At 56.1% G+C, this 67,877-nt stretch overlaps 3 protein-coding genes across 4 annotated transcripts in view; 1 reads left to right on the top strand and 2 right to left on the bottom strand.

The window, feature by feature from the left end:
- Window positions 1-1,939: 1,939 nt before the first annotated feature.
- EXOC3L2 (exocyst complex component 3 like 2) lies at window positions 1,940-23,077 on the bottom strand. Its single transcript, XM_080829155.1, has 12 exons — window positions 23,025-23,077; window positions 18,824-19,362; window positions 15,452-16,088; window positions 12,885-12,996; window positions 11,661-11,762; window positions 11,456-11,556; window positions 11,117-11,227; window positions 9,541-9,676; window positions 6,427-6,549; window positions 5,760-5,915; window positions 4,817-4,938; window positions 1,940-2,616 (listed from the first exon to the last, which is right to left on the bottom strand). The coding sequence occupies exons 2-12, from the start codon at window positions 19,344-19,346 to the stop codon at window positions 2,328-2,330; spliced, it is 2,412 nt and encodes an 803-aa protein (XP_080685281.1). The 5' UTR covers window positions 19,347-19,362; window positions 23,025-23,077; the 3' UTR covers window positions 1,940-2,327.
- A 5,546-nt stretch (window positions 23,078-28,623) lies between these two features.
- Window positions 28,624-57,343, top strand: MARK4 (microtubule affinity regulating kinase 4). 2 transcript variants are annotated; one of them, XM_080828177.1, is made up of 18 exons: window positions 28,624-28,767; window positions 33,167-33,367; window positions 35,695-35,748; window positions 35,853-35,901; window positions 36,608-36,673; window positions 36,750-36,820; window positions 37,542-37,598; window positions 39,545-39,781; window positions 42,650-42,769; window positions 43,223-43,322; window positions 44,646-44,755; window positions 44,862-45,021; window positions 48,685-48,902; window positions 50,883-50,986; window positions 53,280-53,558; window positions 53,723-53,802; window positions 54,686-54,730; window positions 56,021-57,343. In XM_080828177.1, the coding sequence occupies exons 1-18, from the start codon at window positions 28,717-28,719 to the stop codon at window positions 56,083-56,085; spliced, it is 2,067 nt and encodes a 688-aa protein (XP_080684303.1). In that variant the 5' UTR covers window positions 28,624-28,716; the 3' UTR covers window positions 56,086-57,343. The 2 variants fall into 2 exon arrangements, with proteins under 2 accessions (XP_080684303.1, XP_080684302.1); XM_080828176.1 differs by lacking the exon at window positions 53,723-53,802.
- A 2,584-nt stretch (window positions 57,344-59,927) lies between these two features.
- The window catches only part of CKM (creatine kinase, M-type), a 9,724-nt gene continuing 1,774 nt past the window's right edge, over window positions 59,928-67,877 (bottom strand). Inside the window, exons 2-8 of the mRNA XM_080828390.1 lie at window positions 67,367-67,577; window positions 66,290-66,444; window positions 65,768-65,900; window positions 62,841-63,012; window positions 61,836-61,959; window positions 61,308-61,497; window positions 59,928-60,807 (exon numbers count right to left, since the gene is read on the bottom strand). Of these exons, the coding sequence (XP_080684516.1) occupies window positions 60,629-60,807; window positions 61,308-61,497; window positions 61,836-61,959; window positions 62,841-63,012; window positions 65,768-65,900; window positions 66,290-66,444; window positions 67,367-67,559 (1,146 nt within the window). The 5' untranslated portion in view covers window positions 67,560-67,577 and the 3' untranslated portion in view covers window positions 59,928-60,628. The remainder of the gene's footprint in view (window positions 60,808-61,307; window positions 61,498-61,835; window positions 61,960-62,840; window positions 63,013-65,767; window positions 65,901-66,289; window positions 66,445-67,366; window positions 67,578-67,877) is intronic.

Consider the following 67,877-nt stretch of genomic DNA (forward strand, 5'->3'; position numbering starts at 1 on the left):
CCACGCAATGGGCTAATTCCCAGGCGAAGAGAAGGAAATCCTAACCCACCCTTTGTGACAATTGGGATAGAACTGGAGGACCTTCTGCTAAGCGGAATCCACCAGTCCCAGAAGGACGGATTCTGCCTGGTTCCACTCCTGGGCGCTCTCTCAACCTCTCCGACTCACAGACATGGAGAGGAGGGTGATTCCCGGGTGGGGGCTGGGTTGTACGGGGAGTCGTTCAGTGGAGATAAGGTTAGTCTTACAAGATGAGTGAGCTCCAGAGGTCGCCCTGCAACACTGTGCCTGAGGGTAACAATACGGGGCGCCTTACGCGCAAGGGGCCGGCTCAGTCCAGGAGCATGTGACTCTTGATCTCGGCATCGTGAGTTCAAGCCCCGCACTGGGTGTTGAGATCACTTAAATAGATAAATCTTTTTTTAAAATGTGTTAAGAGGGCAGATCTCACGTTAAGTGTTCTTTTTTAAAAAAGATATTATTTATTTATTTTAGAGACGGGGGAAGCACGAGCACAAGTGGGAGGGGAAGAGAGAGAAAAATCTCAAGCCGACCCAATGGGAATTGCAGAGCCCCGTGCGGGGCTCGATCCCAGGACCCTGAGATCACAACCTGAGCCGAAACCAGGAATTGGACGCTTAACCCACAGTGCCATCCAGGCGTTTGTCCCACGTTAGGTGTTCTTAACACACACACACACACATGCGCATACACATGTATTCTATGATCCCACTTACATGAAATGTCCAAAATAGACAAATCTACCAAGACAAAAAGTAGACCAGCGGTCGCCAGGGCCTGAGGGGGATGGGCGGCTAAGGGGTACAGGGTTTCTTTTGGGGGAATGCTGACACTGTTCTTAACATTGACTGTGATGATGGTTGTGCAACTCGGCAAATATACCAAGAGCGACTGAATCGAACCTTCAAAGGGATGAATGGTCTGGCATGCAGATTCTGTCTCCATAAAGCTGTTTGTAAATGGGGGACCCACATCTGGAAAGAATACTGCCGCACGGAGGTCCACAGGTCCTTCGTGAAATGCCTACAAGACCGCAACCCGTTGTTCATTCTGCCTCTCCTCTGTTGTGCATCAGTGACATTGAAGGTGTCCTCTTAGCAGTGGAAGTGAGGAGGGTGGACCTTGTGGATGGCTCACCTTGGCCCTGGGGAAAGAGAGGTTAAGCGCTTCCCCAGAGAGGGGCAGCTTCCTGCCCAAGGTCACACAGCCCAGAGGCTCCAAGAGTCCTGAGTTCCCACCTTCCTGAGTTCACATGTGGGTGAGGTTCCAACCCCAGCCCCAGAGCTGACCGCTGGCTGCCTCCTCCTTCCCATTTCTCAGGGAAACACACACGCACACACGCATACACACACACACACGCACACACATACCCCCCCAGGAAGCATCCATCATAGGCTGTCCAACCAGGCCGGCGGGGTAGGGGTCAGCGGGGAGGTGACCTCAAGGTCTCTGTGAGGACCAGAATCTGGCAGGGCTGTGGGTGAGAGAGGCTGGAATTTTTCCCACCCTGAGATTTTCCTGCATCAACCCAGGAGGGCGCCCTGGATGCCGCCGGCCCTGCCCCCAACCTCCTTCCTCTCTTGACACAGCTTCCCGGCTAAGGATGGATGGAGGGGGGTGGGGTGTGCCAAGGAGGAACCACCAAGCCCAGAAGCCAGGGAGAGGCACTTCGGGATTGACGAAATGTGGGACCCTGGCCGAGTGTGGCTGAGGGCCTGCCCCGGAGTCCCGCGCCCGGGGGCCTCGGGGGGTAAAGGGGATGAACTTGCCCGCTTCTGGCCTGTGGGGCCTCCCTCAGCCTCCATTGCCCTGCCCAGGAGTTGGACCCCAGCCCAGCCTCGGGCGTGTGAGAAGCCCTTGGCCCTGGGCCCTGCCCCCGGTCCTTCCTCCCCCACACACTGGGGACTCAGCCCTTCCTTGTGTTAAATAGAAACCTCTTTATTCTAAGTATCGTACATTCCTTAATATGTTGGACCGGGGCCAGACCTTGAGGTGAGGGGAAAGGGGGGGCCTGGGATACTTCTGTAGAGCCTTCCAAAACACCCGCCACCGCACACTGGGCCGGGAGCTGGTGCTGGGAACGAGCTTCGTGGCCTTGGGAAAGTCCTTGCTCCCTCCGGCCTGTTTCTCTTCTATTTGGGGGGTTTAGGGGTGGCCAAGATCTCTGAGGACCTTTCCATTCCCCCCCTGGGGCGGGAGTGGGGCAGTCTGTGGTCCCAAGCAGTGAGTCAAGAGGGAGCCCGTACAGGAGGACAGTTTGTCAGCAGCAAAGATGGGGGGCACTGAGGTGGAGGGCTGGGAGAGTCTCAGCGTTGGGTAGGGGGCCGTGATGGAGACAGAGGCCGAAGTCGGGGCAAACAGGCCAAACCAGGCCTGGCCACCCGGGAGAGGGGAAGGCGGCCCAGGAAGAGAGGGAGGCTGAGGCAGAAAGGTGGGCGGGGCACGGAGATGTCTGAGAAGAAGGCGCGGTCCCGAGGGGGCGACAGGGCTCCCCCCTCAGACAGTTCCAGGTCCCGGGCCACGGCCAGGATCTCTTGGCGGGCTGCTGTGTTGTGCAAGCCCCGGATGTCGAGGAGGGCTGCCACGTGCTTCCGCCTGGGTGGGGAGAGAGGAAGGGACAGGTGCATGGGGTTCTCCGTGCCAGACGCACACAGCCCCCCTGTGAACCTCATCAGGCCCCCATCTGTCCCAGGGCCTGCCTTACCTCTGGAGCCCCTTTAAAGCCCCCTTCCGGCTCCTTTCCCCATACCAGCAGCCCCTCCCCCCCGCCCTCCCCCATCCCAACCCCCAGTCCCTCCCCATTTCTAGTCCTCCCAGACCCTCCTCCTAGCAGCACGCCCCCCAGAACTTCGCTAACCAGCCATTTCCAAATTCTTCCACTCATCACTGACTCCAGAACCCTCTCCTCTACGCCCAGCACAGGCGGCTTCCTAAGCACCCGGGCTTAGCTCCCGATTAGCTTTCGGTCTGCAGCCCCAACTCAGCGCACACAGCTTCTGGGCTTCCTTCTGGCCCCCTCACACCTCCTTAAGCTCAGGAGTCAGCAGCACCCCCCACTTCATCTTCACTCGCACCTCCAACAGCCCCCCACCGCCACTCAGATGCTGCGCAGGAAGGCTCGCCCACATTTCCATCGAACCCTCCTCTCCCCTCTCCCCCCTCCCCAGGCCAGGTCTGGAAGCTTCTCCACCACAGCAGTTCCAGAGCCCGTATCCAAACCCGACCCCAACTCTCTCAACCCAGAGCCCATCCATGACAGCACCTTCCTTCCCATGGGACACGCACGTCACCCTCCCACCCCACCCCCAGAATCGTGCTCAACCCAAGTTCCACTCCAGAACTCCCATTTACCATGGGGGGGGGGCATCACCTCAAACAGAAACTCTGTCTCAAAACTCTGTTTTCCAGCCCTTGCCCTTAAATCTGACACAACCGAGCCTTCCCTTCACCCCCATCTCCACAACAGATCATGGGTCCAGCGCCCCAGGACCCTCACCACATTTTGACTCAAGGGCCTGAACCCAACAGTCATTTCCAGAACTTCCATTTCAGAGAGAGCCCTGGGGCCCTCAGTACCCTCCTTCAAATGCAGCTCAGGCTCTTCACATCCCCACATCCCCGGTTTGGAATCACCACAGCTCCAAAATTTACTCATCCAAAAATGGGGCTCAAGAGCCTTCTGGCTCAGACAGGCTCCAAAGCCGGCTTTGGAGCTACTCCAGAAGCTTGAGAGCTTTCAAACTGAGCTTTGCGTTCAAGTGCAGATTCCAAGTCAGAAACCCCAATCCAGGAGAAAGGCTGGGACTCCCACCACCCCCAAAGACTTCAGGGCTTTGTGTCTCCCCAAGGACAAAGAGCCCCACACCCCAGAGCCAGAACTGCCCATCCGGCATCGCTTCCAGAATCCTCGTCCTCAACCCTGGAGCCTAAACCCCGCTGGGGCCTCACTCCCTGGCAGAGTGGGGTTTTGTCTCTGGGAAAGCACAGAGTGTCCTCCAGCCTGAAGAGTCCTACAGGACTGTCACCACCATCTGCCTTGGCCCCCCCCGGGGGGGGGGGGCAATGATCAGGTGCATCAGTTGGAGCCAGCCTGCCCCAGGGGCTCAAGTCCCAGCTTGGCCACTGGCTAGCTGTGGCATTTAGTGTAATCTGCTTAATTCCCGCCTGCCTCAGAGGATGCTAAGCATTTACAACAGTGCTGCCTTTTACTTGCATATTATTTTCTAAAATAACTTCCATAGGTCCAGCATAAGGACTCAAGAAACCAGCACTGGTCTTGGTCCTGCTGTCCGGGGGGATAATGCAGGTGATGCTGGTGTTGACTGAGGATGGAGAATTCCCCCAGCAATCCTGTGAGAAGAGTGTTATTATCCCCCCTGGGAGAGGCTCGGAGAGGGGAGGGTCCCAGGGAGAGGAAATGGTCCACCAGGATCTGAGCGGCGCCTGCCGCTGTCCCAGTGCGCGTGCGCCCCTCTTGCCCGTGCGTGTCCCCGTGTCCCCCGTGGCTCCCCGGCTGGGCCGGCCCTTCCTGCCGCCGGCGGCCCTGCGCCCCCCTGCCCTGGGCTTCCTGCGACTGCCTGTTTGTTTGCGAGCCCTGGTGGCGGCGGCGGCAGGAGAAGGAGGGAAATAGTATTAATAATGGCCTGGTTGCAGCAGGAAACGGCCGTCAGACACGCTCGCCGCCTCCCTCCCTCGCCCAAGAGCAGGAAACGCCAGGACGGATGCCAAAGCCGGGAGTCCTCGGCCTGGCGGCGGCGCGGGCAGGCCAGGGCGGGGGGTGGGGGGGTGCTCTCACCTGATGTCTGGATAGTCCCGGACCAGCACCCCCACCTCCACCTGGATGCTGGGCGTGTCTTCCAGCTGCAGGACTTCGGCCAAATGGGGCACCACTGCGTCCAGCCACGAGGCCTGGGACTCCTGCAGGGGAAGGCCCCAGGCTCACACTCTGGCCCCAGGTCCCCCTTCACGTAAACCGCACCCCTCCTGGCCTCTGTTCTCTCCGTAAAGCCGGGCAGAGGACAGGCTGTGATCAGAGGTTTGGAAGGACGTGGAAGCTTTGGAAATGTGAAGGCAAATCCAGTCTAAACGTATCTATTCCCAGTTTTGCGGATGACGGGGTGGGGGTGGGGGGGCTCCGGGACATCTCTTCAAACCTAGTGGTCATATTCAAAAGGTGACCCCTAGGGGTAACTGGGTTACTTGTGCGAGGGGTCTCCCTCCCCGCGTTCTCCATAAAATGACGCACCCTTCGCCCCCCGCGATTTCAAGTACTACAGACTAGAAAGTCCTGGAAATGCGGATGAAGGAAGCGCTTCCGGTCCTGCGATTACAACTGGGTGCAAATAACAGTGGGTCGTTTTAAATTCTTGAATTGGAAACACCAGGATCTTGAGTTTCTGTTGGTGTTTAGCGTCTCTGTGTGCTCAGAACAGCCCCTGTTTTAGGGAGTGCGAGCTCCGTGCCAAGTAGGGTCCTAAGCACTTAGCAGGACCGAACGGACGGAATCCCCAGCCCCAGGCACAGGGGACGCAATGCCGGTTTGCGCCCGGGGGCCAGCTCTCCCCGGGAGCAAGCCAAATTTTAGGCGTGCAGGGCCAGGATCAAGGTGTCACTGGGGACTGAAGGGTGGGTGTAAGGCCTTTTCCTAAGCCCCCTGCCCCCGGCTGTCGGGCCCGGGGGTTCTCGGGAGCCCAGGTTCCGCGTGGTTTCGGAGCCCCCCTCCCCCGGGCCGCACTGACCAGCCGCCGGAACAGCCGCTGCAGCTGCGCCGCGTCCTCCCGGAGCCTCCCGGCCACGCGGCTGCGGGTCCGTGCCGAGCGGCAGCGCAAGCGCCCGCGGAGCAGGGGCCGCACGTACTCCACCAGCGCGCGCCGGTGCAGCTCGGCCACCAGCGCCTGCGGACCGAGGGAGACGCGAGGGCTGGTGAGCCGCCGGTGACGCCCTCCCGGCTCCCCTCCCGCGGTGCGCCCACCCCGGGCACCGCGCGGGAAACCTCCCCTGCCCCCAGGGAGCCGCGCCCCCTCGTCGCCCCCAGGCCCTCCCTCCCACCCCCAGCAGCCCTTCCGACTCCCAACGGGTGACCACTGTCCTGCTGGATGATACCTTCCTCTGCCCCCTAACCGGCTCGCCGACACACCCTGCCGACTCCCAAAGGATGCCCAGTCCCAGCCGTCTCCCCAGCCTCAGGAGTTCTACCTCCCAGGGGGGTCGGCCCTGTGCGAGCCGCACCCTACGCCCCAGTACCCGCGCACCTGCCTCCCCACAGACCCCGCGCAGAGCGCCGCCTATCGCACCCGGATAGAACTGCTCGGCGCCTCGAAGGGGTCTCCCCCTGCGGAGCGCCCGGGCTCCCCACTCTCACGCCAGGCCCTTCCCCAGCCCCCCCCCCACCACAAACCCGCACACCTGGTAGGGCTCGTCCTGCATCCTGCGCAGTGCCAGGGCCTGAGCGCCCAGCGTGCCCACGATGCCATCCAGGGCCTCCGGGCTGTTCAGCCACTTCCTGCGCATCAGCTTGTTGAAGTAGGGCTGGGGTGGGGGACAGAATGGGGGGGATGGTTGTAGCTCACCTCCCTTCCACCCTCTTTCTCCACTTAGCAGCTCCACAGAGGAGAGCTGGACTTGCAGGGCTGTACTGTGCCCTTCCGGGGCGCGCGGTCCGGGAAGGGAAACAGACCATCCCCTAAAGATGGACCCAGAGCGGTCAGGGCCTGGACGAGGGAATCCAGGAGTTTAGGAAGCCCAGAGCGGGTGCCTGAGTCAGCGCAGAGTCAAGGAGGGCTTCCTGGAGGAGGGGACACCAGAGCTGATCCCAGAGGATGGTGGTAGTTAGCCCGGTGTCGGGTGTGCGAGGGAGTGGTGTGCGAGGGAGTGGCTCCGTTACCGGGAAGAGCCAGTGTGAAGGCCGCTGGGATTTCAGATGGGTTTTCAGGTCAGAGAATCAGAAAGAGGGTCAGTGTGGCTGGCAAGACCATCTATATAATTTGAGGGTCCCAGTGCAAAATGAAAACAGAAGGCCCTTATTCAAAATTACTAATAACTTCAAGACAGCAAGGGCATGGTGGCACACCAAGCTCGGGCTCTTCCAAGCAGGGGTCCTGTATAACTGCTCGGTTTCACAGACGCCTGAAGCTGGAACAGGGGACAGGGAGATGGGGCTAAGCGGGGTGGGTAGGGCTGGAGCACACAGGGCTGTAAGGAGCCCCAGCTTCCTCCTGAGGGCACTGGGGAGCCACTGCAGGTTGGGAGGAGATGGAGAGGGTCAGGCTTATACATTAGGGAGAACTTGATGCTCCGAAGGGGCGGGGCTGAGGCAGAAATTGCGGGGGGGGGGGGCGCTGGAAGGAGAGGAAAGGGAGAAAGAAGTGAGTAACAGGGGTGAGGAGGGAGAGAACAACACAGATAATAGATTTCTTGGGATTTCTGTGGGGGGAGGGAAGGGAAGCACTTGGACATGATCCAAGAGCTGGATCTGGGGACAGTGGGGGGAGACGCTGCGGTCTAGGTGGACCCTGGGGAAGGTGAGGTGCCGGGGATATCCAGGCTCGGGGTCCGTGGGGTCTGAAGCAGGTCCTATCCCACCTGGCACCCACTTCCTGTCTGAACCTCCCAGGATGGGGTGTTTTGTAGAAAAGCAGGTGAATTAAATGAGCCAATGCTCTCGCTGCAGAGCCTGGCTCAGGGAGTGTCGCTCTTGCTACAAACCCTGTATTTTTAGGAAGAGAGCAGCCAGTACCCATGGTCCGGGACCGAGCTAAGCACTCTATAGCCACGACCCCATTGCTTCCTCACAGCCACCCCCGAGAAGCCTGGAATTCCTGTGCCCATTCTCCAGATGAGCAAACAGAAACCCCAAGAGGACAAGTAACTTGCCCTAGGTCCCCCTATTTGGAAGCGGCCCAGCCAGGCTAGGAACAAAGACTGTACCCACTGCCCAGCATCCCCATAATCCCCCCCCCCACTCCGGCTTGCTCACGTTCACACACACACCTACCCATGTAGTCATGCAACAAACCCTCTGAGCCCTACCTATGGGTCAGCCATGGGTGGGTGGCTGGGGACACATGGAGAACGCTTGGGGGGACACAGCACAGAATAAGACAAACAAAACTCCAAGCATTTGATCATCGTGAGCAGGTCAGGGGACTATGAATACTCACCTGATATTTGCTATTAATGTATAGTATATATCATATATATATCAAATATATATATGATAACATATATATATAACATACTTTTTATATGTTATATATATTTGCTGACCCTAAGGAAGTATGTTCCCTGTGTTAGGTATGAACGCGGCACTGTGGTTATGTTCCTTTTAAAAAGGACTTCTTATCTTTTGGAGATGCAGGCTGAAGTGTTGATGGATGATGGCAGGATGTAGGGGATCTGGGGGCGGGGGTGGAGGGGGTGGGAGGGTGGGGTGGAGGAAAGGTGAAACCAGATTGGCCAGGCGTGGATAACTGGCTGGAGCTCGTCTGCCAAGAGGCCATTCTGTCATTCTGCCTACTTTGGTGTATGTTTGAAATTTTCCATAATAAAAAGTTATTTTAGAAACATTCCAACAAACCCTGCCCTTGAGAAGCTAACATTCCGGTGGGAGGAGCTGGCTGGGGAGGGGAAAAAAGAAAAAAAAAAAAAGCAAAGGCCATTGCAAGAGTGCAGGTGGCCCTAAATGCTTGGAGAAAAACACAGCAGGGAGGGCGGAAGGGAGTCTCCTCTCGGGACTTCTGTTTTACCTAGGGCGGTCCGACGAGGTCTGATCTGAGTCAAGCCTTGAAAGAGGTGAGAGGGGGAGCTATGTGACTACAGGGGGGAGGGGGAAGAGGGGCCCAAACAGAGAGATGAGCGAATGCAGAGGTGCTGGACTGGGTCTGTCGTGTGAAGGAACAGCCAGGGGACTGGTAGGGTGGGAGCAGCGTAAGTGAGGAGGCAGGTGGGAGGAGGTGAGGTCAGGGAGGGAAGGGTCAGACCATCCAGGGACTTGGGCTCCCCCTCCCACCCCCACCCCCGCCCGCAAGGACTTTAGCTCTTGCTGTGAGTGAGCTGAGATGTAAGACATGTGGGTTGAACGTGCATTACAACAAGCACACACACAGCCCTGTATCATTCCCAGGCACTCCCCGCTCCCTCCCCGAACACTCTCACCCACCTCCCACCGGACGGACGGACCCTAGCCCCCTCTGGGCACATGCAGGAGCCGGAGGGCTCCCGGTCTAGGAGAGGCTGGGCAGGGATCTGGGGGGCCTCAGTGGGGAGGGGCTCCACCCAGTCCCCAAGGCCCCTTCTGCTGGTGGCTCTCCATCCTTCCCTTGACCATATCCTCCCCTCTCTTCCTTCCTGCACCCCCCTTGGCCCCCCTAAATGACCCAAATAGGCCATCACCCTCTACCCCCCTGCCCCCGTGCCTGCTTCCTGAACACTGAGTCATAGCCTAAAATGAACTGCAGGTTGGCGGGGTGCCCCCTGCCCTAGCACCCCCACTCCATCCCCCCAGCGCCCCGCCTCACTCACCTGCAGCTCCTGGAACAGCAGATCAGCCAGGACTCGGTGGCAGAGCCGGGTCACACGGTCCAGCGCGCTGGCTGCTGCTTCCCGGGCCGGCTCACTTTCGGGGGGCCCCACCCGGGCCAGGCGCTCTGCCAGAGCCCTGTGGGGATCAGAGGAGCCAAAAGTCAGGGACTGCCAATATTCAGCTCAACTGTCTGGACCCCTCTCCTGGCTTCAATGGACTCTATTTCATTGGCACAGGGGTGACAGGTCCGATGGGGCAGCTGGGGGAAGTCAGGGGCTCTGGGGAGAGTCTGGAGGCTAAGCAACAGCAGGGGATGTCTGGGAAGCTGGGGGGGGGGTGCGGAAGCCCCGTGGAATGGGATTTGAAATGTTTCTTTTTTTTTAAATATTTTTAAAGTTTTTTTTTTAATTTATTTATTTGACAGAGAGAAATCACAAGCAGGCAGAAGTAGGTAGAGAAGCAGGCAGATAGAGAGGGAGAAGCAGGCTCCCCACTGAGCAGAGAGCCTGATGCGGGGCTCGATCCCAAGACCCTGAGATCATGACCTGAGCCGAAGGCAGAGGCTTTAACCCCCTGAGCCACCCAAGCGCCCACCTTCTCACTTCTCTTAAGGATGACCCTCCATCCCTGAAAGGACAGTAAGCTGGTCTGAGGGCAATTTGGCATTTTCTTTCCAAAATCCCAGTGGGCCCCCTTCCGGGCATGGGTCCCCGAGAGTCCCCATGTTTGTGGGAGTTGACAGGTGAGCCAGGTTTTTCCTCTGCCAAAGGGTGAAGCCGACTGTCCATTCACTGGGGACGGTAAATATGTGCTGTGTGCAAACAGTGGAACACAGTTCGGGTTTTACAAGGAAATAAAATGTGGGAACTCCACATGCTAACAGGAAAGTCTCCAGCCTGTTAAGGGGAAAGGCACAAAAATGTGTTCAGTAGTCTGCCATTTGTGGAGTTCTTTTTTAAAGGAAAAGGAATACTATGTATGCACACAGTGAAATATATTTACTTGTGTATATATATGGAATGTGCATATGAAATATGAAATATGTATATGAACGTGCACGGACATGCATATGCATGAAGTATGCAAATGCATGCATACACTTATTTACAGGTAAATATATCAAAAGCCCCAGCGAAGATATGGCAGACCCTAACAATAAGGATGGTGGGGAGCGTGTAGGAGGGAGGCTTTGCACTGTATGCCCTATTGGATCTCCAATTTTGAACCATGGAAATGCATTCCCGATTTGTCAAATGCACGAAAAATAAGTTAATAAAAAAGGAGAGTAAGATAAAAAGGCAAAAAAAAAAATCTGTAATTCCTAGAGTGTTTGAGTCTGGCTTCTGGGTTCCTATAATTAGAACACTCCAATGTTCTGATCGCTCCATAATTCTAGGGCTCTGTGATGCTGAGGTTCTTTCCAGGACTCCCTAGGGTTTTATGCTTCGAAGGCCCCATGTGCCTGTTGCTCTTGACCAGCTCTGGGATCCCCGCCTAGGAACTGGGCACCCCGGTTCAGCTGGTCGTGACCACTGGCCCTCTCCCCCATTGCACACACACGCTGGGTGCTCTCACCTCAGTGGGGGCCCGCAATTGACCAGGGAGATGGTCCTGCTGATGTAAGTGTCAGGTAGCAGCTCCCGAACTCCCGGATTCTCGTGGAATCGTTCCACCCGCTGCTGGAAGCTGGTGACAGGAGAAGGGGAGGGCGCGTGACAGATGGAGCACTCCTGGAGGAGGGTCTCTTGCTGGGCGCTCAGCCCGGCAAAGCCTGTGATCGTCCCTGATGCGCACCTGCCAGTCCTGACTTGGTTCCCTTTCATCTCTCCTCTCTCTGTTGGATCCTGGGTACTGATGCCTCCCCCACCAGTCTTGCACCCCGGCACCGCCCCCACCCACAGGGGCCCTCTGTACCTCTGCAGGAATTCCGCCAGCCCCCCTAGGCAGCAGTGGGCCATCCGCTCCCCAAACTCCTGGCTGATGCGGGGTGCTCGCTCCGTGTGCTCCTCTAGCAGCTGTGTGGTCCATGGCGAGGAGAAGGGGTGAGGAGGGGGGAGGTCCTGCTTTCCCACCGGGGCACTGTTCCCGCTGATTCTCCTTCCTCTTCCCCACCCCCTACCTCGCACACATCCTGCGCCAGGCTGCTGGGCCAGTCCTCCACGCTCCCCCAGTGCTCCTCGTTCTCCTGCAGCACCCGAAGCAGGGCTGCGCGCGTCTGAGCCTACAGTGGGAAGGTGGGGGGACAGGCAGGAGTCAGGGGCGCCTGGGAGCCTCTCCCACCTTTCCTCCCCCGCCCCAAGGTCCCCACACCTTAGCCCCAAGCATATCTCAGTTCTACTCGTGAGCTTGCAAAGATTAGGCTGAGGAGGGAGGCTGGACCAGAAAACCTCCCCAGCCCTTTGCATCCCTAGCCCCTGATTTGGAGCTTTGATATTAAGAGTCCGTAGTTTTGGGGCGCCTAGGTGGCTCCGTCAGTTAAACGTCTGCCTTCAGCTCAGGTTGTGATCCTGGGATCCCTGCATAGGGCTCCCTGCTCAGCGGAGAGCCCGCTTCTCCCTCTGCCCTCTCTCTTGTTCACCCTCTCTCTCTCTCAAATAAATAAATAAAATCTTAAATTTAAAAAAAAAAAAGTCTGGAGTTTTAAGCTTCCTCCATCTGATAGCCAGAGAGTCTGAGGGTCTATTCTCTTATTATTTGATGGTCCCTAAGGCTCTACTCCCCAGCTTCTGCAAAACAATTTGTTCAAGAGTCAGATTCTGTGATGCCCAGTTCCAAGGGTCTGGGATTCTAAGGTTTACACATCTCTGATTCTCTGGTCCCATGTTCCCCTCAGAGCATCTGAGAATGTAGGTATGTCGGAGTCTAAGATTCTAGGCTCGCAGGTTACGAAGGTTCTGACTTCTTTGGCTGAGGCAGGACTGGCAAATATGTGGCCAGGCTGGGTGTTTATGGCTGGACCATTCTGCCGACTGGTTATTAACCAGGCTGACTGTCTGCCCTGCCTGGGTGCAGAGATAGCTCTGATGCTCTCCTTCCAGGGGTCTTTGGGACTGTGAGCTGAGCTTCTGTGACTGACGCTTCCTCTAAGATTTGAAGTATCTCAATGTATCGAAACTTTATTGCTGCTCTCTACGCCTGGCTGGGTGCTTGGGTGGACAGAGCTGAAGCTAAGACCGAAATGATCCATGTGGGCTTACCTTTCAGTGTCTTTGGGGGCAGAACTCAGAATCCACAAAGGGAAAAGGGAAATGGGAGTAGGGAAAGGAGGAGAGGAGGGGCCTCCAACCCCAGTGCAACCCTTCCCTCCCTGCAGAGTGCCTCCTGCTCCCAAGTCCCCCAGTACCTTAACATCTGTGACGCATTCGTCCTCCAAGCCCCGCAGGGTGCCGGGAGACAGAAGGGGTCCCAGCTCCCCATTCTCTAGGGCTACCAAGTCCACCAGCCCTAGGACCTCTCTGGGAGTGGGGGAAAAGAGACAGGGAGGTCTGTGAGAGGGGGATCTGGGCAACTGAACCCCTCCACACCCAGTGTGCTTGTGACCCTGGGCCACTCCCTTCCTCTCTAGGGACCGGCTTTGCTCATCCCTCAAAGGAAGTCTCTGGAATGGTTGCTCCCCTGGCTCCAGTTCTCTGAGTCAGCTCCCTGATGAATGGTGTCCGGGCAAGACTTGCAGGGGTCAAGTCCAGGCTTGATGGTCTGGCACGCAAGATCTCAGCCACGTTCAGCTTCACCAGACAGAAGTTCCCTCCCACCTGCACTCCTTGTCCCCAGCACCTCACCTGGTCTTGGAGGCCTCCCCGGTCCAGCCCTCACTCCTCGATTCTGCAATCTTGCACACCCGGCCTGTGTGATACCATCCCTCTCCCTAGCCCCCCCACCGCCACCCATACACACCCCAAGCTTTGGCCTGTGGCATCTTCTCAGACAGAAACATTATCTTCCTACTCCCACCCTCCCATTCCAGGAAGCTCTCCAGACTCCCTGTCCTGCCTCCCTCTCTCATAGATGGTGTGAGAGTGTCCTTAACACATCTTCCCAGCAGGGATCTAGGAAGTCAATGTCACTAGCTGTTGCTTTTCCATTCTTCTAGGGACAACAGGATGACTTTGAGGAACCACCCACCCCACTCGTTTGCCGACATGTGGCTTGGGTGTGACCAGCTCCCCTTTCCCTGGAGGCGTAGGTGACCCAGTCATGGCTAATCATATTCCATGCCCTACCCACAAAAATGGGCAGGTTTTAGGATCCAAAAAGCCTCCACAGTTTGAAGATTCTAGGACTGGGAACATCAAAGGTGCTGAGGTTCTAAGTGCTAAGGTTATAGAATTCAAGGGACCAGGAGCGTTCCAGTCCTAACGCTGGATGGATCCACAGTATCAAAGTTCTGGCTCTAAAGAGGGGATGGGGCCAAGGTTTAGGATTTGAAGTCTCATTGGTGCTAACATTCTAGGATTGAAAGTGTCAACGCTCGAGTTCTAAGACTGGAAGAATCAACAGAGCTAACACCCTAGGATCTAAAGAGAGAGCTGTGTAAGGGTTCTAGAATTCTGAGGGTCAACTATGCCAAGATTTTAGGAATGCTGGTGCTAAGGTTTTAGTATTTAAGAATCAGTGGTGTTAAGGTACTAGGACTGGGGGGCACCTGGGTGGCTCAGTGGGATAAAGCCTCTGCCTTTGGCTCGGGTCGTGATCCCGGGGTCCTGGGATCGAGCCCCGCATGGGGCTCTCTGCTCGGCGGGGAGCCTGCTTCCCCCTCTCTCTCTCTGCCTGCCTCTCTGCCTACTTGTGATCTCTGTCTGTCAAATAAATAAATCTTTAAAAAAAAAAAAAAGGTACTAGGACTGGAAGGTTTAATGGTACGAACGTTCTAGGTTGAGAACCATCAACAGTGCTAAATTCTAGGACCAGAAGAGTGAATGGTACTGGGATTCTAATAGTATATATGTCAATGACGCGAACGTTCTAGGCCTGGAGGGGTCCACAGCACTGAGCTTCTAGAACTGAAAGGGCCATTGGTGTTAATAGATTCTAAGTCTGGAAGACTGGGAGGTGTTAAGGTTCTAAGACTGGAGGGGTCAATGACCAATGTTGCTAAAATTCTGGGAGTCTAACTGTCAATGATGTGAAGGTTCTGGGGCTGGAAGGGTCCATGGTGCTAAGATTTTAAGAATGGAAAGATAACAATGCAAGGGTTCTAGAAGAAGGATCCACGATGCTTAGATTCTAGGACTGGAAAGGTGACCAGCGCTATGATTCCAAGGGTGGGAGTGTTGGGATGCTGTGCTCCTTGGGCTGGAGGTGTGGAGGTTTTAGAACTAGAAGGACTGATATCGCTGAGGTTGGGAGGGGGGGGGAAGGGTGGACAGTGCCCAGATGTGCGGATTGTCAATGTCCCGGCACAGAGGACTGGAAGGATCCCTGTGTTAAAGGATGCAGGAGTGCAATGTTACTGAGTTCTAAGACAGGAAAGGTCCACAGTGCTAAGGTTCTAGGGGTGTAAGTGTCCACCATGCAAAGGTTCTAGATCTGGAAGGATCAGCAGTGCCCCAATTCTAGGACTGGGAGCGAGGGGGGGGTGCGGAGCTACACGTCCAAGGGCCCAAGTGGGGCTGAGGCTGAGGTCCGCGGGACTAAGGCTCTCAGACTACAGGGTGCCGAGGTTTTAGAACCGGAAGGCCCTATGTCGCTAAGGTTCTAGCACCGGGAGGGTGGACAGCGCTCGGAGGCGCGGATTGTCTATGTCACCCCTGCCGAGGACCGGGAGGGTCAACGGTTTTAGGATTCTAGGACGGAAGAGTCAACGGTTCCAAGGTCCTTGGCAAGTGAAGAGGCCAGGGCTGAGGGAGCGTGTGTTAGGGGGGCGGGGTGGGGGGGTTCTGGGCGACCCTGGGGCGGCCGGCCCCGCCTCACCTGGGGTACACCTGGTTGTGCCAGTGCAGCAGCGCGTAGCGGTCGGTGAGCGGCAGCCTCCGGCGGGCGGCGGCCCCGAGCCACTCGGCCAGCGCGCCGTGGTAGCCGCGCAGGTAGACGCCGAAGGCGCCCAGGCCCGCGGGGTAGGCGGGCGCCAGGCGCCCCCGCACCACGCCCATGTCCTCCAGCAGCCGCGCCCGCAGCGCCTCCAGCTGCCCCGCCAGGCCCCCCGGCGCCCCGGGCGCCGCCGCCTCCAGGCGCTCCCGCGCCGCGCGCCCCACCGCCTCGGCCCAGCGGGCGCGCAGCTTGCGGGCGGCCCCCGGCCCCCGGCGCCCGTCGGCCGCCTCCTCCTGCAGCAGCACCTGGCCCAGCTGCGCCACGGCGCCCGCCCCGGCGCCCGCGCCCGGCCCGGGGCCCGCCAGGGTCTCGCGCACCAGCGCCCAGAGCTCGCGCTGCAGGGCCTCGTACAGCAGCGCCACGTCCCGCGCCCGGCGGCCCACGCCCGCGCCCTCGACCCCGGGCGGCCCGGGCGCGCCGCCGCCCCCCGACGACGCCAGCTCCTCGGCCTCCAGCTCCAAGATGTGCTCGTCGGCCCGCGCCAGCTCGCGCTGCTGAATCAGGCTCAGGATCTCCAGCACTGTGGGGGCAGAGCGGGAGGTCAGGGGGAGGGAAGCGGGCCGGCAGGCTGGGGTAGGAGAGGGTGTGGGGAGGGGGAGATGACGGGCCTAGAAGGGAGTCCTGCGACGTTCCAGGAGAACGAGTTGAGGGAAGGGAGTCGGGAGAGGGAGGCGGGGGCAGGCTGAGGGAGGAAGGAGGGAGAGGGCCAGGACCTGGGGGAGAGGACAGGAGATGGTTAGGGATGGACAGAGGAGGGTGGGCGATGGGATAGGTGTCTGGATAAGGGTAGTAGGTCAAAGGACCAGAGTAGCATCAAGAGACTAAGAAGAGGGTGGGAGGGGGAGGAGGATGAGGAGAAGTCTGGCCAGTTGGGGGTAAGGGATTGAGGCAGAAGGGCGGGGGGAAGGGAGGGCAGAGGGTATTGGTGAGTAGCTTATGATGTAGGAAGGGGTCCGGATATTTGAGGGGCAAGGACAGAAAAGGGGCATCAGACCTAGAGAAAGGGATCTGGGCAATGGGAGGCCTGGGGAAAGGCCAGTCTGAGCCAGGTAGAGGGAGAGCATGGAGAGAGGCAGTGGATCAGAAGGGCAGAGTGGAGGCTTGGAGGTGGGGAGAGGTTAGCAAGACCAGTGATGGGGTCTTCTGGGGGATGGGATAGCTGTGGGGGCGACCCGAGACTCTTGAGTTCAGACTCCCCCAAGAGCCAGCCCCATGGGGTTGGGAGGCCTTTGAGTGAAGGCAAAGGGAGGGTCCCGGTGGCCCAGGGTTACCCCCGACACCTCCACCCCCCTCCACTTCCTCCCTGGCAGAAAAACTGTTTCCCGGCCAGCGCTATTTCTGCCCATCCGTTTCCAGAAGGCGGGGGCTCCAGTCACCCCCTCGTCACCTCCCTGAAGTGCCCTCCCAGTCCCCAGGGAGCCAGGGCTGAAATAGCCTCTCGCCAGGACCTAGAGGGTGCACAGAAAGGGCTCCCCCGAGGTCCCCAGTGCTGAGGCTGCATGCCTGGGGGGAGGCCTGGGAGTGAGGATCGGGGCAAATGAAGGTGGGGGCGGAGCCAGGTTTGGGGGCCTCCGAGATGGGACTGAGGGGAAGGATGAGGGTGAGGTTGGGGTGACATCTACATAGGGGACAGGAAAGGAGTTGCGAATGACATCTGGGGTTGGGGGGGTGTGGAGACGAGGGTGGATTTATGTGATTATTGAGCAGGAAAAGAAGGTGGAGATGGATGTGAGTTTGAAGATGAAATTTGGGCTTGAATTGGGACCAAGAACGTGGGCGGAGTTTGGGAATGGGAGGTTCGGACGGGGTGCAGGACGGATTGGGGTGCAGATGGGATGGGGGTTGGGCTGACGGTGGGTGCTGAGATGGGCTGGGGCTGGGGGTTGGGCGGGAGACTAACTCGGGGACCCTGTTGCAGCTGTAGGCGGGACAGCAATGGCCCAGTGGGCAGGCAGTTGTCCTGGCGTTGGGCACAGCGATGGTTAAAGATGGTGTTTGGACAAAGGGATGGGTTGGGGTAAGCACATGGGTGTGTCCCAAGGTGGAGATGGCTGATGGGGTTGGAATAAGTGTGGGGTGGAAACCAAAAGGGCATTGAAGGAGACACTGGGGATACAAACAGGGGTGATGTCTTGAGTTGAACCGCGTGCCCCCCCCCATGAAGAAAAAAGATGTGTGAAGTCCTAACCCTCCTCCCCCTACCTCCGAATGGGGACCTCATCTGGAGACGGGTTCTTTATAGAGGTTATAGAGTGATCAAGTTAAAATAAGGTCATAGGGTGGCCTCTAAGCCAGTGTGGCTGGTGTTCTTATACAAAGGGGAGATTTGGACACAGAGACAGATACACACAGAGGAGAGATGCTGTGAGGTCACAGCGAGAAGGCCCCATGGCAACGAAGGAACGGGAGTGGGGTGACCACAAGCTAGGGAACCCCCAGGTTGGCTGGCAGAGCGTTAGGTGCAGGAAGAGGAGGAAAGGCTCTCCTTTGAGTTTCCGAGCATGCGTGGACCCACCGCAACACCTTGATTTCCGACTTCTAGCCCCCGGAACTGAGAGACTAGATCTCGACAGTTTCAGCCACCCGGTTTGTGGGACTTGCTGACTACAGTGGCCCCGGGAACCGAACACGGGCCTTGGGGGACGCAGTCGGCAGATGTGGGTGGAAGGTAGGCACTAGGCATGGTGGTGAGTTTGAGATGAAGCTTGGACATGAGTTGAAGTAGGGATGAAGTTGAAGGTGGAGGCTGGGGTTTGGGACTGGAATGGAGTTAGGGTTGGGGCTCAGAGTGGGATGGAGAAGGAGAAGAGATTGGGGGTAAAGGAGGAGATTGAGGTGGGTGTGGGGGTCTGAGGCCAGGGTTGGGGCTGGGGGTGGGAAGTGGGTGGGGTATGGTATGGAGGTTAGGGAGGGGTAGAAGGTCAAGGTTGGAGATGGGCTGGAGGCTAAATTTGAAGGGAGGGAGGGTAGGAGTTAGGGGTAGGGAAGGGATTGGGAGGGGATGGGACCAAAGTTGGTGATTCACTTATCACAGGACATGGGGGTGAGGTTGAAGCCGGTGGTGGGTAGTGAGTGGGATGGACTGGGGGTGGGTGTGGAGGCAGAGCTGGAGCCTGGGCTCGGTGATGGGGCTGGGGACTGCAGGGGGCGAACCGGTATCCTACATGGGGGTGTACATGCAGTCGGAAGTTGGAGAAGTGAATGGAGATGGGGTCACAGGTGAAAGCCAGGTCTGAGCAGGGGCTCCTGACTCACCTGACAGAGGCTCCTTCATCTTTGGGGGCTCGGGGACCTTGGGCGGGGGCTCAGGGGCCGCCTCGCCGGCGGGCACCACCCTCTCGGCCAGGGACGCACGACGGGGCTTGGGTCCGCGTCCCAGTCTCAGGAAGGCCAGTCTCCGGGCAGCCTCCCCAGCCGCCTCCTCATCGCCCTGGGCTCGGGTCCCCTGAAGCCTGGCCAGGAGGCCAAAGTCTGCCGAGCTCCTGCGTATCCCTGGTGTCAGCACGCGGCCCAGGAAGGAGCGGGGCTGCCCGTCTCCCGGGCTGCCTGCCCGCCGGCCGGGGGTCCAGCCCAACCGGAAGGGGGCCAGGCCAGCCAGCTTCTCCAGGGTGGCGCGGCGGCGACAAGATGTTCCATTGGGCAGGGTCCCCAGCTCCCCAACCTCCTCTTCTTCCAATCCTGGAACTTCCTCAAAGGGGTTCCGAGAGGACCTCAGGGGCAGGGTCCCCGCCCGGGGCACCTTAGAGTCGGCCACCCCTAGATTCTTCAGGATGGGCATTTTGACAGGCGGGGACCTGGGGAAAACATAACAGACCCTCAGTGGGATTGACAGCAGTAGTGGGGTGTAGTGGGGTGTTGGTGTCTGGCGATCCTGCCTCTGCGTGCGGGGTCCTGGTCTGAGCACTTGCTGATCCCATGAGGTTAGTGCTATTATGATGCCCATTCTGCAGATGACATCCAAGGTCCCACAGTGACTCAGTGACTCAGCATTTGGACCCAGACCTATTGATTCTGGGGCTGGGGTTCTTTCCCCCCTACCCCGAGCATTGGCGTTCCGACCCTTTCCCTGCCCGGAGGCTTCAACATCTTTGTGGACCCTCCCACCCCATGAGGAAATAGACTCAGAGAGGGGAAGCATCTTTCCCAAGCTGGCACAGCCCATGAAGGGCACAGGTTGCCTAGGGACTCAGGCCCCACCATCTCCCCAGACGGCCAGTCACACACATGGGCACCCGCCTTGTCTCCCCTGTCCCACCAGCACACCTGTCCGCTCTACCCCACCCTGTTCACTCCTTGAGGAAAACCTTCCTGGGAAATGTCCAGAACAGGCAAACCTGTAGAGCTAGAAAGGAGATAAGCATGAGCGGGGGCCAGGGGCTGGGAGAGGGGGGCTGGGGAGTGACTGCTTAATGGGTACAGGTTTCCTTTTCACAAGCGAAAATGTTCCGGAGGTACATAGTGGTTGACAACATTGTGAATGCACCAGGTGCCCCTGAATTGTATGCTTTAAAGTGGTTCATATGGTGAATTGTATATTATGCATATTTTACTACCCTTCCCCCTGCCAAAAAAAGAAAAAAAATTACTAGGTATTTGCCCGGTAAAGGCAGTGGGGACACAGTGGTGGCCAAGGCAGACCCAGTTCTTCCCTCTTGGGGCTTGAAATCTCCCAAGATCTGCTCATCCCACCTCCTAAGTCCCTCATCTCCAGCCCTCTCCATGGCCCTTTGCCCCAGTCCAAGCACCCTCTGCCCTCTGGCTTCCCCACTTCCTTCCTGGTCTCTGGGCTCCTGTCCTGCCCCCGCCTCAGCCCACCTTTGAGGTCCTTGTTAAAGCATAAACCTGCTCCCTTTCCTTCTCTTCTCTTTGCATGGCTCCCCAGTGCCTGCAGGACAAAATTCAGCTGCCCTCACCTGCCAGCTGTGCCCTCACCAGTGCCATCCCACATTCTCCTCCTCCTTGCTCCGGGCTCCTCCAGGTGTCAGCATTTGTGTAGATCCTTCTATAGGGAAACCTGTTCTCCCCGCTTTAGGACCCAGCTCCAAAGGCCCCTCCTCCAGGAAGCCCTCCCTGATGCCCAAGCTGAGTCAAGTTGCCCCCCTCAGGATTTCCCCCATCCCAGCCCTGTCCAACCTGAGTTGTCACTGTCTGGGGATGAGTCTGTGTCCCCGCCACCGGACTGTGAAGCCCCGAGAGGACAGGGTTAGGCTGTCTCGGTCACCGCTGTGTCCCTAGCTCCCAGGGCTGGAGCTCAGGAAATGAATGGGTGCTAAACAGGAAATGAAGGAGGGAAGGACCTCATTCCTTGTGGGTGAGGAGGAGTCAAGCTGGAGAGATCAGTAAAGACCAGGCCATGCAAGGCCTCGAAGGGCCATGAGGAGGAACTTGGGCTATTTCCCAAGGACACTGGGGAGCCACAGAAGGGTGCTTTTTAAAGTGATGAAATAGTTCAAATGTTCAGAAATTCAAAAAACTTTAGAAAACAAACACCCCCTGTGCCTCCAATCCTAGCAGCATCTAATGCAAACATCTGTCCTATTTGGTTCAGGTTGACTTTTTTTTTTTTTTTTTTTAAAGAATCAAGCATTACAGACGCACCAAAGCCCTCCCCACCTCCATCCCCTGCCCCTGAATTCTCTAGCCCTCTCCCAAGGAAAGCACCATCCGGAATGTGAATCCCCATCCAAGCCGACTCTCACTCTATGCCTCCGCAGACTTGCCTCTGCAGACTTGCAGCCAGAAACAATGTATTGTTTCCAGTGGTCTCCAACTCTCTCTAAATGCAATCACACCGGGCGTATCCAGCAACTTGCTGTCCGAGAGCTGGTTTTTGGCTCACATGCCACATGCCGTGTCACATGGAGCCATGCCTCGCTCTGTGGCTCTAGCTGATGTCCCTGAAGTGTTGCGTACTGTTCCACTGCTGGGCGACAGCAAAGCTGTGTTGGCTCTCAGCCGTTCACACGTTCTCCTATCACCGGACATGCAGGTTGTTTCGAACTGGGACAGGTTCTGAGCAGGTGAGGGACAGGGTCGGGACTGGGCAGGCGTGTGCGTGGTGGGTGGAGCATCTGGAAGGGGATCCTGAGTGGGCAGGGCTGTGAGCGAGAGCATCTCATTCCTGAGTGAAGACCCCCTTCTTTCCTCCCTGACTTCAGCCTCCAGAACTCAGCTGTTGTTCCTCAAGCCTCTCTCCAGTCTCCATGGTCCCCTGTCCCCCAGAGAGGCAGTCACCATGGCAACCCTTGCCTGGAGCCCCCAGGGCTGTGGACCATCGATACTAGCACCCCCATACACACACGTGCGCGCGCGCACACACACACACACAAGCAAGCCACACGTCGATTTCTCTTTCATTCTCCAAACAGGCTTCTCTGTGCTTCATCCCACAAATGGCTTCACTGTCCCCCAGCACTGCCTCTGTCATCCCCCCAAAACCCCACCTTCCCCTCAAAATAGGGGGCTCCAACTTCCCTCTAACAGAAGTCAACATTACCCAAACTGGGTTTTTCCGCTCCCCCACTGGCTGCCACGTCCATCCCTGGACTGGATCCCATACCCCCCAACCATCCCCAACATCCTCAGACCCCATCAGACCCCACCGCACCACCTTCTGAAAAGCGGCCCCCTCTGTCTTTCCCCTTCCTGGCTCCAACACCCGCCTCTGCAGACGGGCTCCGACATCCTGCCCCTCCGGCCCCCTCATCTGCCTCCTGGTGCCCGGCCCCTGACTCACTTCCGAGGCATCCCTCAAGCCCCCAGCCTCCCGACCTCCCACAGGATGTCTTGGCCACCAGCTTCCCTCTCTGGGCTCCGGCTCCTCCCCCTCCCCCTCCCCCTTCCCTCTCCTCCTCTGCTGCCAGCCTTTCCCCAAAGCCCTAAACCCTCCACAGGCAGCCTGACCCTTTTGCAGAACTCAGCACCTCCAGTCCCCAAGTCTGTATCAGAGAACAGCCTTCACACGTTGTGTCCGCACTGGACCCCAACCACACCACCCTCCTCCAGACCTTGCCCCCCAAAATCCTGTCATCAGCCTGTTTCAAGTTCATGCACATCTTCCTTCCGAACCCCATCTCTTGCTCCCTGTCCAGCCCAGCCCTGTCTTCTCTCCCATCTCCAAGCCCCCATCTCTCGGGGATGGAGCAAAGCACCCATCCCTCTCTGGCCCGTCTTCCCACCTGAACTCAGAGGGCATCAGACCCAGCCATGGCTGGGTTTTGTCTCCGTTAATGGTCCAAGCTCTCCCTGCTTCTTCGAAGTTTCTGTGGGTCCCCAAATTCTTCCCGGCTCCCCGCTCCTCCTGCCCTCTCACTGGCACCCTCCTAAGGGCAGACCCCACATTCTCTTTTCACCTCTTCTCCCCCCCACAGCTGCCGTCCGGCCCAGATCCAGGGGGGCCCGGATCGGGGTGGGGGGTGGGCATGCGGGTCCTGCCCCCCTCCTCCAGCACACTTACCTCCCACTCAGTGCCTTCGTCCCTCTGTCCTTGCTGCTGCTGTCCTGCCCTGAGGACACATGAGCCAGAAATGCTGAGAGCTTGGAACTGGGGGGGGGGGGGGTTAGAGGAGGTCAATTTCCTGTCAGGAAACCCCTCCCTCTCTGGGGCCAGGGGCGGGAAGGACTCTTTATCTGTCTGCCCTTTTAGGCCAAGCTGGGGTTGGGCTGAGAAGGACAAGGCCACAGTCCGGGCCCCCCCCCCACTCCCCCGGAATCGCCCCCCCCTCCTGCCTGCTCTTCACGCCTTTCAAGGTGACAACACCATCCTGGGCACCCTGGGGAGACACCCAATGCTGGACACAAGCCCAGAACTCTCCTCTGGGGTCCTTGATCTGGAGTAGAGACATGGACGAAGGTTCTGCTGGCCCAGAAGCTGGATTAGAGGCGGAAAGTGGGTGGCACTGGGCACGGCTTTGGAATTGTCCTCTCTGCCTGAAAGGTCTGGTCCCCGGGTCCTGCATGGCTCCCTCCTTCGACATTATCCTGACCTCGGCTCCAGCATCCGTTCCTCAAAGGAGATTTTTCCCTGAGCAGCAGAAGCCCCTCTCCATAACCTCCCCTATCCCCTCTCTCCCCCAGGGACCGGCTCTCATTTGTCCATTTCTTTTTTTTTTTTTTTTAAAGATTTTATTTATTTATTTGACAGACAGAGATCGCAAGTAGGCAGAGAGGCAGGCAGAGAGAGAGAGGAGGAAGCAGGCTCCCTGCGAAGCAGAGAGCCCGATGTGGGGCTCGATCCCAGGACCCCGGGATCATGACCCAAGCCGAAGGCAGAGGCTTTAACCCACTGAGCCACCCAGGCGCCCCTCATTTGTCCATTTCTTTATGTCACTTTCCTCAATTTGAATGATAAGATTTCTCTGACTCCCTTGTAGAGTTCTTTTCTTCTTTTTTCTTTTTTTAAAAGATTTTATTTATTTAGGAGTGCCTGGGTGACTCAGTGGTTAAGCATCTGTTCGGTTCAGGTCATAATCCAGGGGTCCCGGGACGAGCCCCACATAGGGTTCTGCTTCTCCCTCTCCCACTATCCCTGCTTGTCTTCCCTCTCTTGCTGTCTCTCTCTGTCAAATAAAGTCTTAGAAATATATATTTTATTTATTTATTTGTCAGAGAGAGAGAAAGAGTACAAGCAGGGGGAGCAGCAGGCAGAGGGAGAAGCAGGCTTCCCACTGAGCTAGGAGCCCGAAGGAGGGCTCGATCCTGGGACCCTGAGATCATGACCTGATCTGAAGGCAGATGCTTAACTGACTGAGCCACCCAGGCGTTCCTTCCTTGTAGAGTTTCTGACTCTCCCACTGGAATGGGAATTCAAAGTAAAGTTTGCTTACCTTGTTCATCTTTATATCCCGAGATACTTGCCTAGCACATAGTAGATGCTCACTAAAGATTTATTAACCAGGTGCACACATGGGGATAGATTAGAGCTAAGGGGCTCTAATCTGGAAATTGGGGATGCATTTGGCAGGTGCAGGGGTGGGGTGGCTGCGAATGGATTGGGGATTGGGTGGTGTTAGATGCAGGATTAGCATTCTTTTTAAGGTTTTAGGTTTAGAACTCAGGCACAGCATCCCAGGGGTTAGGCCTGGGACAAGGGATCACTTGCCTAGACAAAGTTGGGGTTGGTGTGGGATTAGGGTCAGGGCTGGGCTCAGGAATCCCTGCTTCTCTCGGGGGCCCCAGGAAGGGCTCTGCAGACACTGAGGCTGGGAGAAGTGGGTCAGGGGTTAAGATTGCAAGGTCCGAAGGCGTCAGATCAAGGACTGGATTTGCTAGATAATGAGCCCTGGGAAAGGAGCTGCAGAGGACACCCTGTCCTCCACAGGTCAGTGTGGATCATGGTAATCAGAAGAGGGTGAGTAGCTCTGGCTGGAACCAGCTGGTCTGTTGTGGGCGGTGATAGCTCTCAGAGCTCCTTCTCTTTTTTTTAATTTATTTTTTTATTGAGATATAATTCACATGCCATAAAATTTGCCCTTTGTCGGGGAACAGCAGAGAGAGCTCTTTTTTTTTTTTTTTTTAAGACTTTACTTACTGGGCCGCCTGGGTGGCTCAGTGGGTTAAGCCTCTGCTTAACGCGGGTTATGATCCGGTTATGATCTCAGGGTCCTGGGATGGAGCCCCGGCATCATCGGGCTCTCTGCTCAACAGGGAGCCTGGTTCCCCCCTCCCCCCGCCTGCCTCTCTGCCTCCTTGTGATCTCTCTTTCTCTGTCAAATAAATAAATTAAAATCTTTTTTAAAAAAGAGTTTACTTACTTATTTGTCAGAGAGAGAAAGCACAAGCAAGGGGGAGCCGCAGACAGAAGGAGAAACAGGTTCCCCACTGAGCAAGGAGCCTGATGCAGGACTCCATCCCAAGTCTAGAATCATGCCCTGAGCCAAAGGCAGACACTTAACCCACTGAGCCCCCACCTCCAGCATCCCGGGACAGAGAGAGAGAGAGAGATCTTAAGCAGATGACTCCACACCCAGCACGGAGCCCCACACAGGGCTCAATCTTACCACCCTGAGATCATGACCTGAGCCGAAATCAGGAATGGGTCCTTAATGGAGCCACCCAGGCGCCCCTAAAATTCATTCTTTTAAAGTTCAGTGGTTTTGAGTATATTCACAAGGATGCAGCATCTGTCGCCATTATCTAATTCCAGAACATTAAAAAAGAGACCTGTAAGCCCGTAACTAGGCCCACCCCATTCTCCTTTGCTTCCAGCCCCGTGGATTTCCCTATTCCGGACATTCCACAGAAAAGGAATCATACAGTAAGTGCTCTTTTGCGTCGGGCTACTTTCGCTAAACGTCCTGTTTTTAAGGTTCACCATTTTGTAGCCTCCCCCCCCCCCCGCAACTTCATTTAGCCTCAGTCCCCGCATCTGGGGTGGGGCCCGTCCTCGGGTCTGGGGAACCAGGATGGGGCCTGAGGTGTGGTGGAGGGCAGGTGCGTGTAGGAAGGTGGTCTGCTGCCCCCTCGTGGTGCCTGGGGGAACTGCAGCTCTCCCTGCTAAGCCTAGGAAGGAGTGACTCAGCTCCCCCAACCCATCCCCAAGACCCCACCTCTCACCCTGCAGAGCCCTTAGGATCTCAGAATTTCCAGAACACCAGCCTGAACTCTCTCTCGGTGTCCCACCATCCCCGAGACTCCTTGGGCCCCATCTGCTGAGTAATAACAGTAATGTCATCCGCTTAGAAAGTTCTAATCGGTTCAAATGCATATAGTCTCGTTAATGTACCGCACACTGAGGTTGCTGCTATGATTTTGCAGGGACAGGAAGCCATAGTGGTTAAAAGCCCAAGTTCCAGAGTTTGGAAGCCCTCCGTTTCAAATCTCAGTCCTGCCGCTCACCAACCATGTGACCTTCACCATGTGATTTTTTTTTTTTTTTTTTTTTTTTTTTAGTTCTTAGGCTCTCTGTTTCCTCATGTGTAAGTGGGGCTGATAATCATGGTCCAACCTCACAGGGTGGCAGAAAGGATAAAGGGCTCAGAGCCTGGCACAAAGGAAGCCTCTGTCTATGTACCTGAGAGTATCAACCAGTGGTAGATGAGCTGGTCAGGGGGCGCCTGGGTGGCTCAGTGGGTTAAAGCCTCTGCCTTCTGCTCAGGTCATGATCCTACAGTCCTGGGAGCCTGCTTCCCCCTCCCTCTCTCTCTGCCTGCCTCTCTGCCTACTTGTGATCTCTGTCTGTCAAATAAATAAATAAAATCTTAAAAAAAAAAAAAAAGATGAGCTGGTCAGTGTTTCACAACCAGCTCTCTGGGGGGCTGGGGACAGGGGAGCCTTGATCTGTGGGGTTTGCCAATTTCCACGGTGTAAATATCCCCACCATGACTAATTCCAGCTTGAATTCGGTGATGTCAAGCTACAGTGATGTCACTGAAAGTGTTTTTGGTGGGGGGAAGAGACATGCAGTAGCACGTTATACGGTTGTATCTCTATGAACGTACAAGAGATGTAAATAAACTAGGATCACAGATAATAGTAAAATGTAGTAAAATCATTAGGTTATGATGAGTATTTATTCCCTTTGTTTTCGATATAATTTATTTAATTATGTATTTGCATAATTTAATCTTTTATAATGGCTGTTTAACAACCAGTTCCAAGATTCCTGCGACTTTAACAGTCGGCTCACTTGGGCTGACTCCCAACACGCTGCTGTTAGCATCACACCCCTCTTTTAGAAAGGGAAACCGAGGCTTGAGAAGATGATCAGTCAGACAGGGCAAGGGGAGGACCCCATCCATCCAAGGGCTGTGGGATTCTGGGGCCAGGATGGGCTATACAATGCCCCTCTTTCCTTCATCCCACCCCGGTCTAGAGGGCATGGGTGGTCCCCACAGTTCCGGATGACCTCAGCGAAGACCTTGGCTCTGTGGTTTCAGTTTGCCCATCCCAACAGCTGCTGAGCCCTGCAGGTGAATACTTACACAGGGCTCTTTGGCACCTGCTTCAGCCCTGCCAGGAAGGCAGCATGTCGATCCTTCCCCTCACCTTATAGATTGGGAAACTGAGGTTCTGCTCTGCGTCACAGAGCTGTAGGGAGAGTCCTCAGACCCCAGCTGGGGTGCACAGGAGAGGAACCGGCTGCCACAACCTTGGGCTCTGGAGTGTTCTGGGAGGTGGGAGGCAGCATCGCTAGAGATGGTGGTCAGGCTTTGGCGGTGGCTCTGCCTAGCACACTGTGCCCCCAGCACCCTTAGTACTGCGCTCCCAAGCAAGAACTTCCTGGGCCCCAAGACTGGAGACAGGGTGGGCTGGGAGGGAGAATGGGGACCACGCCGTCTGCCTGGCTCTCGTCCCTGGCGGCTTCTCTGCCTCTGTCTCTGTCTCCATTCTCTTCACAGGTCTCTGAATCTCTGTCTCTCTTTGTCTCTTTTTGCCTCTCCCTCCGTCTCCGTGTGTGCGTCTCTCAGGCTTTGTCGCTCTCTGCGTCTCTGTTCTCTCTGAATCTCTCTTTGCGTGCGTCTCTTTCCCTGTTTTTCTCCCTCTTTCTTTCTCTTTTTGTCGCTCCGATCTTTTGGCTCCGTTGATATCTCTTTGTGTGTCTGGGCTTCTCCTCGCGTCTGTCCCTCTCTCCCTGTGTCTCTTTGTCTCTCCCTATCTCTGCGTCTCTCGGTATCTTCCTCCGCGTCTCTGGCGCTCTGCACCGGCGTTTCTCTCCCCTGCTCTTCCGGTGAGTCTCTGCTCTCCTGTGAGAACACGCTCCCTGCCGACGCGCCCAGACCTGCCTCCACCCCCAGAGCCCCCGGCTAGCCCGGGCCTGCGCCTTTAAGGGCCGGCGGCAGAGGGCGGGGTCTCGGCGGCCCCGCCCTACCCGCCCCTCCCCCTGACGTCCCTTCCTCCCCGGCCCCTCCACCGCCTCCCTCCGCCGCCGCCCGGGCCGGCTCCGCGCCCCCTCCCCGGCCCCCGCCCGCCCGCCTGCCCGCCGCCCCCATGGCGCCCCGGGCCCCCACTGCACGGGGCCACTAGGACCCTCGGCGTCCCCTTCCCTTCCCCGCCCTGCCCCCCTCTCCCGCGGCGCGAACCCCGGTGTCCACGGCGCCCAGCTTTTGAGCTCGCGTCCCCAGGCCAGCGGGGGGGGAGGGGAAGAGAGGGGACCCCGGGACCCCCGCCCCCCCCCACCCGGCCGCCCAGTCCCCCGGGACCCGGAGAAAATGTCTTCGCGGACGGCTCTGGCCCCGGGCAACGATCGGAACTCGGACACGGTGAGTGGGGCCCGGCCCCTTGGGGAGCGCCGGTCGGGTTCAGCCGCGGAACCCCTCGTCCTGGTGTGCCCCTCGCTGCGCGAGCTCCTACCTTCATTCCCCGGGCCCGGCCCGGCTTGCCACCTCCCGACCCCGCCTGGACTTCCAGGCCTCGCGACCCTCCCCCACTCCAGCTCAGCCCGACCCCAGGGGCGCCCCTCTCTCGGGACCCCTCTCTTGTCCCTCTGCAGACCGCTTCCGCTCGGGTCTCCTCCCTCCAGGAAGCCCCCTCCTCTGCCTTCCAGGAGCCCCTCCCTTCTCCGGCGTGTTCTTAAGCCCCTTCCCCTCCTGGCCGCCCGCATCCGACAACTCGCCCCCTCCTGGATTTGCGGGGCCCTTGACCCCAAGGCCCGGCCCTGGTCCTCTCCCAGGAAGGCCTGGCCCAGTCCGGCCTCTGGCTCGGCCTTCCCCATCTGGATGTGGGTGCCTGCTCCCCAGGAGCCCCCCTCTCCTCATTCTCAGCCCTCCGCCCCTCTGGATCCTCCCGGATCCTGTGGGCACCCCCTCACAGGAAGCCGGTTTCCACCTTTTCCTGGGCCCAGGGCCCTTTCTAGCTTGTTCAAGGTCTCTCCACTCCCAGGCCTGGCCCCTGTCTTCCAAGGAGCCCTGTCCCTGGATTCCCAGGACAGCGCCCCCCCTCCCCACTGCCTCCCTGGACCCTCTCTGAGCTCTTCTCCCAGGCAGTCTTGGCCTCCAACTTCCAGGCCCCTAGCCTAGTCTGGGATTTCTAGGCCCTGGACTAGTCTGACTCCAGGCCTCATCCTCCCTGTATTCAACTCTTCAGCATCTGGCAAGCCCCCTCCCCAAGCTTCCAACCCCTTGATCCCCTCCTGGGCCAGGAGCGGCCTCCCAAGACACCACCTCTTCCTCTCATCTCCAGGTCCCCATCCCTTCTGCCTGCCACAGGGCCTTCCTCTTCCCTACCAGGGTGGTCTGGCCTCCCAGGGAAACCCCCTCCTCAGCTTCAGAGGCCTCTCCCGTCTCACAAGGCGGCCCCAGGTCCTTCTTCCAGGAGACTCCGGGACTTAAAGCCTGGGGTCTTGGCCCGGCTGTAAGCCCTCTTCTCTTGGGGTCTGTCTGCTGGAGACCACCTCCCCAAGTTTCTAGGCCCTTTTGACCTCCACAAGGCTCAGGCTTTCTTCTTCTGGGCTGCCTCTGCCCAGAAGACCCTTCTCTAGGACTCGCATGCTCCTGGACCTTTCTCTGCTTCCAAAGACTAGAAACTCCTAGAAACCCCCTCCTTTAACTTCTAGGAGTTTCCTCAGCTCCCCTGAGTTCCACTGCCCCATGGCTCTAACCCTTCCCATTATTTCCAGGCCCCCGTCCCTGTACCACAGCCCAGAACAATCCTGGGAGGGGAGGACCCCCCCCATCTCCCCAGTTTCTGATTACTCTCAGCCCTTCTAAAGGGCCTCCCCCAACCCCCAGCTGGGGTCTTTGTTCCTTTTCCCCTAGGCCTCTGCCAGGTTCCTTCCCCCCAATCCAGCCACCCTCACTCCAGATCCCCTACCAGAGAGGCTGATCTCCGTCCCTTCGTCCTGCAAGACCCCCCCTCACAGGGAGCCCCACCACCGCCACCACCACAGCCCACATCCGACAGGCCAGACTCTGATTTGGAGTCTCTGGTGAGATCCCCACCCTTCCCCCCAAGTCCCTCAGAAAGTGCCAGGGAGCCCACGGGCCCGGGTTCAGATGCTGGCTCTCTCTGCCAGCGGGTTTGCGCTGTGTCCTCAGACCACCGCTGCTTCCTTTCTGAGCCTCAGTTTCCTGCTCCGAAAAATGGGGATGATCCCTTGAGTCCCTCGGAGGGGGAAGCCTGGTCCATGGGCCGTGCTCCACACCTGTCCACGGCTGTTGTGAGGATGGCCATGAGTCAGAGGGGCCGTGCCTTCTCTACCTGGGGCTGTCATCGGTTGTGGCTGGAGCTCATGGATCCCCTCCCTGCTCCAAGCCTCAGTTTATCTCGAAATAGGGTCGATGAAAGCATCTCCCTGTTAGGACTGTTTTCGGGAGCCAAGGAGATAATGTGAGTAAGAAGTGCTTGTCGCTGCACTCGGATTGTTGCTGTGATTCTTCCGATAAGCATGGGTTCAAATCTAGTTTCTGGCCCTCCCTAGCTGGGTGACCTCAGGCAAGTGATGTCACTGTGAGCCTCGGCGTCCTTATCCGTAAAATGGGGCTCATCAGAGCACTTCCTCCTCTTTCCTGGTCCGGACTTGTGCCTGGTGGGCATTTGGGGGGGCCAGTACCCTTCTCTCCTCTTGTCTTCTGTCCTCCCAACTCGTGTGTAAGTCCCGCTTGTCTGTCCTGCCTGGGGCTCACCTCTCCCTCTGGAACTGGAGGTCGCAGGCTCCTCTCCTGTTCCCCGCCGCCCCGTCACCATGACGACAGCCATGTGGGGGTCATGCCCCCCCACCCCAAGTTCCAGGGCTCCCCCCACCACCTTGGAACTCTCTGGAGGTTCCCTAGCAACAGGCCCCGGTGTTGGGGCGCCAGCCCGCCAGCCGGGCGGGAGGGAGGGAGCCGGGCCAGCTGGTGGTGCCAGCCAATTTTAGCTCCCGCCCCCGGCCCCTGGGGGGCTCTGTCACCCACTGCCCCAGCCACCCCTTGCAGGGGTCCCTCAAGCATGCTGCTTTCAGTGGGGTGCCAGCCCACCCCCAGTTTGGCTCCGCTGGTGCCACCTGATGGGGGTTCTTCTCCAAGCCTTTATCTCGGTGGGGATCAGGGGCCTTAAGGGCCACGATCTCCACCTCCCTGCCCGCCCTCTTCTCCTGGGAGGAGACCTGAGGTTGTGAGGAGCCCAGTGGGATGTGGGAAAGAGCTCAGCATTCAGGAGCCAGCAGGCCTGGGATCGAATCCCTAGCCTTCTGCTTCTCTGCCCTGTGACCTTGGCCGAGGTGCTCACTGCCTCAACCTTGGGGGGGGGGGGTCCCTGTCTAGAGAGCATGAATGGTTACTGGATCCAGGTGGGAGGTCCCCCGGTGAGGGCACCGTGGGTGGCAGTCCTTCTGCACCTCGTGGGGGGAACTGTGTGACCTTGACAGGATACCTTCTCTCTCCAAGCCTCAGTTTCTCCTCTGGAGGGTGAGGAGGTAGGTTCCGCCCTCAATGGGCTCCCAGGGGAATTAAATGGAGATGAGGTGCTTACTAGCCCGAGCCTTGGCCCGTAGTAAAAGCAGTGTAATAAAAACATGTAGGAGTGTGAGTCAGTGTGATACGGTGATGGCGAGGGACAGCAGCTCTGGGGTAAACTCTGTCCCACTCCGGGCTTCAGTTTCCCTCCCTTAAGAAGGGGATGGTGACCGAATCAGACATCACCCCTGTTAGGTAGCCATGCGGATTCCCTGCTGCCTACCTGGCCTTTCCTCTCCTCGGCTCCCTTTGTCTTCCTGCTTCCCACTCCTGCCCCGGGGAGAGCGTGGGGGTGGGGGGTGGGGGGGGCGGCGCCGCCTGGGTCTGAGCAGAGCCCCCTGGGCTGGGGCCTCTGGCTCCCTCCACCGCCCCCACCCTGGGCCCCAGCCCAGCGCTGAACGGGAGGCATAGTCCCTGGGGCTCACAATCAGGACAGGGCAGCGTGGAGCAGGCTGTGACCTGCGGGGGAGAGGCCCAGGAGGGACAGGATGGCAGGAACGGAACATCGGGGACAGATGGGAGCATGGGCGTGGGAGACAGTGGGTCAGGAGCCGCAGCGGTTCCCAGGGTGGTGGTGCAGGGCACGGGGGAGGCCCCTGTGTTTTCACAGGAGGAAGGTAACAGTGCAGGGCTGGAAGTTCAGGGTACAATGAAAGAGTGTTGGCTACAGTGTTTGGAGTGGAATTTGGGGCAAGAAGAACTGGGAGAAAATGTTAGGGGCAGTAAGCTGGTAAGAAAAGGCTGCTCTTGGGGTTCAGAGTAGAATCGGGGGGGCAGACAGGGAGGTGAGGGGTGACCCAGGATGTCAAGAGCTGCAAGAGACGGGGGGCGGAGTTGAACCCAGATTGAGGACACGGGTTGGGAGTGAGGGACACCGCATTTGGAAGAAAATACTGTGGTCCCGGCGCCTGGAGAGGAAGTTGCAGGGAGACTGACTGTTGGAGGGGAGCGAGGAGGAGCCTGATGTCTGGAACCCTGGATGCTGCAGAGTTGGGGGGTGGCCCAGCCTTTGCGTTCTTGGAGACATCCTCTTGTAGAGAGATACGGGGGACCCCCAAAGGCAGCGTGCTTCCCTCTGGCCTGGGTTTGGGAAGGACCACGAAGGGGCCAGTGGCCGTAACTAGAGTCAAACGCCCCGGCCCCGCTGGGAGCCGCCCGTTCCCAGAGCCCCCGGAGGCAGGATCGGATGGGCGCTGCCCACCACTCACTCTTCGTCTCCCCTGTCCAGCATGGCACCTTGGGCAGTGGCCGCTCCTCAGACAAGGGACCGTCCTGGTCCAGCCGCTCCCTGGGTGCCCGCTGCCGGAACTCCATCGCCTCCTGTCCCGAGGAGCAGCCCCACGTGGGCAACTACCGCCTGCTGAGAACCATCGGGAAGGGCAACTTTGCCAAAGTCAAGCTGGCCCGGCACATCCTCACCGGCCGGGAGGTGAGTCGGGGTGATGGGTGGGGGGCGGGGCACGGGCGTGTGGGAGGTGGGGCGAGGTCAGACTTGGCCCTCATTGCTTTGCTTCCTGACCTCAGGTGAGTCCCTGACTCTCCCTGGGACAGGTCAGGACATCTCAGGTTTGTCCAGAAGAGTCCAAGTAGAATTGGGTTACCGTGGGAATTGAATGTAGATGAGGTCCTTATTAGCCCAGGACTTGGCCCATAGTAAAGGCTGTTTAATTTAAAAAAAAAAAAAAAATGATGTGGGTGCCTGGCGGGCCCATCAGTAGAACATGTGACTCTAGATCTCTGGGTCGTGAGTTCGAGCCCCACATTGGGCCTGAAGCTTTAAAAAAATTTAAAAAATGATGTGGCAGTGTGAGGTGATGGTGTAGGACATTAGCTCTAGAGTGAACCATGTCCACCTCTGGGCCTCAGTTTCCCCACCTTAAAAGAGGGAAGATGGCGCCGTGCTCATTAAATATCAGTCATGGTCCCTGGAATTGTCGGGGACTCTCAGGTCACAGGTGTTCATTTCTAAGAATATGGCTTTTGTGTGTAAACCCGGGCCACCTCCCTGTTGGTGGTGGTAGGCTTTGCTTCCATCAGGTCTTGTCGCAGTCTTCATGAGACCACTCACTGGAGTTCTCAACTCCCCGAGGTCCCTTTCTCCTGGCCTCCAGAATAGGGCAGCATTACCACACCCACACAGACCTTGTAACCTAGATACGAAGCCTCTCACTCACACAGGGTGGTGGGGTATGACTCCTCTATTCCCCTTTAATTTTAGAGGACATGGCTGGAGCAATTTCCCCCACCTCGGGTGACCTATCTCCTGCCCTTACGCCATCCACACCAGACCCACAAAAGACACCAGGCCCCTATGGTTTTATAGGCATCTTCTACCAAACATTCTGAGTTTATGCCCATCCTTCCAGAAACTAACGAAAGAGATCCCACAGTCCAGCTCACTGTAAGTGCTGGCTGGACGATGACCAAGACGTCAAAACGAAACACAAATGCTGTTACGGGCTGGCCTGACTTGTGAACATAGATCCAAAAATCTGAAACAAAATATTAGCAGAGAGCCTTGGCGCATCAGTTAAAGAAAGCAGCGCGATGACAGAGCTGGGTTCATCCAGGAACGCACAGTTCTTTTGAAACGGACAATTCATTCATCTACTTTGCCACATTCCCAGATTCGAGGAGGGAAACCATACAATTGTCTCAATACTGGCACGAAAAGTGCTTGACAAAATTAAAAACCCGTTCGTGAGGATATGAGGAAAGCTAATGGGCCCTCTCCCGCACGGAGAGCACGCAGTTCCCCTTGTGTGGATCTCGAACTTGATTCCGGGACCTTCCTAGAGGACCAGCTTCTAAGGAAACAGGGCATGATTCTATAATCCAGGGGATCTGGGGGTGGCCCCAAAACCCTTTGGAAAAGCTATACAGCTAGAGCTGAGGCCCCTTACTAATGAAAACCTTGTGGGGGTCTGCCAAAGTGTAATTCAAAATAAAAACTTAACCCCACTGCAGGGTACATACAAGGAGAGTTCATTAACTTTCTGATTCTTTCCCCATGGTGACTGCTCAGAGCTCTTTTAAAACTAGGGGTGCCTGCCTGGCTCAGTTGGAAGAGCATGCCATTCTTGATTTTAGGGTCATGAGTTCGAACCCCACGTTGGGTGTAGAGATTACTTAAAAAAATTTTTTTAAATAAACTGTATATTTTTTTCTTCAGTTTTAAATGTTTAAGAGGTAAACTTGATCAGGCTGTATGATTCAAATCCCAGCCCACAAACTTCCTATCCATGTAACCTTGGCCAACTACCTGAACAGTTTTGTGCCTCAGTTTCCCAGTTTGTAAGATGGGGATTAATGCTAGCACCCCTACTGTGAGGATCGAAAGAGTTCTTGTTTGTAAAGCACATGGACTGAGGCCCGGTGATGCTTTGGGAAATGTCAGCTGGTTATTTATTTCACAGTTCACGCATTCAAGACAAGGAAGACATGCTGGGTGAATGGTCTGAGGTGCTCTCACAAAGAGGGCCCCGAAAAGGTCTCACGCTCATACACGTTCACACAGGCCCTGCTGTGGAATAAGGATATTTCCCTGTAGAAGTCAGGGAGCGCTGGACACAGTGTCAACAGCTTGTGCAAAGGTCCTGAGGCCTAGCTCTCTGATCCACCAGGAATGGCCCTGATTAAGGGCTTCCTGTGAGAGGAGGCAGAGGAAGGATACCCCTGGGTGATCTGGGTTGAAAGGGCCTTTCCCAGCTCGAGCCCTTGGCTCTTTGATCTTTTACCCCTTCCTTCCACCTCCAGGTCGCCATCAAGATCATTGACAAAACCCAGCTGAACCCCAGCAGCCTGCAGAAAGTGAGGCCTAGGGATAGGGAGGGGGTTCGGGACAAGGTTGGGAAGAGGGTCATTGAAACCGCCCACCCTCATCTTTCTCTTTCTTCTTTTCTGGCCACGCCCAGCTGTTCCGAGAAGTCCGCATCATGAAGGGCCTAAACCATCCCAACATCGGTGAGGAGGGGAAGAGCGTGGCCTCAGAGGCTACCAACTGGGGCACTTGGGCAGAAGAGAGAGTTGGGGGACAGAAGAGCTGGTGTTTTCACAGTTAGAAAGACCTGTTTTCTCTGAGCAGTATTGTTGCTCGTTGGCTGTGTGACCTTGGGCAAGTCACTTAACCTCTCTGAGCTTCAGTTTCCTCCTCTGGAGTGGGGCTTATAAGAGGCCCTACTTCAAGGTCACTATGGGGATTGGTTAAGAGTGAATATTCAAAACACTCCACTCAGAGCTCAGCTGGGGGGGGGCTGGTCTGATTACCGTCAGCGGCGGTGAGCACTGCCCTTGTCCTCATGAGGCAGAGGGGAGACAGGATTTAGCCTGGCCTGGATGTGGTCACAGCATTTATTCATCCACGCGTTTGTTCACTCCGGAAGTGTTAACTGAGTGGCTCCTTTATGCCCCTAGCATCTGGCCTAAGCAGGGAAGAAAACAGACACAAATCCCGAGCTGACTTTCTTACGAGAGAGACAGAAAGTAGGAGAGGTGATAAAGAAGGCTGAGCAGTTTGGAAAATCTTGCCGTCAGTAGGGAGCCATGGAGCGTTCTGGAGTAAGGGGTGTTCTGGTCAGCACATGCGTAGTTACAGAGTGTGGGTGGAGCGGGGGGAGGGGTCTCTTCCCCCATAACCCTGCTTCCCCCTCCCCTCCCCGGGTCCTCGCAGTGAAGCTCTTCGAGGTGATCGAGACGGAGAAGACGCTATACCTGGTGATGGAATACGCAAGTGCCGGTGAGGCGTCCCTCCCCGCCCTGCCCCCTGCGCCCCCCACGCCCCTCGCTGACCCCGCTTGGCCTCTGCCCTGCAGGAGAAGTGTTTGACTACCTCGTGTCCCACGGCCGCATGAAGGAGAAGGAAGCTCGAGCCAAGTTCCGACAGGTGGGGGCAGTCGTGGCCGCGGGCAGTAGGGGGTCTGGGAGCGTAAGTCTGAGTGTTCGCAAGCCTGCAGTCACCTGGGTGTGAGGATGCCCTGGTGCAGGTGTGCAGGTGTCCGATGTGTGGGTGCGAGGGTGGGCACCGCGTGCAGGAGTGTGGCTGACAGGTGCCAGGGTCCCGAAGCGTGTGAGCGGAGCAGTGTGGCTGAGGTGTGGGGGCAGTAGGTGTGTGGGAGCCCAGACACGTGGGATGTAGCTGTGTGGGTAGAGGGTATGCGTGAGGGGGCCCAGGTATCTGGCTAAGGGGTGTGAGGGTCTGATGGGGGCAGGGATTTGAGCCAGGGTGTTGGTCCACAGCCGTCCAGACACCCCGATGGGGCTATACTGGGTGTGTTGGGGCTGACTGTCTCTTTGCAGGTATGCGTGTGTTTCCAGATGGGGAGTCCGGAGGGGACCCGTTGTGATGTCCTGGGTCCGAGGCCCCTGCCGGGAGGGTGTCCAGGGGTCTGAGGATGTCCGGGTGTCTGAGTGGGGATGCGGGTCTCTGCGTGTCCTGTGGCGTTGCCCACATGATTAAATCAGAGTGTGAGGCCCCAGAATCTTGGCCTTGTGCCTAGGGGAGGCCTGGGGCCCTGGGTCTCGGTTGTGAGGAGGTTCATGGGGTTGGAAAGAAGTGGAGGGCTTTGGGGCCACCAGTAACTGACCTTCTCTTCCCTCCCCTCCAGATAGTATCAGCTGTGCACTACTGTCACCAGAAGAACATTGTACACAGGGACCTGAAGGTGAGCCCCCCACAGCACCGCAGGTTCCCCACCTCAGCCCACAGACCCCCCTCCCCACTTGTCCCTAGTCCTGCTTCCAGTCCCCTGGGGATCCCCTATAGCCCCCACATTCCCCCCCTTCTCTCCCCGTGCTCCTCCCTCAGCATCCAGGGCCCCTTGACTCTTTCCCCAGCTTTTGTGGCAGAGGAAGACCGGCAGATGGGGGAGCAGGTAGGGACGTGGAGGCAGGAGGAGAGAACAAAGGAAAAGAAACAAAATGTCCTAGGACGCCTCACACGCTTACGTGGGTGCCGAACAAGGACACAGGACACGATAAAGTGTTCACCCCTCTCAGAGTCTCTGGAGCCTTGGCACCTCTCAGACTTCAGGACATTCAGGAACCTTCTAGAACTGTGGTTTTAGAGCCCCAGAGTCACATGGCCTCTGGGTCTTAGCATCTTAGGCATCTCCGAACTGGAGAAGGACCTTTGAGAGAGAGAGATCGAGCCCCTGGGGCTAGCTCCGAAGTGGGGTACTCAGCCCACCTGGACCCCACCACCACATACCTCCCACTCTGAGAGAACCACACGTCTCAGGGTTTCTTGACCCAGACGAGAGAGAGAAACGTTTGTCCTGCTCAGTCGAGTTGCCTTGACTCCCATTTCTGGAGCACCTCCTGCGTGCTGGGCGCTGTACCTTAAGGAAGGTCTCAAGGTATCTCTCTGAAGGACTGGATTTGTTTTACTATTTTCAATTCCCAATCTGCTGTGACAAATTCTTTTGTGAAGTACAATAAAAATGAACTGGAAAAAAAAAAAGATGTCCAAAATACAAGACCAATTTTTTAAATTTTTACCACGTTTAAAAAAAAGAAAAAGGGCCCCACAAATCTATTATCAGATCGTAGAAGTTTCTAGACACACTTCCTCTGTCTGCCGGGACCCTCTGAGAAAGGCCCTCCAGGCTTGGGGGTTTGCCCTCACCTGGAGGAGGCACGCCCCCTGGTGGACAGTTCTGGAAGTGGTTGAAAGGGACTTTCGGGGATCTGGTTAGTGCGCCGCAATGGGGGGCCAGCCTGAGGGACCCACCCAGGCAGGGGGTCGTGGCTGGGTGGCAGAGCCTCAAACAGCAGGAAGATTAGTGTCAGCCCTGAGCAAGGCTGAGATGCCATTATGTTGAGGAGTGGGAGGGGGTGGGGGGTTCTCTGCCCCTGTTGGGTTGGAGGTGGGGAAGGGAGGTAGGGAGACCGTGAGGAAGCAGGAGGTGCTGGTGGCCTGGCCGTGAAAGGGCCGCGGCTGGGACCGGCCAGACGTGGGCGACACTTTGAAGAGCGGATATGTGTGTCCAGATCTGCAAGAGGCAGGCAGCTAGCTGGAGGCTCCCTCCATGCTCCAGGCCATGGCGAGGCCAGGCCTCTTTTGGAGTCTAGCTCTGGCACTTTCTTGCTGCGGGCACAAGGTGGTCTCCCTAAGGCTCAGTTTCCTTGCTTGTGAAATGGCGTTTGTAAGAACACGTGCCACCAAAGGTAGACAGAACATTTTTTTTTTCCCACTTTTATGACTCTGGAGCAGCCAGTGCTCATGTTTGGTTTTTTTCTTTTTTTTTTTCGTGCTGGGTAAACTGGGGCTCAGTGGGTCAGGAGATTGCCTGAGGACCACCCCCCACCCCCAGCCCCGCAGACCCATGGCCTAATAATGGCTAATGTTATATAGCGCTTATTGGGTACAGAAGATTGTTCTAGACCTTTCAGGATTCACTTACTCCTCAGACAGCCCTGTGAGGTAGAAGTTCTGATTATCCTCCTTCTTTGGATGACAAAACCTAGGCCCAGACAGATAAAGTCGCTGCCCAAGGGAGTAGGGGACCGGGCCACAGTCTGTACGGGGTCAGGGTCGGGGGGGCAGCGGGGCGGCTCCGGAGCCCGAGCTCCCATCCGCCACACTTGTCCACCTTCTCGTCCCTCCTAGGCTGAGAACCTCTTGCTGGATGCTGAGGCCAATATCAAGATCGCCGACTTTGGCTTCAGCAACGAGTTTACGCTGGGCTCAAAGCTGGACACATTCTGTGGGAGCCCCCCGTATGCCGCCCCAGAGCTGTTCCAGGGCAAGAAGTATGACGGGCCGGAGGTGGACATCTGGAGCCTCGGCGTCATCTTGTACACCCTCGTCAGCGGCTCCCTGCCCTTCGACGGGCACAACCTCAAGGTGCTGGGCGGGGCCGGCGTGGAGGTCTTAATCTCCTGGGGGGGGGGGTCTGCCCGGGGACCCCCAGCACCTCCCCCGACACCTGCTCTGTAGAGGGCCAGAGGGGCGGGGCTGGCCTGAGGTCACATAGCAGGACCCGGGTCCCCATGGTCAGTCGTGTGACCAGCCCACATGGACCATGCTGTGTTAGGGCTTTGCAGCCAGCAGGCTTGGGTTCAAATCCCAGCTCCCCTGCTCATTCACTCAGGAAACATTTATTGCCTGCCATGGGGGGGGCGGGGGTCAGGTTCTATTTCGGGCTTTACAGATACAGGGTGAGCCAAAGACATAACAGTCTCTGTTTCCAGCGTGCTGGCCCTCAAGAGCTCGCTGAGTGGGAAAAGCCCATCACAACGGCCACCCGATATGTGATGCCGTTTCTGTGAAAAGTCTAGAACAAGCAAATCCAGAGGCAGGAAGCAGATGAGGGGGGAGTTGGAGGACAGGCTTTCTGTTGGGCGGGGGGATGAAAACGTTCTAGAACTGCCTGGTGACGGCCGCATAACTCAGTGAACAGACTGACAACCTTTGACTCGGGCTCTCTGAACGAAAGAATCCCTGCCCTCACGGGAAAGGGCAGAGCCGGGCCAGAAGGAAAATAAATCAGCAAAGCGTACGTCGTGTTGGACACTGGCTGGTGCTCGTTGGGGGGAAGGAGCTACCTCCCGGGGGATGGCCCGGCAGGCGTGGGGGCGCACCGGCCCTGTTGGTCTGTCCGGGCGCGTCGTTACTGATGGAACGTTTGGGGCTTAGTTGCCACGTCCCTCTGTCCCTGAAGGGGACGCACGGCAGGTCGTCTCCCGAGACGGGGTTTCCTTTCTGTCTGCAGCCACACTCGGGGAGAACCGTGGTCGTGCAGTCCCGGCCACGCTCAGGTGTCCCCAGCCGCCCGGAGAGTGTCCTTGTAGCTCTTTCTCTCCCGCGCCAGTGTCTTTGTTCAGGCTCCCGCATTGTCCGAGGTTGACCGGCGTTTTAAAAGTCCCCTTTCATCTTGAGCAGTTCCTTTGCCTTTCGTGGCCTGGCTTTGTGGAGCTTTGTGGTGCTCGGGCCACTTGTGCCGCAGGGGCCCCCCTGGGTTTGGGGTGAGCGGTGTTTCCTCGCGATGGGGTTCCAGGGGTGCGAGCAGGAGCGCTCAGGAGGTCAGGAAAGTCGCTGCTGAGGACAGGCCACTAGAGCAGGGGGACCTGAGTGGTGAGGAGGAGGGAGCCCCTTCCCCACAAAGGCCTCAGCTAAGCCACTGACCCCTCTGAGCCTCGGGCTCCCGCTCTGTTCCGCGTTTTTAAGGTAACCGGCCCTAGAACAGCGATTCAAGGGCTCGCTGAGGTCAAGTGTGCAAAGCGCACACAAGTACAGGATAACAACCCCAAGCAGGAAGCCAAGAGACCGTTTCGGAAGGCTAGGCCAGCGTCTCCGCTGCCCCAGGCCCTGTTACCTCCTGCTGTCCTGGTTTCTCCACCAGGCCCCCTGAAACCTTTCAGGGCGAAGGAGACAGACAGCTGGGAGCGGATCCCCACTCTGTCACTTCCTTGCGAAGTGACCTGGGACATACTCCCTTTTCTGAACCTGTTTCCCCTCTTTCCCCACCTGTAAGATGGGGATGTTAAGGGACTTAGGGCCCAACTGAGTGTCTGAAGCCCAGCACCGGGACCCGGCATCCCGCTGGGACGATAGACTTGGGAGCCGCACCGGTGGTGGGTGGTGGTGTTGACAGCCTGGTGGCTGCTTCTCGCCAGCTCGTGAGGGGGGCGGTGTGGTGTGGGGTGGTGACAAGGCACGGGCTCCAGAGCCGGGCCGCCTTGCCATGTTCTGGCCACACGCTCCTTGCGCAAGTGACTTACCCTCTCTAGGCCTCAGTTTCCCTTGTCTGAAAAAGGGACATCATAGCTCTGCTTGACAGCTTTGTTGTGAGCACAGAGGTACCTTGCAAAAAGCACTTAGAATGCTGCCCGGCCCCGGGGGTAAGTGCTCTGCTCTGAAAGTGATACTCGTTATTATTAAATATTCACGACCCTTTGGGGTTGTGCTGATGTGCAGACCCAGGAGGCTCCCAGGCTCTGGCCTCTTCCAGCCCTTCGAGGAGAATCCCCCCGGGAAGGGAGCTCCCAGGCCACTCCCCATGCCCCAGCACAGAGCTCCACCCAGAGACCCCCCTCTCCCACACCACCTGCCCCCCTCCGTTTCCTGGGGATGAAGGGGCTCTCCCTGGTCTCCATGGCGCATGGAATTTATTTTCTCAGTCTTGGCAGGGCCCCTCCTAAAAGGCCCTTTACCTAAAAAAGGTCTGCGTGTAGATCAGTTCTCATTCTTTGAGACCGCCAGTGTCTCATAGTTCTTTGGAAAGAGAGGCATGCCTAGGAGAGGGGGGATCTGAGGGGTGGGAGGCCGGTGGGTAGGATCACCCTCACCTCCCCCCCACCAGTCTTCCTCCTTCATAAACCTCATAGTGCAGTAGCGTTTACTCTGGGCCACACATACGCTGGGCATGTTACTTAAACTCACTCACACCCTGGACTGCCAAGCGGGCGCTGGGAGCCCTGGGTCCAGAGAAGGAGACTGAGCCCCCGGATGCTGACTGGCGTCGGTCCCCGCTTGTAGAATTCGCTTTCTCTGTGAGATTTCCTCGGAATCGAGTTGTATCCAGGGCTCCCATTCTACAGAAGGGGGAATTGCGGTCAGGAGAGAGGGGTGGGGTTTTGCTACCTGCTGCTTTGGTGGGGGATGGGGAGAAAGATGTGTGTGCCCTAGCGCACGCGCGCATGCGTGTGCCGGCGGCGCAGGTGGGGTGGACCCCTCCCCCAGTAACCCCGTCCCCGCCCCCACCCCCCCCAGGAGCTGCGGGAGCGAGTCCTCAGAGGGAAGTACCGGGTCCCTTTCTACATGTCAACAGACTGTGAGAGCATCCTGCGGAGATTTTTGGTGCTGAACCCAGCTAAACGCTGTACTCTTGAGGTAAGCCCCAGCCCCCCAGCCCCTCCCATTTCAGCCTTCGTGCCCTCCCTTTCCCTCTCCCGTGTCTGGCGTCTTAAGATCACGGTTGGGAGGGGGAGGGGAGCCAGGCAGCCCGGGAAAAGGCTCTGGGGCCCGTCTCAATGCCACCCCCAAACAGCTTCGCCCACTCCCCGCCATGCCAGTAATTAGCTAATGAGCTCCTAGGCTGATTATAGGGTGCCGGGGACCCAGATGATGCGGAGGAGGGAGGTGACATCGGGAGGCTCCGGCAGGCGTGCTGGGGGTGCGGGTGAGGAGGCGCTAGTTGTCATCAAGCCCTCGATTCTGGGGCATTAGGTCTTGGAGGTGGGGGGCAAAGTAGGTGGCCCTACATGAGGGTGGGAAACTATATTTTCCCTCAGTTTCTTCTGACATCTGTCTACCCCGTTCCTGTCCTGCCCCCAATTCCTGCAGCAAATCATGAAAGACAAATGGATCAACATTGGCTATGAGGGTGAGGAGTTGAAGCCATACACGGAGCCCGAGGAGGACTTCGGGGACACCAAGCGAATCGGTGAGGGTCAGGGAGAGCAGGTGCTCTAGCTCCTCCGAGCGACGGGCCCGGGAGCCAGGGGTCAGAGCTTCCTAGCCCCTGCCCCTCTGGCCCGCACATGAGAGAAGTTTGCAAGGCGATTAGGGAGAGCGGAGAAGTCTAGGCTCCCCTCCCTGTGCTGCCACTTTTTAGCTGTGTGACCCTGGGCAAGTGGCTTCTCCTCTCGCTGCTTCTATTTCCTCATCTGTAAAACGGGACGATCACAGAACCTATCATAGGGTTGTTGTGAACATATGAAATGAGTTAATCTGTCTGCAGTACTTAGTTTTGACTGTTAAGACACAAAAAGAAATTACAGATCACGTCTAGAAGTGTTTGGGCACAAGTCATTGGTAACCCGCGTGTTTCCGGGGAAACGCCCCATGTGGGCATGTGCCTCCCCCACCAATCCTTTGGTCCCAGACCCTCCAGCCTGGAGCCCTTGAACTCTTGATCCCTAGGCATTAGCCCTGAAAGAGTTCCTTAGGAGTTATCCGGTAACCCTCAAGGCCACCATCAGAGTTGGCTGCATTAATCAGTGCTTTTGTGGTTGTACGGAAGAGAAAACCCAAGCCCTTCTAGCTTAAGCCAATAAGAATAATAATAGGCTGAACCATTTGAAACTGCCATTTTTATAGGTCAAAAATTGTTAATGTCAGCAGTTTTATATGGTTATCACCTAATCGTTGTAACTAAAAAGGCTAGGGTGTGTCGGCCTTCAGGCACGGCTGGATTCAGGTGCTCAGAGTTAATCGTTGGGAATCTTAGCGGTGGCTTCTTTCCCAGGCAGCTCTGGCCATGGGAGCAAGCTGGCAACAGTATATACTAGGGTCCTGGACACCCCATCGAGAAGAGGAGCCACTTTCCTAAATGTTCCAATAGAAGCTCTAGGCTGGTGCCCATTGGTTACCCCTGAGCCAATCGGTTTGGCCTTCTGGATAGAATGCTTTGATTGGCCAGAGCCAGGTCGAATGCTCCCAATCAACGTGATTTTGGGTCTGGAGCGTTCTGAATGGCCAGACCTGGGTCATCTGCCTATCCTGAGCCAATCAATGTGGCCTTGGGAATGGAAGACTCTGGTCAGACCTGGGTTGTGTACCTGCCCTTGGGGCTTGGCGCAAGCAGGAGTCAGCCAGGTGGTCTGAGCACGAAAGAAGTGTTCTTCCAAGGAAATTGTTCTGCTGCTGGCAGAAAGGGGAACGGATACAGAACAGGCCAAAGAGCCGGCGTTGCTGTGTGATGCAGAAACGAGTGGAAGGGAAGGGTCTGGGGAGATTGAACCTCCTCTCCATCCCCCTCTCCCAGAGGTGATGGTGGGTATGGGATACACGCGGGAAGAAATCAAAGAGGCCTTGACCAGCCAGAAGTACAACGAAGTGACCGCCACCTACCTCCTGCTGGGCAGGAAGACTGAGGTCAGAAGGCGCCAGGGGCATTTGGGATGCGCGATGCCCGGGGTGGAGGGACTTCTGGGGCAGAGGGGACAGAGACTGAGGCTCCTCGTCTGTCATCCTCCTGCAGGAGGGTGGGGACCGGGGCACCCCGGGGCTGGCCCTGGCACGGGTGCGGGCGCCCAGCGACACCACCAATGGAACGAGCTCCAGCAAAGGCACCAGCCACAGCAAAGGACAACGGAGTGCCTCCTCCACCTACCACCGCCAGCGCAGGCATAGCGACTTCTGTGAGTGTGGTCCCGCACCCTTAGGCGCTATCCCAGGCCCCAAGGAACTTCAGATCAGGGTTGTCTGGCCGACAGGCAATAAAAACCCTTGCTCAAGCCAGCTGCAGAGAAGGGAGGACTTTTGTACAAAGATGCAGGGACATTATAGGGAACTTGGAGGTGGGAACGCACAGCCAGGATCAGGAAGGGATTAGAAACTGAAAAAGCATCCAGGGTAGATACTCTTCTATTTCTTGCTTCCTCTCTGTTCCTTTGGCTTTTCCTTTCTCTCTTACGTATCTCACCTTACCTTTTTCCCAGTCTTTCCCCTTCTGTCTCCGTTTTAGAGAGCAGCCCAAGTGATAGCTGGAATCCCTTTGGTCCACCTGTCCGGGATAGAGCTCTCACGTCAGGGTTCACGCGGGATTAAGCCATTGTTATCAGGACACAGGAGGACACATTGCACAAAGTGGCTGCTGAGAGCCTACCCTCTGGCTCTCCTCCATACTGAAAACTTGAAAGATCCTTCCTAGTGGAAAGGGGCTGGGCAGACACCTTCCTGTACCCCACATTCTGTAAGTGAAAGATACTACCCACAAAAGATAGAGCTGACCACCACCACCACAGATTAGGTGTGGAAACTTCCAAGAGGTCTCTTACCACACGTTCCTCAAATGCGAATCCTCCCAGCTGTTCCTTTTTTTTTTTTTTTTTAAGATTTTACTTATTTTTGTGAGAGAGAGTGCGTGCACGCACTAGCAGGGGAGAAGCGTCAGGCAGAGGGAGAAGCAGGCTTCCCGCTGAGCAGGGAGCCCAATGCAGGACTTGATCCCAGAACCCTGGGATTATGACCTGAACTGAAGGCAGATGCTTAGCAACTGAGCCACCCAGGCGCCCCCTCCCAACTATTCTGTAAGCAGCTCCATGGAGATGTAATTCACACAGCATACAATTCACCTGTTCAAAGTGGATGATTCAGTGGTGTTGGTCTGGTCACAAGTGTAGCCATCACCACAGTCCACTCTAGCACATTCTCATCACCCCAGGAAGAAACTCCATAAGCCCCAACTTGCTGTTGACCCCCGGACCCCCATCCACCACCCCCCAGCCCCTGGGCAACCACCAGCCCATTCTCTGTCTCTACAGATGCCCCTGTCCTGGACATTTCGTGCAAGAGGAATTAGGCAATATGTGGCCTTTTGTGTCCGGATTCTTTCACTTGGGATAACGTTTTCATCCACGTTTTAGCGCAGACGAGCACCTCCTCCCTTTTAATGGCCCAGTCATATTCCACATCGTGGATCTACCACATTTCGTTTTTCCATTCATCAGCTGATGGCCATTGCACTGTTTTTGCTGTTTGGCGCTTGTGAATAACGCTGCTGTGAACGTTCGCGTACCGAGCTCTGTGTGGATATGTGTGTCTGTTTGTCTTGGGCACATAGCTAGGAGTGGCCTTGCCAGCTCACGTGGGATCGCCGTGTTTAGCCGTGTGAGGAGAGGCCAGCGGGGTGTCCAGCTCCCCCCTTTTCTGCAGCCCTGCTTCACAGTGCTTTACTCTGGGTCACGCACTAGCATGGGGAGGGGGGTATTGGGGAAACTCAAGCCTCGGTCCTAAGTAGGAAGTGTGGGATTCTGGGTGGTCAGGCCATTTCCCCTTTCTGGGATTTCCTTGTTTCCAAGCATAAAATAGCCAGGTTGGTGCAGAAGGTTGCTAAGAAGCTTGCGACTTGAACATCCCTCTGGTTACAACATATGACCTTAAAGAACACCCACATGGAAAACTTCTGGTCTTCTGGGGCTCTCGGAGGATTGTCGGTGGGTGCCCTGTGCTTGTCATGACAGAGTTTGTCTTTCCCAGGGTTCTGGGACTTGGGAGCATGAAGGTTCCTGAGGACGTAACACATAGAGGTTTCGACTGCCCCAAGTTCAAGGACACGCTTAAACCTGCTGGTTCTAAGACCATAATTTCCTGAGATGTTCCAAAGGACCAGATTTATTTGTTTTGTTCTTGAGATGTATACAATCACATCCGTCAAAATTCGGCAGTGCAAGGAGAATAAACAGTAAAAAAGTTTTCGTTGAACACCCGTCTCCAGTCCCCAGCTGTCCTCGGAGGGGGCCGCTGAGACCAGTTTGGGAGAAATCTTGTTCATATATAGAGTTAATCCCCAAACAAGGCAGGGGTTAGGGCACCAACCCCCTGTGCAGTCAAAAATCCACGTGTAACTTCTGACTCCCCCCAAATGTAACTGCTAATAGCTTGCTGCTGACCGAGAGCCTCTCTGATAACGTAGTCCATCAACACACACTGTGTCGATGTGTTATATGCCGTGTTCTTACCATAAAGCAAGCCACAGAACAGAAAATGTCCTTCAGAGAATCGGAGGGAAGTGACCTCTGCAGTCCTGTACAGTATTTATTGAAAAACATCCACATAGAAGTGGCCCCGTGGAGTTCAAAGCCATGTTTTCAAGGGTGGGGTGTATATAACGATAGATACGAAAAAGAGATAAGAAGGAAAAAAAAAAAAAAAACAGGGGCGCCTGTGTGGCTTGGTTGCTTGAGTGTCAGATTCTTGATTTCCGTTCTGGTCAGCTCAGATCGTCAGATAGAGCCCTGCGTCGGGCTCCACGCCCAGCGGGGAGTCTGCTTGAAGAGTCTCTCTTGCTCTGCCCCTTACCTCCCTAAAAAGAGTTTAAAAAGAGAGAGAGAGAGAGAGAGACATAAAGGTATATAAATGTAATACTAACATAATCACATACCATAAAGGTAACGTTCTCTTTTAAGACATTTAAGGAAAAAAAATGATAGCCTTTTCAGTTGTTCATGGATAAGCAAGTAAATAGAGATTAATAAAATCTGTATATTTCCCCTTATACAAAGGATAGTTCACCGTAGACCTCAGGCCCTGCCTTTTCTGCTCTGTAGTTCATCTTGAAGATCCCTGTGTCTTGGTACATAAGCAGCGTCATCCTCGTAGCTGCAGACGATTCCATCGTACAGAAATAGCTTGGCTTCATCTGGACATTCCCCTTTTAAGGGGCACTTAGGCTGCTCCCGGTCTTTTGTACTTAAAAAAACAAAAGTTTTGATGTGGGGCACCTGCCTGGCTTAGTCGGTTAAGTGTCTGACTTTGGCTCAGGTTACGATCGTGGGGTCCTGGGATCGAGCCCCGTGTTGGGCTCCATGCTCAGTGCGAAGTCTGTTTGTCCCTCTCGCTCTGTCACTCCCCCTGCTCGTCCTCTCTCTCAAATAAATAAAACCTTTTTAAATAATAGTGATGCAGGGCGCCTGGGTGGCTCTGTCAATTAAGTGTCTGCCTTTGGTTCAGGTCATAGTCTCAGGGTCCTGGGATCGAGCCCCGTGTTGGGCTCCCTGCTCAGCGGGGAGCCTGCTTCTCCCTCTCTCCGGCCCTCCCCGCCAACACATGCTTTCTCTCTCTCTCATAAATCAAATCTTAGGGAAAAAATAGCGCTGCAGTGAATAACCTGCAGGGGCATCAGGTCATTTCCATGGGGCTGGGGAGTCAGATGTGCATCTGTCATTGGGACAGATGGTGTCAGCGTGGCCCACGCAGAGCTTGTAGCCTGTGTGAGGAATTCTGAGGTTCTGAGGATCACCCAGAGTGGGTTCTGGCCTTTCCAGGTGAAGCAAGCCCTAACTGTCCCCTCCCTCCACCAGGTGGCCCATCCCCCGCACCCCTGCACCCCAAGCGCAGCCCAACCAGCACCGGGGAGGCGGAGCTGAAGGAGGAGCGCCTGCCAGGCCGGAAGGCGAGCTGCAGTGCTGCCGGAAGCGGGAGCCGGGGGCTGCCCCCCTCCAGCCCTATGGTCAGCAGTGCCCACAACCCCAACAAGGCAGAGATCCCAGAGCGGCGGAAGGACAGCACGAGCACCCCTGTGAGTGGTCAGGGCTCGGGGTGTGGCCGCCGGGTTCACACTTTTCGGACGCTGCTGTTCCCCAGAACACCACACAGGACTCCTTGTTCTGCCTGTTCGTTCCTTCATCCCATAGACCTTTGAGCGCTCTCTCTCTGCTCGAGCTTATGCTGGATGCTGGCATATAAATTAGCCTTCAGCGTCAGAAAGAAGCACTGTCCTTGCTTTAGATAGGAAGGATTTTGTACAGGGAAGGAGGGTCTTACAAAGTTGTAGGAAGGCCTGGAGGGGCAGGCAGGGGATTAGACCCACAGGAAGGACACATCACACTGCAGAACTGACCCACTGAGGGGCTGCCACCACTGGGGCATGGTTGAATTCCAGAACACATGGTCATGACCTTAATTCAAGACTCAGAAACTGTTCTCTACAAGAAGGGCCCCTCGATGCCAGGAACTCTTAAAACAGGCACTGGGGTTCTGCTGAGGCAAAGACCGTCATCTCATGACCTTGCCCATGTAAGCACAAGTCACAGGGGACAGGAAGGCCACTGCTGCCCCATTGCCACCTTCCAGATCTTCCCAAGTGCAAAGATTGGCAGAACCCATTCGTCTTTAGATCCTGAGCTGCAGAGGATTCTGGGGAATGTAGTACTTGGCTCTCCTCCCGCAGCTCCTTAAGAGAGGAGGTTTTAAGACCAGAGTTTTCAATTGCATTGGTGAGCTGTGTGGCCTTGAGCAAGCGACTTCACCTCTCTGAGCCTCAGTATTCCATCCTGTGAAATGGGCTCATCGGAGGTCTTGGATTGTTGTGAGGCTCTTGTAATATCTTGGACGTAAACTAACCTCCCACAGCATCCAGCTCAGTAAACAGTCAGTATATAAAGGCTGTGGTGGTGGTTAGGCAAAAACACACCTGAAAAGAAAGAAAAAGAACAACAAATTAGCCCCCCCAACAAAGTAGAAGGAAGGAAATAATAGAAGTCAAGAAAGGAACAAGCAGAGGTTCACTAGAGAAAACCAACAAAGCTACAGTCTGGTTCTTGAAAAGATTAATATAGTCATTGAACCCCACGAATTACTAGTAACCAGAGATGAAAAGGAATACTCTGTCCAAACATAAAAAGACAGTGAGAAGGTATTAGGAGCCACCTTACGCTGATAAAGGTGACATCTTAGATGAAAGGGACAGATGTCTTTCAAAACACAAGTAACTAACCTTGCTGGAGAAGAAACAGAAAATTTGAACAGTCTTATGTTCTTGTCCAAGACCTGGAATCCATAACTTAAAACTTTCGCAGAAAGAAAATTCCAGGCTCTAAGTGGTGAAATTCTGCCAGACACTGAAAGCAGAAATAACACCAACCTTACAGAAACTTCCAGAGGATAGAAAACAAGGGTTCACTTCCCAGCACATTTGGAGAGGCGGCACAGTCCCGACGGGCACTCCCTGACCCCAAGGGGGTCGCAGTCCAGGGCAGGGTGGGGATGGGTTAAGGGGACAGATATCGATGATACAAAGCGATCGAGGCAGCAGTGGGGGCCCCAAGGAGGCACCTGACTCAGCCGGCTCTATTAGGAGCCGACAGCTGAAAGATAATGTAGGTGTGAGTCGAGGGGAAAGGTGGGAGGACTATCGAAGCAGGCGGGGCAGCCGTGCAAAGGCCGGGAGGGGACACCAAGTGTGCCATGAATAAGTACGCTACGGAAAGCCTCACACAGCTGACCTGTACCCAGAGAGGGCAGAGCTAGGAGAGGAGTGGGCAAGGCTGCCCCCTGGGCTCCACCCCGACCCTCTCGCCCTCAGCGCCCCTGTCTCAGCTCCGTGACCCTTAGCCTGAGTTGCCAGGATGGCTCGGTCACCTTTCCTTTCTCCCGGAGTAAACCATCGCTTGCTCAGTCTTGGCCTCTTGATTGTAATGAGGGTGGCCAGAGAGGATAAGTGGGGAGTTAAGGGGCGTCCCTCCGCCCCCTCACTCCCTCCTGGCCATGTTTCCCACAGAACAACCTCCCTCCCAGCATGATGACCCGCAGGAACACCTACGTTTGCACAGAACGCCCTGGGGCTGAGCGCCCGTCCCTGTTGCCAAATGGCAAAGAGAACAGGTATGGTGAGGGAGCAGCAGCGGGGAGCGGGGTGTGGGGGGCGGGGCTAACCATTGTGGGGAAAGGGTGCCGTGGGGACGGAGAGTGTGTCTGCCCTTCCCTTGGCAGAATCTACCCATGTCCTCTCCCCTCCCCTGCCCGGCCCCCCTGAAAATCGTCCCCTCTTAATTAATTAGTCATCGGCCCCAGGAAAGCAGTCTGCCCTGTTCTCCGCCTACGAGCCTTGGGAAACTGAGTTGACTTTTTTTTTTTTTTGAATGATCAATTTTTAGAACTTGAGAGAAGCCCCAGAATGTCACAGCTTCAACATCCTCTTGTTGGCTGGTTATCAAACTAGTTTTCCTGAGTCTGCTCGGTCTCTTTCAGCTGGCATGGGAGGGAAACCAGTGCAGACTGGCTGGAGCATAAAAAGGAAATGAATTAGGGGCGCCTGGCTGGCTCAGGGGTAGAGCATGTGGCTCTTGGTCTCAGGGTCGTGAGTTCAAGTCCCATGTTGGGCGTGGAGCCTACTTAAAAAAACGGGGCGGGGGGGATTAGTTCACATCACCGTTCAAGTCCAGGAGCGAGGAGTGGGGCCAACTTTGGGATAATGACATTCCCTCCCACTAGGACTCCAGGCCCAACACCAAGTTGCCCTCTGGGGAACACCCAACAAACGCGTGTTCCTGTTTGGTGGGGACAGGGTATGGAGTGGTTGAGAGCAGTGATTCTGTGGCTCCTGAGTTCTAAGTGTAAACCTTGCCTTTGCACTCTGCTAGCAGGATGACCTCGAGTGAATCTCTGAGCCTCTGTTTCCTCCTCTGTAAGATGGGGCTGATGTTCTCTGCCTCTAGGATCTGTTAGAGGGATCCAGTGGAGATTAAGTGCGTCCCGAGCCTGGCACAGAGTCTGTGACATCGAAGTCATTTGATAAGTGAGCATTTATCTTGTGGTCATTAAATTTAAAAATAGTGAATATTCATTAAGCAGGAACTGTGTGCCAGGCCTCGGTGTGTATTCGCTGGTTGAATGCCCCTAACGACTCTCTGAGGTAGAGCCCAGTATCTCCATTTTACAGCTGAGGAAATGAGGTTTAGAGAGGTTAAGTAACTCTCCCAAGGCCACACAGCTGGTAAGTCAAAGAGCAAAGATTCCTGACTGACTCCAGTGTGTGTATTTGTAAACACTATAGTGCATAGCCTTCCAGCTTTGGTCGAGAGACGGGGCAGCAGTTAGATTGTAGACTCAGCTGGTGTAATGAGGAGACCTCAAGGGACGGTGGCTTAAATGAGAAGGAGGTTTAGTCCTCTCTGCTAGAGCCATCCAGTGGTAGGCAGGCAGGGTCCTCCAAGGACCCAGATTGTTCCTGCCAAACTCAACCCGAGGCTCCAACTCTGGGACTGAGGCCACTGCACCAGCTGCTACCGTTTCTAACCAGCAAGAAGGATGGAAAGAGTGGAGCACAAGCTGCATGCTTTTTAGAGCCCTGACCCAGAAATGGGACAAAGTATTTCTGTTTGTATCCCATTGGCTGGAGAGTAGTCACATGACCATCCCTAACTGCAAGGGAGCTGGGAAATGTAGTCTCTGGCTGGGTGGCCATATGCAAGGCTCATACTCTTAGGAAGTTTGGTTACTGAAAGTAAAATAAGGAGGACAGATTCCAAGGGAGAGGTAGTGGCATCTGCCACAGTCAGGGTTCCCTCGTTGAGATCCAGGCTGGTCCTGGGGTCCTTAGAAGGATAGAAATTGTAGGTCTGGTCCCTCCTGTCAGGACTAGGAGGGTCTGGAGAAGGGTTCTGGGATGCTGAAACCACCACTGTCCACACAACATCTTGAGACAATTAGGAAGAGTATCCTTTCTCACCTGTCAAAAAATGATGATAATGAGTTTAAGTACCTTTGATGTTCACATCTATTCCTGTCCCGAGTTTGAGTAATGAAAGTTCAGATAGAGCATTTGCAAAGTTGATTTGGTTCGTGAGGTTTGGATGCCAAATGGCAAGGGATTCATCAAAAAATGTATCTGAACCTATTCAACTGCTGAGTTTGGAGAGGAGAGGATACATTTGGAGTGGGTAGGGTTTAAAGAAAGGACAGTTTGAAAGAGGGATGACTTAGGAAGAAAGAAGAGTCAGTAAAATAGCTAGGGTTGTATAGTACACAGCCTGCCCAACTGTGCATGGCAGCCCTGTCTCTGAGTTCTAAGTTTTTTAATGTTTCTCATCTCAGGACAGGTTAGTAAAGAATCAGAAAGACTGGGGCCTTGACCTGGCTTGAGGCCCCGCTCTGACTTGTCCCTTTCTGCCCACAGCTCGGGTACCCCACGGGTGCCCCCCGCCTCTCCCTCTAGTCACAGCCTGGCTCCCCCATCAGGGGAGCGGAGCCGCCTGGCACGCGGTTCCACCATCCGCAGCACCTTTCACGGTGGCCAGGTCCGGGACCGGAGGGCAGGGGGTGGGGGAGGCGGGGGTGTGCAGAATGGACCCCCTGCCTCTCCTACCCTGGCCCACGAGGCCACACCCCTGCCTACTGGGCGGCCCCGCCCTACCACCAACCTCTTCACCAAGCTGACCTCCAAACTGACCCGAAGGTGAGCCCCATGGGACGTGGGGGTGGGGGTGCAGTGGGGGGCAATGGGGCCTAACCTGTCTTCTACTCTGCTCTGCCTCCTGTACCCCTACATTATTTCCTCCTCCTCTTCTTTCTCCTCCTCCTCCTCCTCCGTCACCCTTCACCTCCCTCCTCACACTACAGGGTTACCCTCGATCCCTCTAAACGGCAGAACTCTAACCGCTGCGTTTCGGGCGCCTCTCTGCCCCAGGGATCCAAGATCAGTAAGTCCCGTCCACCCTCCGCTGTCCCTGGCTCTGCCTCCCTGTCTGCATGTCTGACCTGTGCATACAGGGGTGGGGGAGGTGGACTGTGTGTGTGCGGGAGGAGGACTGATTGTGGGGTCTGGCTGTTCATTTTACTCATTTAATGAACATGGCCTCTGGAGCTCTTAAGGTTCAGACCCCAGCTCTGCTGAGTGACCTTGAGCAAGTCACTCAACCTTGCTTTCCTTTCCTGTAAGATGGGGATAGACATAACAGTGCCTTCCTCCTAGGATTGTCGTGTGGACTGAACAAGGTGATATATGGACTGAGCATAGAATGCCTGGAAATCCTTGGAAATGATTTATGTTTATTCACTGAGTGCCTGTTGTGTGCCTGGCCCTATCTTAGACCCTGGAGTAGAGTGAACAGAATGTATAAAATCCCAGCCCAGGCAGAGCCGACATTCTCCTCGGAGATCCAGACAGTAAATGAGTACTGAGAAGAAAACTAGAGCAGGGAAGAGAAGTGCAGTTTTAAATGGAGCAGGCCTCACTAAGGAGGTGCCGTTTGAGCAAAGACTGAAGGAGGGGTGCGTGTGTGTGTCCATGTCCTTCTCTATGTAGGTGTGTGTCTCTGCCCAACCCCTTTCTCTTTCGACTTCCAAATTCTTCAGTATCTTTCCTCCGACCTGCACTAACCATTTCGAAAGGGACGCCCCTTCTGGGCATGGAGAGGGAGTTCAGATCCTGACTCTCAGCCCTCCCCAGCCCAGCTCCAGCCAGCAGGGAGGGACCAGGACCTGGGCTGAGGCAGGGGCTGCCCAGAGTCCCGGAATTGGTGGGTTGGGGGAGGGGGCACCGTATGTGCAGATTAGACACTCTGCCCCCCTCTCCCCTTTTAGGGTCACAGACGAACCTGAGAGAATCGGGGGACCTGAGGTCACAAGGTGAGTGCCTGTGCCTACGTCCTGGGCCGCTACATTGGCCCCCTCCCCACTTCCGAGCCTCAGACCCTACTTGTGTCTACACCTCCCCTATCCACCACTTCCATACCTTTAGATGGGACCTGAGCCTTGTCCTCCAGGCCAGCTTCCTGAACTATCCCTCGGACCCTCCTTCCCCTGCCTGTGCCTTTTATGCCCCAACTCCCCACGGCTTCCTCTCATTTCCACCCCCACCCGTGCACACTGTCCCTTGACCATCCTTACGTCCAGCCTCTTCCATGTATGACTGGCTCCTGCTGTCACACCTCCTTCCTCCCTCATCCAACGAGGCACAACGGCTGCAGCAGCTTGGGCATTACCTGTACAGCCCCACATGGTAAATAGTTTAGGCTTTGAGGGCCAGGTAATCTCCATCTTGCTTGTTCGGCTCTGCCCTTGTTGCACAAAAGCAGCCACAGTCAGTACAAAAACTAGTGGGCGTAGCGGGGTTCCAGTAACACTTATTGACAAAAGCAGGCAGCCCTGTACCTTGCCTGCCCTGCTTCAGTTTGATACAATCCATGTGTAAAGACCCCCATGCAAATAAAGGACCTCCCCACCAGTCCCAAAGGTCCCAGGACTGACTCTTATTGGCTGGAACTGAGTCACATGGCTATCCCTGAACCAATGCCTGTGGCCAGACGGGTGGAGTACTCTGATTGGTGGGACCTGGTCATATGCTCCTCTTTGAACCAATCACAGGAAGCAGGGGGGTGGAACGCTCTCATTGGCCAGAACCGAGCCACGTGCTCAGCTTGGCGGTGAGAGGCCCAGGCGGCCGCGCGTAAGCCAGGAAGAGTAAGCGTGCCGTGGTTCTCAAGAGGCGCGCCCCCTTGGTGCTTTAGGCAGGACGTTTCTTTGTTGTACGGGGCCCTTTTACACGTGGCAAAGCATGTATCCTCCCTGAACCTAATAAATGTCAGCGGCGCCCCCATCCCAAGACATTGCGATACTCAAAAAGCCCCCCGCAATGTCCAGATAGCCTTGGGGAGGAGGTGATGGAAGGAGGTTGCCCGCATTGCTTCCACTCGCATCCCGGAATTTAGAGACAAGGCGGCGCCCGGCTGCCGCGGAGACTGGGCTGTGTAGTCTCCAGCTGGCCCGCGGTGCGCACAGCTGAACCTCTGTCGCCGTCCCTAGGGTGAGAGAGGGTGGCGGGCTGTGAGGGACGGCTAGGAGTCTGTCCCCAGTGGGAACAGTGGGTGGCCTCCCCCTCCTCTGTCGTCTTTGACCGCTGATGTCTTCCCGCCCCAGTTGCCATCTACCTTGGGATCAAACGGAAACCGCCCCCCGGCTACTCCGATTCCCCTGGAGTGTGAAGCTGACCAGCTCACGCCCGCCTGAGGCCCTGATGGCAGCTCTGCGCCAGGCCACCGCGGCCGCCCGCTGCCGCTGCCGCCAGCCACAGCCGTTCCTGCTGGCCTGCCTGCACGGGGGTGCGGGCGGGCCCGAGCCCCTGTCCCACTTCGAAGTGGAGGTCTGCCAGCTGCCCCGGCCGGGCCTGCGGGGAGTTCTCTTCCGCCGCGTGGCGGGCACCGCCCTGGCCTTCCGCACCCTCGTCACCCGCATCTCCAACGACCTCGAGCTCTGAGCCACCACGGCCCGGGTCCCCTCCTCATCTTCTCCCTCGTCCCCTTCACCTCCACAGCACGGAGAGGGGTCAGGGAGGGGCGTCTCCCTCTTTCATCACCACGGTTCCCGCGAATTCAACGTGGGGACAGAGACTGTCCCTCATGCTGTTCTCCGGGGCCGCTGGGCATGAGAGAAGAGTGAGGGGGCTGAGCGAGGGTAGCTGGCCCCTTCCTGGAGCTTCCAGCCGGCCCTGTCCCCCCTCACCGTGCCAGGGGGGCACCCCAGGAGACTTTGGGAGCAGGGCAGGGGAAGAAAGGGAAACTCTTCCATCCCTGCCCCACCCCCACCCCCGAGAGCTCAAGAATTGGGCCTTGGGCGGGGGCAGGAAGAGTTGCTGAGCCTAAAGACTGGAGAATGGGGGGGCTGGGAGTGGGAGTCAGAGAGGCAGATCCCTTCCCCTCCCCTCACCTCATGCTCGAACCCCACCCCCTCCTTCCCGCCCCAGGCTGGCGCGGGGCACTTTGTACAAATCCTTGTAAATACCCCCACACCCTCCCCTCTGCAGAGATCTCTCGAGGAGCTGCCGCTGTCACCTCCGGTTTTTAAGTTATTACACCCCCCCTCCTCTTGTCAGCCCCCTCACCTGCAGCCTGTCGCCCAATAAATTTAGGAGAGTCCCCCTCCCCCACGCTGACCCCGGGCTTTTCCTTCCCTGCCCTCACCTGCGAGTGAGAGGAGGAGGAGATGGTGTGTGACTTTGGGCCAGTGGTTCCTCCTTTCTGAGCCTCGATTTTCTCAGCTGCAGAATGGGTATAGTGGGGGTGTGAGGGTCAAGGATGACGGTGGAGGAGGGCAGGACAGAACTCGGCCTCATCCATGAGGCCCCCAGTTCCTATATCGGTCCCCCATTCATCCACTCACGTGCCCACCCACATGTTATACCAGACTCTAAGCCACTTCTTACTCCAGTAGTACATTTATTCAATAAACAGTCATTGACCTGTGCCTACTCCGTGCCAGGCCCAGTGCTGGACACGGAGACACATGGAGCCCCTGTCTGTGGCGGGTATGGGTTCGGACACAAAACACGAGAGAAACGGTTGCTTTGCGGAGCCCAGAAGATAGTGGGAGGGGAGCCGGGGAAATGATGCTGGAGTTGGGCTTTGAAAGATGAGTAGGAGTTGACCGGCTTTTGGGTATGTCTGGGCAAAAGTCTGGGGATAGGAGTGCGTGACAGACCTTCAGAGAACTGTGGGTAATTTCCATGTGGCTGCTATCTTGGGGGTGGTGGAGAATTAGCAAGAGAAATGCTGTATTAGGACTCATAATCCATCTGCACTTAAGCGAAGACATTATTCATTTATGTTCCTTAATAGTGTGGGGTGCCTGACTTCAGGTATGGCTGAATCCAGGCAGCCGGACATCTCATCTTTTCAGTGTGATTTGACACTTTCATCACTCCCTGATGGCAGAGATGACCCCAGCAGTTCCAACTGCGCCTCCCTTTGCTTAGTTTCTGCACCAGAAAGTTCCTCATTGCCAACGTTTGGAAAAAGTCCCAACACGGACTCTTATTGGCCCAGAGAAGTCATGTGACCATCCCTGACCCAGTCACTGGTGCTCAGAAGCAGCCGGGCCCCTGCCTAGAGCTGGTTGTAGAGGAGTTCCTCAGAGGAAAGTCAAGGTGTCCTTAGCCAGAGGAAGGAAATAGAAGCTCAACAGAGCAAAGCAGTAGAGGGCGGGGGTTGCTCACACAGGGCCTCGTGGGCCAAAGGGCCAAAGTGAGCGAGCTGGGCTTTCATCCAAGGGCACTAGGGAGCCATGGAGGGTTGTATGTAGGGAAGAGGCTTAGCATGCTGTGTTTCAAGTGCCCACTTGGGACATGGTACAGTCAACCCGTGTCTTGTGTTCTTCCTGGGGCTAACAGCAAAGTCAAATGAGAAACGAAGAGTGGTAGAAACTGAGTGGTCACTGTTGAAAAATTCAGGGTTTGGGGCAGAACCGCATTACTGTCTTATGAGTGAGGCCAGAATAGGGATCTGCTGAAAGGTGTTTCTACTGAGTCACGTGGCGGGCACCAACCAACTCTGGAAATCTCAATCCCTAAGGGCTTCCTGTGTGCCCAGCCCTGTGCTGGGGACGTAGTCGTGGCTAGAGCAGCCCCAGTCCTGCCCTCCAGGGGGCCCAGCTGGATTTAGCTGCGTCAGTGATGATCCAAAGTGGGAAGGGCTGCGGGGGGCGGGGCAGAGGCTGGGGAAGGCCAAGAGAGTGCCTGTCCCAGGCAGGGAGGGCTTCCTGGAAGAGGAACAGCCCAGCTGGCACTGGGAGAATATGAACAGCTAGCTAGACATGGCGGTTAGGGGGCTTGTGTTCTAGGCAAACGGACAGCTTGTACGATGCCTGGGAAGCAGGAGAGCGAGAGTACAGCAAATGGCATAAAATTCGCAGTGAGTAGAGTCTCTGGGAGAGATGAGGCTGAGATGTTGGCAGGGCTCTGAAGGTCGTGGAGAGGGGCCCGGGCTTTCTTCCAAGGACACTGGGGAGCCATGGCGAGGTTGTAAACAAGGGAGAGGCAGGGACAGGTTTATGCTGCGAAGGGAGGTTAGGAGACAGGTCAGGAGAGTAGGGAGGAGGTCGGAGAGGGACAGAGGCGGGAAGAGAAGGGGCACATTTAAGGCTTATGAGGCGAGATGGGTAGGACAGGCATGGTCGCTGATGGTCAGATTTGGCTCCGACTGTCCCACTGGAGCACCGTGGTCTGTGTGGCCTGGGGGGGGGGGGTCCTGGGGTTAGTGACGCAATCTTCATTTGGGGCAGTGCTGTAAAGGACATCCTGACATCTGAGAGGTCTTGTCTTTCTCTCCTAGCCTTCCCGTTTCGGTACTCTCTCTGGGAACGCTTGGGCACATCCCCTGGCCTCAGTTTCCCCTCTGTAAAACAGAGCACATCTCTTGATCTCTAAGGGCCCTTTACCTGGGCGACTTCAGGTTTGAAACAGTGCCTCCTCCGGGTCCCTGGGGCTCCGTCTTCCACTTACTCCGCCTCACATTTCCTTCTGAAACCCTGGTCTCTTTATGAGGCCACAAGGCTGCTCAGGCAGGTGGAGGCCTCAAGGTATTGGATCGAGTAGAGGTGATTGATGTGGCCAACACCCAATAGGTGTTGAGATGCTTCCCGACTGCCATTACCTGCCCCTCCCACCGCCCCTCCCCACGAGCTTCCTGGTACTTCAAGGCTCTCCAAGGCTCTCCAAAGGCGGATCCCTCAAGACTTCAAGGGAACGCTCTGAGCCAAGCCCCAGTCTGGGGGGGGGGGGGGATGAGGAGGGAGGGGGGAAGCTTGGGCAAAGACGTTAAGGTGGGAATCGAGGGTGTAAGGAGCAAGAGTGTAGAGAGGAATAATGGGGAAGGAACTGGAAAGATGAGCCTTCAGCGAGTGGTGCGCATTTCAGTTTGCTCATGGAGAAGCGCAAACCATAGGAGCGCGTTCTAGAAGATGTGGGGAACGATGACAGGTTCTGGAGCCAAGAAAAGGAAGTTTAAAGGAGTGGTCGCCGCTGTCGAGGGATGAAGTGAGAACACACAGAAGGAGGCCAGCGACGGGTATAATGAGGTATATGTGATGAGATGCACGCTAGGTCTCACACTGGAGTCCCAGGGGCCAAACTCAAGTCTGAGACGTTTGGTTTGGCTTACGTTTCTCCCCCATGGGCACCCTGTGTTTGAGATCTGAGTATGCGTGATGGGGAGCTCAGGTTGGGAAGGGGGTCGCACGACTCTGGGTCTCAGATTTCCTCATAGGACCGTATCGGTTTTGAATTAGACCGTTCACTAACTTTGTCTCATTTTAGAGATGGGATAAAACGGGACTGGGGAGGGCAAAGCCCCTTCGAGGTCGCGCAGCGGCCAACGGCAAACGTCCCTCCTCCTACTGCTCAGTAACTCTCGCACAGAAGTTAGGGCCACCATTGCTTTTATTTGTTGCTTTGGGTGTAGAAAAAGCAGGAGCTCCAGATGTGTCGGCGAGCCCTCCGTTAGCCAGAGCTCCTGGTGGTGGGCGGAGCTCTGGGAAAAGGAGAGGAAGGTGTGAGGAGGTTCCTCATTGGCCAGAACTCAGAGGCTGAAGCCCATTCGTTGGAACTCCGGTTGGAAATGGAATTCCGAGATGGTTGGATAGAGCCCCCAGGTGGCCGAGCCCCTCTAAGTGGAGCTCGGGCGGGGGGGACCCCCGACAGGCGGAGTCCTCCCTTTGGCTGGGGCTCCAGCAGTCGGCGGCGAGCGGGCCCGACGCCTATTTCTGGGCGGGGATCATGTCGTCGATGGACTGGCCCTTTTCAAGCTTCTTCTCCATCTCCACCATGAGCTTCACACCGTCCACCACCAGCTGCACCTGTTCGACTTCGGACGAGCCCAGCCGATCCGCGTTGGATATGTCGAACACTGAGCCCACAGCAGCTGTGTCCACACCGCCTGCAGGAACAGAAGGCAGGGGCATAAGCAGGGAGCAGAGGTGCAGGAGTGGGGCCCAGGATGCGGCCCCCGAGCCAGCGGAGACGGCCGCACGTACTGGGCGCCTACTGTGTAATCGGTTACGTACATTGAGTCTCCTAAATGTCCATTCGTGGGCTCACGTCTCCGGCTAATTTAGATACCTCTCCCCTCAACCATCCAACATGAAAATATAGCCCTGCGGCTAAGAGCGAGTTCCGGAGCCCAGCCGCCTGGGGTTGAACCCTGACCGTCCTCTCCTTTACACATGGGAAACCGAGGGTCCTAGGGGGCAGGGGACATACACAATGTCATGACGTCCTATCGATTCCTATGAGACAAAGCGTGCTGACGCCCATTTACAGAGGAAGAAACTGAGGAGGGGTAGCCCTGGTCCCCCCAGAACCCGCGTGGATGCCCCGCCTCCCCTTTCCGCACAGGGCCCGCCCCCGACGCCGCGGCGCGCGGAGGCAGAGCCGCACCTGTGCCGCGCTTCTGCAGGCGCAGACGGGTGAGGATCTCCTCGAACTTGGGGTGCTTGCTCAGGTGCGCCAGCTTGACATGCACGCCTCCACGCAGCCCGGTGCCCAGGTTGGACGGGCAGGTGAGCACGTAGCCCAGGTGCTCGTTCCACATGAAGGGGTGGCCGGCTTTCTTGAAGATCTCCTCAATCTGAGGTAAGGGGAGAGGACTGGGGTCAGCGCCAGCGGGCGCCCCCAAATACACCGGCAACCGGGACGGGGTTGGGAGGAAGACGGGGTGAGGACGTGGGTGGGGGGTGGTGTTGGGAAACCGCCAGCGCTGAGCTTCTGAAGGGAAGGGCCGGACCACCCAGGTAGTGCAAGATGCCGAGGGGGCTGGGCTTGAGGACGCTTCGGAGGCGCGTTCTTGGGGGCGGGGCTTGCGCATAGGGTGGAGCCGGGTTTCCCCAGGGGGCGGAGTCTTGAGAAGCGGGCGGGGCGTTCAAGGTCAGGGCGTCCCAGGTCCGCCGCGAGGGGCAGGCTACCCACCTTCTGCAGCCCCACGCAGAAGCGGCGGAAAACTTCCTTCATGTTGCCCCCCTTCTCCATGGAGATGACTCGGAGGTGGTCCTCCTCGTTCACCCACACCAGGAAGCTCTTGTTGTCATTGTGCCTAGTGTGGGGCAAGAAGAGGCCAGGGCATCAGCTCCGCGTGGCCACCCCACTCCCGGCCTCTCGAAAACACCCCCACCGCTAGGGGGCAGCGGGCCGGAGGCTTTTCGGGTGGTGACACCCGTTCCTCAAAGTCGCAGAAGCTTTACCCCCGTAGACCCGAACGCCATCGGATTTGAGAAATCGCCAATCTAATTAGGATCAAAGGTTTTTAGGGTCTTAAGTCTGAACAGCATTAAATTATAGACGCTTAGAATCTCAGAATCTTTGAAGAACAGAAGCTGGGAGTCCGAATTGACAAATCTTGGAAATCCTACATCTGGTCTCAGGGACCAACCTTGCCTTCACCTTGTGACATCTCAGAAACAGAGGCTTAGAGCCATAAAACATTTAGATCTGGAAATGTCTGAAACCACGGAATCACAGAACCTGGAATTAGTGGAATCCGAGAACCTAAAAATACTCAAAATCTCGGAGCCTTAGAATCATCCCATCTGTATATCTTGGAACTCAGACTCTCCAAATCATCTGAGCCCCAAGTTTTCAAAACCTTTGAAAATCTTTCACTATCAGAATTGGGGATTCAAAGGTTCATAGAAACCTAACTAGCAACCATAAAAGATAAAACTAATAGCCAGTGTTGGGCACTTACCATATCCCAGACACCGTTTTCATTACTCTGCTCTCCATTTTACAGATGGGGAAACCAGGGCAGAGAAACGTTAAATAATGTGCCCAAGGTCACACCGGGGTGGAAGGCAAGCTCACTTTTCTGGGACGTTGGAAACATCGTCATTTTTATGGTGTTGACTTTGGTAGAGAAATGGGGGGGGGGTGAAGGGTGAAAGGGGGACTGGGGGAGGCTGGCGGAGGGGACCTCACCAGATGCCACGGGCGTCGGGCCAGTCCCGGGCCATGCCAGAGGCCAGCAGCAGTGGGGACACGGGCTTGTCGAACAGGAAGTGATCGTCAATGAGTTGCTGCTGCTCCTGCTCGGTCATGCTCTTCAGAGGGTAGTACTTCCCCTTGAACTCGCCTGTCAGGCTGTTGAGGGCTAAGGGGGGGCCACACAAGGGAGTGGTCAGCAGCCTGCCCACCACAGCCTGGGCGCGGAGGCCAGGGGCTTGGTCCTGTGGATGTGCTAATGGCATCTGAACACTAGGGCAAAACCCAGCTTTTGCATGGATTCTCCCCTTCCTTGACCTTCACATCCCATCCACCTGTGACCAACCGTGTGCTGAAGCCCCTCCAGTTGGCCAACAAGATGGACAGTCAACATGTTAGGAATTTGGGGAGCCATCCGTAAAAATTATTATAAAATAGCATATGTAGGGGCACCTGGGTGGCTCAGTGGGTTAAGCTTCTGCCTTCGGCTCGGGTCATGATCCCAGGGTCCTGGGATCGAGCCCCGCGTCGGGCTCTCTGCTCAGCGGGGAACCTACTTCCTCCTCTCTCTCTGCCTACTTGTGATCTCTGTCTGTCAAATAAATAAATAAAATCTAAAAAAATTGTTATTATTAAAAAATAGCATATGTAGTATTTGTATATATTCATTTATAGAATAAATATAATAGATATTTATATACACATTAGACACTTCAATATAGTGTATTATATAATGCTATATATCACATACTTTATACTATATTATATTATTAAAAATAATTTATCTAGGAGCACCTGGGTGGCTCAGTTGGTTAAGCGACTGCTTTCAGCTCAGGTGGTGATCCTGGAGTCCTGGGATTGAGTCCCACATCAGGCTCCCTGCTCGGCAGAGAGTCTGCTTCTCCCTCTGACCCTCCTTGCTCTCATGCTCTCTCCTTCTCTCTCCCTCTCTCATTCTCTCTCTCTAATAAAAAACTAAAATCTCAAAAAAAAAATTATCTAGGGGCACCTGGCTGCCTCAGTTGGTAGAACATACAACCCTTGATGTCAGGGTCGTGAGTTTGAGCCCCATGTTGGGTGTGAAGCCTACTTAAAAAATAATAATAATAATTTATGTAAACTTCCAGTTAAATAAATTATATTTTAAAACAAGTAATAAGGAGCATCTGAGTGGCTCCCTCAGTTAAGCATCTGACTCTTGATTTCAGCTCAGGTCATGATCTCAGGGTTGTGAGATCAAGCCCTGCATTGGGCTCTGTGCTGGGTGTGGAGCCTGCTTAAGATTCTCTCTCCCTGGGGCGCCTGAGCGGCTCGGTGGGTTAAGGCTTCTGTCTTCGGCTCAGGTCATGATCCCAGGGTCCTGGGATCGAGCCCCGCGTTGGGCTCTCCGTTCAGCAGAAAGCCTGCTTCCTCCTCTCCCTGTCTCTCTGCCTACTTGTGATCTGTCAAAAAAAAAATTTTTTTTTTCTCTCTCCCTCTGCCCCTCCTCTCTCTCTCTCTCTCTCTCTCTCTCTAAAAATAAATAAATAAAGTTTTAAAAAAACCCACAGGTAGTAAATATTCAAAATGGTCACTTCCTAATTATTTTATTGCATCTTTATTATCTACGTTCTTGAAGGTTTCTCGTCCCTATCTGATGATGGGGATCCCATGTACCAAGGTGCAGCTCTTCCCATCTCTCTGTGACATCATGTTCTTAGCTTAAAATTGGTCATGGTAAGAGAATTTACACCTTGGAAACTGGCAATCAATGCAAATTGGGGCTGGTTTTTTTGTTTGGTTGGTTGGGGTTTTTTTGTTTGTTTGTTTTTGTCTTTGTTTTGCCAGCTGGGTGTTAAACATTTACTAGAACAAGAAGCTTGAAAGGCCTAATGATTCTACCACTCAAACCTACCCATTCTTTCTCTACATCCCACTGCCTACCATTTACCCCAGAGCCCGGACCACTGTGGTTGCCCCCTTACAGTCTCTCTACTCCTACCTCTGCCCATAGTCTGTTCCCCACTCAACAGCCAGAGGACTCCATGAAATTCTGTGGACTTACTCTTCTCACCATTCTCCCAAGGCTCCCATGTCCCTCAGAGTCAAAGCCAAAGCCCTCTAGACGGCCCACAAGGCTCTGCACAGCCTGGCCACCCATATCCCTCTGACCACATCTCCTCCCCTGGTCCACTCAGCTCCAGCCACACTTTCCCACCTCAGGGCCTTTGCACTTGCCACTCCACCTGCCTGGAATTCTTCAGGTTCCTTCTTGTCAATCAGGTCTCAACCCCTCCTTTCTTTCTTTCTTTCTTTTTTTAAAATTTAATTTATTTACTTGAGAGAATGAGAGAGAGAGAGAGAGAGAGCACGAGAGGAAGGCAGGTCCAAGGGAGAAGCAGACTCCCTGCTGAGCAGGGAGCCCCATGTGGGACTCAATCCCAGGACTCCAGGATCACGACCTGATCCAAAGGCAGTCGCTTAACCAACTGAGCCGCCCAGGCATCCCTCAACCTTTCCTTTCTAGGAGATCTCCTCCCAGTCATGCCGAGATGCACCTTTGTTTTTTGGCTACATGGCATGTTGGAATTCATCATTCTTTTGTTGGTTTGTTTCCTCTTATCTCCCCACCAGGCTGACAGCTCTGTGAGAGCTGTGACCTTGTCCATCTCATTCATCACGGGAGCCCCAGCTCCCTACGCAGGACCATAACAACCGTAAATGTTTGCTGGCTGGCTGGCTGGAAGGATGGAGGTCAGGACCCCGATACCATTGAGGGTCTGCCCGGTTGTGCGCTGGGTGCCTTATCAGCGCCCCCTGGCTTCCACCAGGGGTAATGCTGCCGGCCGTCGCTCATCCAGCACCCATGACTTATCGAAGCTTTCCATGGAGGAGCAGAGCCAGAGCTGGGTGGCCCTGAGGGTAGGCGGGGTGGGGGGTCTCACCTTCCACGGAGAGTTTCTCCACAGCCCGGCGCTCGCCCCGGGAGCAGTGGGGAGGCAGGGTGTAGCCCTTGATGCTGCGGCCCGTGCGGACGCGGCTGCTGAGTACATAGTTGGGGTCCAGGTCGTCTCCACCCTGGAGGGCAGGAGGGTGGTCAGGGCTGGGCATGCTCCCAGTTCTAACTCTCTGCTACTTCCTTTGGCTCCTTCTTGTCCCCAGGCTTCTCCCACCGCCACCCTGGTTCTGCCTCTCCCCTCTCTGTCTCCAGCTCCTCATCCGTCCCTCTTTTTTCCCTCCGTACATCTCTTTCCCCATCTTTGTCCCCGCTTCCTGTCTCTCTTCATCTCCTTCCCTGTCTCTCCTCCCGTCTGACTCTCCCCGCTCTGTCCTTGGTCTCTCTGTCTTCTGTGCCTCACCGTCCCTCTTTCCCTCCCCTCCGTCTCTGTCTCTCTGGATGCTCCTTCCCTCCTGCGTCCTTCTCTCTCTCTCTCCCCTGTCCCTCCCCTGGCCTGGGGGCGGCTGACCTTGAGGTTCTCATGGTTGAGGTCGGTCTTGTGCTTGTCAGTGGGTTTGTAACCCCCGTGCCGGTCTTGGATGATGGGGTCAAAGAGATCCTTGAACACCTGGTAGGACTCCTCGTCACCGGCCACACAGCCCACGGTCATGATGAAGGGGTGACCTGGGGGTGCAGGGTGAGGTCAGAGGTGCTTGTCCCCAGTAAGGAAGGCCCGGGCTCCTGGGTCCAGTGTAGACTGTATGTGCGTGTGCATGTGTGTGTGTGTGTGTGTGTGTGTGTGTGTCTGTGTCTTGGCAGGTTCTCATTCAAGGCCTCTGGGTCAGAACTACAGAGGATGACGGTTGGTTGGACAGAGAGGGAAGGCTGGGAGAGGTCGGGGGGATATCTGGGCTGAGGGAAAGGTGCTGGAGGCAGGGCAAAGGAGAAAGTCTTAGGGGCCCAGTTATAAAGTTCCAAAAATATTACCACTTCAGAGTCCCCAAATCACGGACTCTTCCTTCACCGAAAAACTTTCAGAAACATATTAGACGATCGGCTCCCACGGATAATAAGAGACTTGAAAGACCCTCGTATTCCCAGGTGGGGAAACAGAGGCCCAGAGAGAGGGGGCATTGCTCCTCAATCACACAATGAGTTGGAGGCTAGAACCCCCCTTGGGGCTCTGGTGTCCTTGGAGAAAGAACCGGGGCACCAATGACACCCCCTGCCAGATCCTGAGTGCGTGCCTTGTCCCCGGAGCTGCTCCAAGCCCTGTAGGTGCGCTGACTCCTTTGTTTTCACGGTGTGGGTGCCCATTTTTCAGATGTGGAAACTGAGGCCCCCAGGAGACAGAATGATTTCTTCACATCTTACTTCACATCTTACCCTCGTGTGCGTTTGCGAGGGGTTGGCCACGCGCTGGAGCCTGTCCCAAGCCCTTCATACGTGTACCTTTATCTGCTTCTCACAACAGTCCCTCGAGCATGGCCCCCGTCTTCCAGAAGGGAAAACGGAGGCCCAGGGAGGTGGGACCGAGGCGTGGCAGGCAGCCTCCAGAGCCCCCACCCCACCTGAGTCCCTGTCCACACTCCACAAGGAGGCTCACCTGGGTTGTCCACACCGGTCTGGATGACATCGTCCAGGGTGAAGCCAGATGGAGTCTCCTTGTCCCGCAACTTCTTGTAGAGCTCCGGGGTCAGCACCTTGGCCATGTGGTTGTTGTGCTTGCTGAGGTCGGGGTACTCCTCCTCAGGCTTGTAGTTCAGCTTGAACTTGTTGTGGGTGTTACCGAACGGCATGGTGGCGGCGTGGGGGGCCTGGTGGGCAGGGGTGGGTTGCGGGGGGGGGGACGGTTAGCTCGCCTCCAGCAGAGGCCAACAAGGGAACAGAGCAAGGCTTTGGGGTCAGACCCAGTCCTGACTCAGGTGCTGTGTGACTTGGAACAAGAAGGGTCTTGTCTCTGAGCCCCTGTGACTTGACGGGATGCATGGGGACTCCGGGTCAGATCCCAGCTCTGCCACATACAATAAGCTGTGTGACCTTGGGGACTCAGCTTAACTTCTCTGTGCCTCAGATTACTCATAGGTACAGTGGGGGTCACAGGAGCCCTCATCTCA

This window comes from Martes martes (assembly GCF_963455335.1).
Source record: "Martes martes genome assembly, chromosome: 17".
NCBI classification, from domain to species: Eukaryota; Metazoa; Chordata; class Mammalia; order Carnivora; family Mustelidae; genus Martes; species Martes martes.

Excerpts from the sequence above, each read along its gene's own strand:
- EXOC3L2 (XM_080829155.1), bottom strand. The coding sequence starts at position 19,346 with ATGCCCATCCTGAAGAATCTAGGGGTGGCCGACTCTAAGGTGCCCCGG. Across the intron at positions 12,997-15,451 it reads CACAACCAGGTGTACCCCAG|AGAGGTCCTAGGGCTGGTGG; the intron begins GTGAGGCGGGGC and ends CCCCACTCCCAG. Across the intron at positions 5,916-6,426 it reads TGCAGGACGAGCCCTACCAG|GCGCTGGTGGCCGAGCTGCA; the intron begins GTGTGCGGGTTT and ends CTCGGTCCGCAG.
- MARK4 (XM_080828176.1), top strand. The coding sequence starts at position 28,717 with ATGTCTTCGCGGACGGCTCTGGCCCCGGGCAACGATCGGAACTCGGAC. Across the intron at positions 28,768-33,166 it reads ACGATCGGAACTCGGACACG|CATGGCACCTTGGGCAGTGG; the intron begins GTGAGTGGGGCC and ends TCCCCTGTCCAG. Across the intron at positions 35,749-35,852 it reads ACCCCAGCAGCCTGCAGAAA|CTGTTCCGAGAAGTCCGCAT; the intron begins GTGAGGCCTAGG and ends GGCCACGCCCAG.